General features: G+C 42.4%; 2 protein-coding genes, 1 long non-coding RNA gene and 5 other non-coding genes across 10 annotated transcripts; 3 read left to right on the top strand and 5 right to left on the bottom strand.

Moving 5' to 3' along the window:
• Window positions 1-9,367: 9,367 nt before the first annotated feature.
• Window positions 9,368-9,440, bottom strand: trnav-cac (transfer RNA valine (anticodon CAC)). Its single transcript has one exon. It is a non-coding gene; the product is annotated as a tRNA-Val (tRNA).
• Window positions 9,441-10,356: 916 nt separating this feature from the next.
• Window positions 10,357-10,429, bottom strand: trnav-cac (transfer RNA valine (anticodon CAC)). The gene has a single exon. It is a non-coding gene; the product is annotated as a tRNA-Val (tRNA).
• Window positions 10,430-21,637: 11,208 nt separating this feature from the next.
• LOC106598892 (uncharacterized) lies at window positions 21,638-23,684 on the bottom strand. Its single transcript, XR_001327308.3, has 3 exons — window positions 23,401-23,684; window positions 23,238-23,284; window positions 21,638-22,156 (listed from the first exon to the last, which is right to left on the bottom strand). It is a non-coding gene; the product is annotated as an uncharacterized LOC106598892 (long non-coding RNA).
• Window positions 22,981-23,053, bottom strand: trnav-cac (transfer RNA valine (anticodon CAC)). Its single transcript has one exon. It is a non-coding gene; the product is annotated as a tRNA-Val (tRNA).
• Window positions 23,685-23,742: 58 nt separating the features above from the next.
• On the top strand, window positions 23,743-23,815 carry trnav-aac (transfer RNA valine (anticodon AAC)). Its single transcript has one exon. It is a non-coding gene; the product is annotated as a tRNA-Val (tRNA).
• Window positions 23,816-24,192: 377 nt separating this feature from the next.
• On the top strand, window positions 24,193-36,688 carry stk25b (serine/threonine kinase 25b). 2 transcript variants are annotated; one of them, NM_001140433.1, is made up of 12 exons: window positions 24,234-24,596; window positions 29,986-30,216; window positions 30,407-30,463; window positions 30,759-30,867; window positions 34,197-34,354; window positions 34,732-34,917; window positions 35,289-35,434; window positions 35,632-35,737; window positions 35,818-35,889; window positions 36,012-36,148; window positions 36,253-36,267; window positions 36,368-36,688. In NM_001140433.1, the coding sequence occupies exons 1-12, from the start codon at window positions 24,567-24,569 to the stop codon at window positions 36,405-36,407; spliced, it is 1,287 nt and encodes a 428-aa protein (NP_001133905.1). In that variant the 5' UTR covers window positions 24,234-24,566; the 3' UTR covers window positions 36,408-36,688. The 2 variants fall into 2 exon arrangements, with proteins under 2 accessions (XP_014045169.1, NP_001133905.1); XM_014189694.2 differs by lacking the exon at window positions 36,253-36,267 and having other exon boundaries at window positions 24,193-24,596.
• Window positions 36,689-38,758: 2,070 nt separating this feature from the next.
• Window positions 38,759-55,102, bottom strand: septin2 (septin 2). 2 transcript variants are annotated; one of them, XM_082971374.1, is made up of 13 exons: window positions 54,798-55,102; window positions 52,452-52,489; window positions 49,665-49,779; window positions 48,185-48,271; window positions 47,872-47,995; window positions 47,358-47,492; window positions 43,591-43,708; window positions 43,214-43,315; window positions 42,730-42,875; window positions 42,123-42,239; window positions 41,038-41,110; window positions 40,666-40,763; window positions 38,759-40,350 (listed from the first exon to the last, which is right to left on the bottom strand). In XM_082971374.1, exons 2-12 carry the CDS (start codon window positions 52,473-52,475, stop codon window positions 40,677-40,679), a joined length of 1,128 nt encoding a protein of 375 aa, XP_082827500.1. In that variant the 5' UTR covers window positions 52,476-52,489; window positions 54,798-55,102; the 3' UTR covers window positions 38,759-40,350; window positions 40,666-40,676. The 2 variants fall into 2 exon arrangements, with proteins under 2 accessions (XP_082827500.1, NP_001133912.1); NM_001140440.1 differs by having other exon boundaries at window positions 42,156-42,239; window positions 54,798-54,821.
• A 2,670-nt stretch (window positions 55,103-57,772) lies between these two features.
• trnap-ugg (transfer RNA proline (anticodon UGG)) lies at window positions 57,773-57,844 on the top strand. Its single transcript has one exon. It is a non-coding gene; the product is annotated as a tRNA-Pro (tRNA).
• Window positions 57,845-67,895: the final 10,051 nt, after the last annotated feature.

A 67,895-nucleotide genomic window follows, 5' to 3' on the forward strand; every position in this document is an offset into this window, starting at 1 on the left:
CTGGACTCCCAACATTGTGGTGGTCAGCTCCAGTACCTGGTGAACTGGTAGTGGTACGGTCCAGAGGAGCGGTTTTTGGTTCCATTGGAGGAAATTCTGGATCCCAACATCATCCGTGATTTCCACTTTCACCGTTCGCACTGGCCAGCTCCTCGCCCTCGGGTCCGTCGGCCTGGCCATGTGGCTGGAACCGCGCTTCAGGTTGGGGGGGGTACTGTCACGTCTACTCCTGCTCCCCCTCTCCGGCACTCGACGTCGCCTCTTTACTAATCACTGGCTCTGACAACCATTATGCAGACCTGGCACCATCGTTACGCTCAACTGCACCTCATTATGAGACTCACCTGGACTCCATCAGTTCATTGATAATCTCTCCTATCTTTTTATTTTATTTAACCTTTATTTAACTAGGCAAGTCAGTTAAGAACAAATTCTTATTAACAATGGCGGCCTACCAAAAGGCAAAAGGCCTCCTGCGGGGACGGGGACGGGGGCTGGGATTAAAAAAAAAAGTACATCAAATTAAAATATAAGACAAACACACATCACAGCAAGAGAGACAACACAACACTACATAAAGAGAGACCTAAGACAACAACATAGCATGGCAGCAACACATGACAACACAGCATAGTAGCAACACAACATGACAACGACATGGTAGCAACACAGCATGGCAGCAGCACAACATGGTAGCAGCACAAAACATGGTACAAACATTATTGGGCACAGACAACAGCACAAAGGGCAAGAAGGTAGAGACAACAATACATCACACAAAGCAGCCACAACTGTCAGTAAGTGTCCATGATTGAGTCTTTGAATGAAGAGATTGAGATAAAACTGCCCAGTTTGAGTGTTTGTTGCAGCTCCTTCCAGTCACTAGCTGAAGCAAACTGAAAAGACGAGCGACCCAGGGATGTGTGTGCTTTGGGGACCTTTAACAGAATGTGATGGCCAGAACGGGTGTTGTATGTGGAGGATGAGGGCTGCAGTAGATATCTCAGATAGGGAGGAGTGAGGCCAAGAGGGTTTTATAAATAATCATCAACCAGTGGGTCTTGCGATGGGTATACAGAGATGACCAGTTTACAGAAGAGTATAGAGTGGAGTGATGTGTCCTATAAGGAGCATTGGTGGCAAATCTGATGGCCAAATGGTAAAGAACATCTAGCCGCTCGAGAGCACCCTTACCTGCTGATCTATAAATTATGTCTCCGTAATCTAGCATGGGTAGGATGGTCATCTGAATCAGGGTTAGTTTTGCAGCTGGGGTGAAAGAGGAGCGATTACGAAACCAGGTCTAGATTTAACTTTAGCTTGCAGCTTTGATATGTGCTGAGAGAAGGACTGTGTACCGTCTAGCCATACTCCCAATTATTTGTATAAGGTGACTACTTCAAGCTTTAAACCCTCAGAGGTAGTAATCACACCTGTGGGGAGAGGGGCATTCTTCTCACCAAACCACATGACCTTTGTTTTGGAGGTGTTCACAACAAGATTAAGGGCAGAGAAAGCTTGTTGGACACTAAGAAATCTTTGTTGTAGAGCGTTTAACAAAAAATCTGGGGAGGGGCCAGCTGAGCATAAGACTTTATCATCTGCATATCAATGGATGGGAGAGCTTCCTACTGCTTCCTACTGCCTGTTGATGTAAATTGAGAAGAGCGTGGGGCCTAGGATCGAGCCTTGGGGTACACCCTTGGTGACAGGCAGTGGCTGAGATAGCAGATGTTATAACTTTATTCACTGCAATCTTTGAGAGAGGTAGTTAGCAAACCAGGCCAAAGGCCCCTCAGAGACACCAATTCTCCTTAGCTGGCCCACAACAATGGAATGGTCTATCGTATCAAAAGCTTTGGCCAAGTCAATAAAAATAGCAGCACAACATTGCTTAGAATCAAGGGCAATGGTGACATCATTGAGGACCTTTAAGGTTGCAGTGACACATCCATAACCTGAGCGGAAACCAGATTGCATACCAGAGAAAATTCTATAGACATCAAGAAAGCCAGTCAGTTGATAATTGACACATTTTCCAACACTTTTGATCAACAGGGCAAAATAGAAATAGACCTACAACAGTTAGGATCAGCTTGATCTCCCCCTTTAAATAAAGGATGAACCGTGGCTTCCTTCCAAGCAATGGGAACCTCCCCAGAGAGGAGAGACAGGTTGAAAAGGTCAGAGATAGGCTTGGAGATTATAGGGGCCACAACCTTAAAGAAGGGTCTAAACCATCTGACTCAGATGGTTTTTGGGGGCATAGTTTAAGGAGCTCCTTCAGCACCTCGGACTCAGTGACCGCCAGCAGGGAGAAACTTTGTTGCGGGGCAGGGGAAAAAGAGGGAGGAGCATCAAGTCTAGTCGCATTAGAAGGGGTGGTAGATGAGAAAATGTTGGACGGGCAAGGAGGCATGGCTGAGTCAAATAGGAATCCTGACTTAATGAAGTAGCTTTTAAAAAGCTCAGCCATGTGCTTCTTGTCAGTAACAACCACATCATCAACTTTAAAACCTGTTATGGCTAGGGGTTCCGCTAGCAGAACGTTTCGACAACATCCGGTGAAATGGCAGAGCGCGAAATTCCCAAAAAATGTATTCAAAATATTTAACTTTCATACAATCACAAGTGCAATACACCAAATTAAAGCTTAACTTCTTGTTAATCCAGCCACCGTGTCAGATTTCAAAAAGGCTTTATGGTGAAAGGAAACCATGTGATTATCTGAGGACAGCACCCCATCAAACAAACACATGACAATCATATTTCAACCCACCAGGCGCGACACAAAACTCAGAAATAACTATATAATTCATGCCTTACCTTTGAAGATCTTCTTCTGTTGGCACTCCAATATGTCCCATAAACATCACAAATGGTCCTTTTGTTCGATTAATTCCGTCGTTATATCTCCAAAATGTCCATTTATTTGGCGTGTTTGATTCAGAAAAACACCGGTTCCAACTCGCCCAACATGACTACAAATTATCTAATAAGTTACCTGTAAACTTTGTCCAAACATTTCAAACAACTTTCCTAATCCAACTTTAGGTATTTTAAAACCTCTCTGGGATATGTGGGACGCTAGCGTCCCACCTCGACAACAGCCAGTGAAATTGCAGGGGGCCAAATTCAAAACAACAGAAATCTCATAATTAAAATTCCTCAAACATACAAGTATTATACACCATTTTAAAGATAAACTTCTTGTTAATCCAGCCACAGTGTCTGATTTCAAAAAGGCTTTACGGCGAAAGCATACCTTACGATTATGTTAGGTCAGTGCCTATTCACAAAAAAACATACAGCCATTTTCCAGCCAAAGAGAGGAGTCACAAAAAGCAGAAATAGAGATAAAATGAATCACTAACCTTTGATAATCTTCATCAGATGGCACTCATAGGACTTCATGTTACACAATACATGTATGTTTTGTTCGATAAAGTTCATATTTATATCCAAAAATCTCAGTTTACATTGGCGCGTTATGTTCAGTAATGTTTTGCCTACAAAACATCCGGTGATTTTGCAGAGAGCCACATCAATTTACAGAAATACTCATAATAAACTTTGATGAAAGATACAAGTGTTATGCATAGGATTATAAATAAACTACTCCTTAATGCAACCGCTGTGTAAGATTTTAAAAAAACGACGGAATTAATCTGAGTACAGCGCTCAGCAACCAAAACAAGCCATACAGATACCCGCCATGTTGTGGAGTCAACAAAAGTCAGAAATAGTGTTATAAATATTACCTTTGATGATCTTCATCGGAATGCACTCCCAGGAATCCCAGTTCCACAATACATTTTTGTTTTGTTCAATAAAGTTAATCTTTATGTCCAAATACCTTCTTTTTGTTCGTGAGTTTATTTCACTATTCCAAATGCACAAGGCGCGGGCACTAAGTCCAGACGAAAAGTCAAAAAAGTTCCATTACAGTTTGTAGAAACATGTTAAACGATGTATAGAATCAATCTTTAGGATGTTTTTATCATGAATCTTCAATAATATTCCAACCGGACAATTCCTTTGTCTTTAAAAATTAAAGGGAATTGAGCTCGTGCTCACGGCTGCGTGAATGACTAAACTCAAGGCTTTCAGCCAGACCACTGGTTCAAACAGCTCTTATTCGCTCCCTTTTCACAATAGAAGCCTGAACAACTTTCTAAAGACTGTTGACATCTAGTGGAAGCCTTAGGAAGTGCAATCTGACCCCACAGACACTGTATATTGGATAGTCAATCACTTGAAAAACTACAAACCTCAGATTTCCCACTTCCTGGTTGGATTTTTCTCAGGTTTTCACCTGCCATATGAGTTCTGTTATACTCACAGACATCATTCAAACAGTTTTAGAAACTTCAGAGTGTTTTCTATCCAAATCTCTAATAATAATATGCATATCTTAGCTTCTGGGCCTGAGTAGCAGGCGGTTTACTCTGGGCACCTTATTCATCCAAGCTACTCAATACTGCCCCCCGTTCCCAAAGAAGTTAAAATGTAAATAATCAATAAAATTTAAGACGGGATAAACTGTGTTCAATAGCGGATAAAATGAAAGTGGAGCGAGCTCCAGATCACGCGCCCCAAACAAAACAGTTCACTTGGCTATAAACCCAGAAAGGAAAGGGCTACTTCTTCATTTCTCAAAAGAAAACCATCAACCAATTTCTAAAGACTGTTGACATCTAGTGGAAGCCATAGGAACTGCAACCAGATGCCTGAAACTTTTGAGTGTTTTCTATACAAATCTACCAATTATATGCATATCCTAGCTTCTGTGCCTGAGTAGCAGGCAGTTTACTTTGGGCTCGCTTTTCATCCAGATGTGAAAATACCGCCCCCTAGCCCGAAGAGGTTTTAAGGGACATGGGCAGCTGTGAGGAGGAGGGTTTACTCTCCAGGTCTTGAACAGTTTTCCAGAACTTCTTGAGGTTAGATCCACAGAGAGAGAACTGCTCCTTAAAGTAACTAACTTTGGCCTTCCAGATGGCCTGAGTGCAATTATTTCTCATTTGCCTGAGCGAGAGCCAATCATCCTGAGTATGCATTCGCCAAATGCAATTCTTAAGGTGGAGTAACTCTGCAAGATCACGGTCGAACCAGGTGCTGAACCTGTTTTTAATTCTAATTTCCTTTATGGGGGCATGTTTGAACAATATCACTAAAAATATTTTAAAAAGAAGGTCCACGTTTCTTTGACTGAGGGAATCAAGCGGATTCTATACCAATTTACAGAGGCCAGGTCATGAAGGAAGGCTTGCTCATTAAAGTTTTTTAGCAAGTGTCTATGACAAATCAGGACAGGCCGTTTCACTGAGCAGCATTATGCACACAGGCTGTAAAACAGTGATCACTAAGGTCATTACAGAAAACACCAGATAACGTCGCGTAGAGAAGTCTTTTCTGGGTGTTTGGAGTCATACCTTGTGGGATTGGTAATAAACTGAGAAAGATTTAGGGAGTCCCATTGCTTTAGGACTTGGTCAGGTGGTTTAAGCATGTCCCAGTTTAGGTCACCTAGCAGGACAAATTCAGACTTAGTGTAAGGGGCCAGGAGAGCTTACGGCAGGTAGGGTACAGGCCGGTGCTGATGGAGGACGATAACCTAATTGGTGGAGTGCTGCAGAGATAGTTGTCCTTCTGGAAAGTTCTCCCATCTCCACAGAGGAACTCTGGAGCTCTGTGAGATGAACATCGGGTTCTTGGTCACCTCCCTGATCAAGGCCCTTCTCCACTGATTGCTCAGTTTGGCCGAGGCGGCCAGCTCTAGGAAGAATCTTAGTGGTTCCAAACTTTTTTCACTTAAGAATGAGGGAGGCCACTGTGTTCTTGGGGACCTTCAATGCTGCAGACATTTTTTGGTAACCTTCGCCAGATCTGTGCTTCGACACAATCCTGTCTCTGAGCTCTACGGACAATTCCTTCGTCCTCATGGCTTAGGTTTTGCTCTGATAAGCACTGTCAACTGTGAGACCTTATATAGACAGGTGTGTGCCTTTCCAAACCATGTCCAATCATTTACATTTACCATTGGTGGACTCCTATCAAGTTGTAGAAACATCTCAAAAATTATCAATGGAAACAGGATGCACCTGAGCTCAATTCCAAGTCTCCTAGCAAAGGGTCTGAAATATTATGTAAATAAGGTATTTCTTATTTTTTTAATGAAAGCTGTTTTCGCTTTGTCATTATGGGGTATTGTGTGTAGATTGATGAGGAAAAACATGTAATTTAATGCATTTTAGAATATGGCTGTAACGTAACAAATGTGGGAAAAGCGAAGGGGTCTGAATACTTTCAGAATGCACTGTATGTTCAGTACCAGTCAAAAGTTTGGACACACCTACTCATTCAAGGGATTTTCTTTATTTTTATTATTTTCTATATTGTAGAATAATAGTGAAGACATCAAAACTATGAAATAACACATATGGAATCATGTAGTAACCAAAATGTATTTTATATATAAATTCTTCAAAGTAGCCACCCTTTGCCTTGATGACAGCTTTGCACACTCTTGGCCTTCTCTCAACCAGTTTCATGAGGTAGTCACCTGGAATGCATTTCAATTAACCGGCGTGCCTTGTTAAAAGTTAAGTTGTGGAATTTCTTTCCTTTTTAATGCGTTTGAGCCAATCAGTTGTATTGTGACACGGTAGGGGTGGTATACAGAAGATAGCCTATTTGGTAAAAGACCAAGTCCGTATTATGGCAAGAACAGCTCAAATAAGCAAAAAGAAACAACAGTCCATCAATACTTTAAGACGTGAAGGTTAGTCAATCCGGAACATTTCAAGAACTTTGAAGGTTTCTTCAAGCGCAGTCGCAAAAAACCAACAAGCGCTATGATGAAACTGGCTCTCATGAGGACCGCCACAGGAAAGGAATACCCAGAGTTACCTCTGCTGCAGAGCATAAGTTCATTAGTGTTACCAGCCTCAGAAATTGCAACCCAAATAAATGCTTCACAGAGTTCAAGTAACAGACACATCTCAACATCAACTGTTCAGAGGAGAATGAGTGAATCAGGCCGTCATGGTTGAATTGCTGCCAAGAAACCACTCCTAATGGACACCAATAATAAGAAGAGACTTTCTTGGGCCAAGAAACTTGAGCAATGGACATTAGACCGGTGGAGTCCAAATTTGAGCATTTTGGTTCCTACCGCTGTGTCATTGTGAGACGCAGAGTGGGTAAACAGATGATCTCTGCATGTGTGGTTCCAACCGTGAACCATGGAGGAGGAGGTGTGATGGTGTGGGGGTTCTTTGCTGGTGACACAGTTGCTGATTTATTTAGAATTCAAGGCATACTTAACCAGTATGGCTACCGCAGCATTCTACAGCAATACACCATCCCATCTGGTTTGCGGTTAATGGGATTATCAGGACAATGACCCAACACACCTCCAGGATGTGTAAGGGCTATTTGACCAAGAAGGAGAGTGATGGAGTGCTGCATCAGATGACCTGGCCTCCACAATAACCTGACCTCAACCCAATTGAGATGGTTTGGGATGAGTTGGACCGCAGAGTGAAGGAAAAGCAGCCAACAAGTGCTCAGCATATGTGGAAACACCTTCAAGACTGTTGGAAAAGCATTCCAGGTGTAGCTAGTTGAGAGAATGCCAAGAGTGTGCAAAGCTGTCATCAAGGCAAGGGTAGCTACTTTGAAGGATATAAAATATATTTTTATTTGGTTACTACATGATTCCATATGTGTTACTTCATAGTCTTCACTATTATTTTACAATGTAAAAATGAAGAAAAACCCTTGAATTATTAGGTGTGTCCAAACTTTTGACTGGTACTGTATGTGTATGTATTTCTTTGTTTATTTTCAGTCATTGGCCTACTTTGTCAAAATGTGTTTCCGCCCGGTCTCAAACCGGGGACCTTTCCCAAGTAAGGCAAACTACACTACTTGAACTGCTTTAGGTGGTACTTGGGTGTCAGTTTGCCTGGGTGATGGATTAGTCACTCTCAGAGCCTAATTAACTCAGAAATTGCTTTGTCTATTTCCTTTTTTTTCTTTTTTTTTCTTTTTCGCAGACGCTCTTATCCAGAGCGACTTACAGTAGTGAATGCATACATTTCATACATTTATTTTTTTCCCGTACCTTAACATTGATGCAGTGTTTTATAAAGAAATGTCCAGGACTGTTCTATATATGTATAGTGATGGCCAGAATTTGGCCGCAGGTGATTTTATTTGGCCCCCTTAAGTTTTCTGAGCAAAATATATACATATATATTTTTTCTTTCCCCCCAAAAAGGCCTTTTACTACAAACAGAAATACTCCTCAGTTTCATAAGCTGTCAGGGTGGCTGGTCTCAGACGATCCGGATGTGGAGGTCCTGTGCTGACGTGGTTACACATGGCCGGTTGGACGTACTGCCAAATTCTATAAAATGATGTTGGATGCAGTTCATGGTAGAGAAATTAACATAAATGTATTTGGCGACAGCTCTGGTGGACATTCCTGCAGTCAACATGTCAACATGTCTCCAGCACAAGGTGCACTTGTGTAATGATCTTGCTGTTTAATCAGCTTCTTGATATGCCGCACCTGTTAGGTGGATGGATTATTTTGGCAAAGGAGAAATTCTCACTATCAGGGATGTAAACAAATTTGTACACAAAACTGGAGAGAAATAAGCTTTTTGTGTATTTGGAAAATGGGAACTTTTATTTCAGCTCATGAAACATTGGACCAACAATTTACATGTTTGTTTATACTTTTTTTCAGTATAGAAACAATTAGTAGACTGCAAATTGACTGTAGTCATCCGGAACAACAGGGCTTTCACGCAAGACTCAGTGTTTTATTCCTTCTCCGTCATTTAGCTCGTTTGGGAGTTCTGCATCACTGGGCATCTCACGGCTGGATTTTCCTGTGTAGTCTGTTATCATCTGCAAACCCTGGCACATACGACGAGCGTCGGAGCCAGTATAATAGGCTTCCACCTTCCTCCTATATTGTCCTTTTGCATGTTCGATGTCTCATTGGAGGTCATAGCGGGTTTATTTATATGGGTCCATGTCCGTGTCCGTGCCTTGTACTTGGTAGCTCTAGCCTTTAACCCAGCATGGATTTTCCCCGTAATCCGTGGTTTTTGGTTTGGATACCTTCATATAGTCACTGTGGGGACGACGTAGTCTATGCACTTATTGATGAAGCCTGTGACCAATGTGGTAAACTAGCCTAGCCTCTGTTTCATCGGAACCACTTCCGTATTACCATTGCTGCTGTTTTTTGTTTAAAGAAATGTTCAAGCCTGTTCTATTTATGTAGCCTATACTATAGTCCTTTGGATTTGTTTGTTTATTTTCAGTTATCAGCTCTGTCAAAATGTGTTTCCGCCCGGTCTCGAACCGGGGACCTTTCGCGTGTGAGGCGAACGTGATAACCACTACACTACGGAAACTTAGAAAAGTTTTACTTGGGTGTCATTTTGACTGGGTGAAGGGTTCGTTGCGCTCAGAATCTGATGAAATCATAAATTGTTTGGTCTGTTACCAGTGCATTTACACTGGTTATCTGATAACATGTCTAAAACAGTTCCATTCATGTATACTGTAGTCCAGATTTAGACGCGGGACGATTTTTTCCTTGAGCGGATTGTTAGGGGCCCGAAACATAATTACAAATAATTTGTAGTACGCAAATTGACCACAAGAAGGCAAAACTTATATAATATTTGACTAAAACATAATCATTTCAAACCTTCCTTACATTTCTATACAATCAATCACATATATCTCTATTATGCGTGGGAATACTTAAATATTTCAACATTTTAAATCACTTGGAACTGATTTGCTAGGGTGTTTTTACAGACTTTTATGTCCAACAATAATAATAAAAAATATGCATAAAAAAATTTGGGGGGCCAAATAAAATCACCCTCAGGCCAAATTCGACACTCATGCCGACAGCTGAGGAACCCTACTGTACGCCTATGTATTTGTATTTTTTTTCTTCATTTTGGCCATATCTATTCTGTTCAAATCTTTTTTACCACTGCATCTCTGTGCAAGAGGCATCACTACAGTCCCTGATTCGATTCCAGGCTGTATCACTTCCGGACCAGCGTCGTCCTGGTTTGGCCAGGGTTGGCCATCATTGTAAATAAGAATTTGTTCTTAACTGACTTACCTAGTTAAATAAAAGTTAAATACAATAAAACATTTATAAAACCTTTCGGCCTTTGCGTGAGGCAAACGTGATAAACACTACGATATGGAAACTTACAGAAGATAGCAGAAATATTGGGAGTGGACAAACCCCTACCACCCATTTTATCCCAAATGAGCTCAAAGTAAATAATCTTCACTAAAATTTGTTTCCGCCCGGTTTCGAACCGGGGACCTTTCGCGTGTGAGGCGAACGTGATAACCACTACACTACGGAAACTGAGTTTCAGGAGGGCTTGTGTAGAAATTTGAGTGTAGGGGGGTTCGTTGCGCTCAGAACCCAATGAAGGCAGAGGTTGCTTAGTCTATTTCCATCAATGGTGGAAAAAGTACCCAACTATTATACTTGAGTAAAAGTATCGATACCTTAATAGAAAGTTACTCAGGTAAAAGTAAAAGTCACCCAGGAAAATAACACTTCAGTAAAAGTCTAAAAGTATTTGGTTCTAAAGATACTTATGTATCAAAAGTAAATGTAATTGCTAAAATATACTTAAGTATCAAAAGTAAAAGTAGAAGTATAAATACTTTAAAATTCCTTATTTTAAGCAAAGCAGATGGCACCCTTTTCTTGTTTTAGAAATGTATGGATAGCCAGGGACACACTCCAACACTCAGACATAATATAAGAAAGATGCATTTGTGTTCAGTGAGTCCGCCAGATCAGAGGCAGTAGGGATGACCATGTGTTTTCTTGATAAGTGCGTGATTTGGACCATCTCCTGTCCTGCTAAGCATTCAAAATGTAACGAGTACTTTGGGTGTCAGGTAAAATGTATGGAGTAAAAAATACATCATTTTCTTTCGGAATGTAGTGAAGTAAAAGTAAAAGTTGCCAAAAATATAAATAGTAAAGTAAAGTACAGATACCCCCAAAAAACGACTTAAGTAGTACTTTAAGGTATTTGTACTTAAGTACTTTACACCACTGATTACCATGGCATTTCCACTGGTTATTTGAAGAAATGTCCAAGACGGTTCTATTTATGTATACTGTAGGCCGCAGATCATCAACTAAATTTAGCCGCTGGACGATTTTTTTCCTTGAGCGGATTGTTAGGGGCCCAAAACATAATTACAAATAATTTGTAGACTGCAAATTGACCACAAGAAGCCCAAACAGATATAATATTTGACTAAAACATAATAATTTCAAACCTTGCATATATTTGTTATGCGTGGGAATACTTGGAACAGATTTCCAAAACTAAAATCCCTTGGAACTGATTTTCTGGTGTTTTTACAGACTTTTATGTCCAACTATAATAATAAAAAATATACACTGCTCAAAAAAATAAAGGGAACACTTAAACAACACAATGTAACTCCAAGTCAATCACACTTCTGTGAAATCAAACTGTCCACTTAGGAAGCAACACTGATTGACAATACATTTCACATGCTGTTGTGCAAATGGAATAGACAACAGGTGGAAATTATAGGTAATTAGCATGACACCCCCAATAAAGGACTGGTTCTGCAGGTGGGGACCACAGACCACTTCTCATTTCCTATGCTTCCTGGCTGACGTTTTGGTCACTTTTGAATGCTGGCGGTGCTTTCACTCTAGTGGTAGCATGAGACGGAGTCTACAACCCACACAAGTGGCTCAGGTAGTGCAGCTCATCCAGGATGGCACATCAATGCGAGCTGTGGCAAGAAGGTTTGCTGTGTCTGTCAGCGTAGTGTCCAGAGCATGGAGGCGCTACCAGGAGACAGGCCAGTACATCAGGAGACGTGGAGGAGGCCGTAGGAGGGCAACAACCCAGCAGCAGGACCGCTACCTCTGCCTTTGTGCAAGGAGGTGCAGGAGAAGCACTGCCAGAGACCTGCAAAATCACCTCCAGCAGGCCACAAATGTGCATGTGTCTGCTCAAACGGTCAGAAACAGACTCCATGAGGGTGGTATGAGGGCTTGACGTCCACAGGTGGGGGTTGTGCTTACAGCCCATCACCGTGCAGGACGTTTGGCATTTGCCAGAGAACACCAAGATTGGCAAATTCGCCACTGGCGCCCTGTGCTCTTCACAGATGAAAGCAGGTTCACACTGAGCACGTGACAGACGTGACAGAGTCTGGAGAGGCCGTGGAGAACGTTCTGCTGCCTGCAACATCCTCCAGCATGACCGGTTTGGCAGTGGGTCAGTCATGGTGTGGGGTGGCATTTCTTTGGGGGGCCGCACAGCCCTCCATGTGCTCGCCAGAGGTAGCCTGACTGCCATTAGGTACCGAGATGACATCCTCAGACCCCTTGTGAGACCATATGCTGGTGCGGTTGGCCCTGGGTTCCTCCTAATGCAAGACAATGCTAGACCTCATGTGGCTGGAGTGTGTCAGCAGTTCCTGCAAGAGGAAGGCATTGATGCTATGGACTGGCCCGCCCGTTCCCCAGACCTGAATCCAATTGAGCACATCTGGGACATCATGTCTCGCTCCAATCACCAACGCCACGTTGCCCCACAGACTGTCCAGGAGTTGGCGGATGCTTTAGTCCAGGTCTGGGAGGAGATCCCTCGGGAGACCATCCGCCACCTCATCAGGAGCATGCCCAGGCGTTGTAGGGAGGTCATACAGGCACATGGAGGCCACACACACTACTGAGCCTCATTTTGACTTGTTTTAATTAAGGACATTACATCAAAGTTGGATCAGCCTGTAGAGTGGTTTTCCACTTTAATTTTGACTGTGACTCCAAATCCAGACCTCCATGGGTTGATAAATTGGATTTCCATTGATTATTTTTGTGTGATTTTGTTGTCAGCACATTGAACTATGTAAAGAAAAAAGTATTTAATAAGATTATTTCTTTAATTCAGATCTAGGATGTGTTGTTTAAGTGTTCCCTTTATTTTTTTGAGCAGTATATATAAAAAAAACATGAGGGGCGAAATAAAATCACTCTCTGGCCAAAATATGTCACATTTTGTATGGTATGTATTAATTTGTCAATGTCCATCACCCATTTCGTATGATATGTTACGAATAAAAAGTTGTATGATATGTTACGAATTTGCAAAACATCCAATTGTTATGAATTTACAAATGTACTATATGTTACTAATTTTGCAAAAACGTATGATATGTTACGAATTCTAGCTAGGTGGCTAACGTTAGCTAGCCTATGGTTTAGGGTTAGGGTTCAGTTTAGAAGTTAGGTTAAAGGGTTAAGGTTAGGGTTAGGGGAAGGGTTAGCTAAAAGGGTTAAGGTTAGGGTTAGGTGTAGGGGAAGGGTTAGCTAACATGCTAAGTAGTTTCAAAGTAGCTAATTAGCTGAAATTGTCCAGGATGAGATTCAAACTCACAACCTTTGGGTTGCTAGACATTTACGTTATATAGTTGTCGGTGATGAGATTCAAACTCACACCCTTCGGGTTGCCAGACATTCGTGTTATACAGACTGGGACAATAAGAGATTGTCTTTGAGGACACTTGCCAGCTGGTCTGCGCATGCTTTGAGAACACGCCTTGGTATTCCATCTGGCCCGGCGGCCTTGCGAGTGTTAACCTGAATAAAAGTTTGGGGTGGGATGCAGTAGGCTACAATACAGCAACAATAGCCTTCCTACTGTTCTGTTATTCTGTTATTTGAAAGATCACACATTCATGCAGCTTATACAAACAATCTTTCAAATGTAATCTATAAAGCCCCTTTTACATCAGCAGATGTCACAAAGTGCTTATACAGATACCCAGCCCAAAACCACAAAGAGCAAGCAATGCAGACGTAGAAGCACAGTGGCTAGGAAAAACTCCCTAGAAAGGCTGGAACCTAGGAAGAACCAGGCTCTCAGGGGTGGCCAGTCCTCTTCTGGCTGTGCTGATGGTAATTATAAAAACGTACAGCCATTTAGTCCAGGTCGCTCTTCAAGGCATTTAAACGTTCATTGATGACCAGCAGGGTCAAATAATAATCACAGTGGTTATAAAGAGGGTGAAATAGTTCATCACTTCAGGAGGAAATGCCAGTTGGCTCTTCATAGCTGAGCATTTAGAGGTTGAGACGTAGGTCCGGTAGAGAGAGACAGAATTAAACAGCAGGTCTGGGACAAGGTAGCACTTCTGGTGAGTCCTCAACAGGTCAGTGTTCAGTGAATCCTGAGCAGGTCAGTGTTCCGTAGCCACAGACAGAAACAGCAGAGACTGGATCAGAAGCACGACCAGATGGAATCATCAGGCCAGGTAGTCCTGGTCCTAGGGCTCAGGTCCTGCATCCTTTATTTAATTTGTGTAGACTAAGCCCTAGAGGTTTTGTTATGTCACATGATTTAGCGTACTTGTCAATCCAGATCTGAATATTTGATATCATTTTTACTGTACACTGTTTTTTCCCCCCCAAAGCTAATCACTGAATGTCCTACTACAAGGATGTGGTCAGGTTTACTCACTTCTGAGTCACAATAACACAGATCACACACACTAAAGATTGCGAAGGCAAGTACAATGAGCAGTTCGGAAATGAAGTCTGCTGCGTGGTTGCCCCCGCCCCACACAAACACACACACACTCTTTAGGTTATTCTTTAGGTTAGTGTGTAGTCAAGGCTTTGTCATTAAAATAATATTGGGCCTATCTTTCAGATCTGCCAACCAGGCTCGGTGGGTGATAGTAGGTAACCGTGTTTCCACCAAGCTGTTCCAGACCTGGAGAGGCACGCTGGAACTTCTAGAGGCCTGTAGACCTGAAGCAGTGTGATCAAATCAAATCAAATTGTATTTGTCACATGCGCCAAATACAACAGACCTTACAGTGAAATGCTTACTTACAAGCCCTTAACCAACAATGCAGTTTTAAGAAGATACCCCACCCCCCCAAAAAAGTAAGAGATAAGAATAACAAATAATTAAAGAGCAGCAGTAAATAACAATAGCGGGGCTATATTCTGTACAGGGCGTACCGGTACAGAGTCAATGTCAATGTGCGGGGGCTCCGGTGTCGAGGTAATTGAGGTAATATGTACATGTAGGTAGAGTTATTAAAGTGACTATGCATAGATAATAGCAGAGAGTAGCAGCAGCGTTACGGGGAGGGGGGGGGCAATGCAAATAGTCTGGGTACCCATTTGATTAGCTGTCCAGAAGTCTTATGGCTTGGGGGTAGAAGCTATTTAGGAGCTTCTTGGACCTAGACTTGGCGCTCCAGTACCGCTTGCCATGCAGTAGCAGAGAAAACAGTCTATGACTAGGGTGGCTGGAGTCTGAACATTTTTAGGGCCTTCCTCTGACACTGCCTGGTATAGAGGTCCTGGATGGCAGTAAGCTTGGCCCCGGTGATGTACTGGGCCGTACGCACTACCCTCTGTAATGCATTGCGGGCGGAGGCCGAGCAGTTGCCATACCAGGCAGTGATGCAATCCATCTGGATGCTTTTGATGGTGTAGCTGTAAAACCTTTTGAGGATCTGAGGACCCATGCCAAATCTTTTCAGTCTCCCGAGGTGGAATAGGTTTTGTCGTGCCCTCTTCACAACTGTCTTGTTGTGCTTGGACCATGTTAGTTTGTTGGTGATGTGGACGACAAGGAACTTGAGGCTCTCAATCTGCTCCACTACAGCCCTGTCGATGAGAATGGCGGCATGATCGGTACTCTTTTTCCTGTAGTCCACAATCATCTCCTTTGTCTTGAATAGCGTTGAGGGAGAGGTTGTTGTCCTGGCACCACACAGTCAGGTCTCTGACCTCCTCCTTACAGGCTGTCTCATCATTGTCAGTGATCAGGCGTACCACTGTTGTGTCAGCAGCAAACTTAATGATGGTGTGGGAGTCGTGCCTGGCCGTGCAGTCATGAGTGAACAGGGAGTACAGGAGGGGGCTGAGCACGTACCCCTGAGGGGCCCCCCATGTTGAGGATCAGCATGGCAGATGTGTTGTTACCTACCCTTGCCACCTGGGGATGGCCCGTAAGGAAGTCCAGGATCCAGTTGCAGAGGGAGGTGTTTAGTCCCAGGGTCCTTAGCTTAGTGATGAGCTTTGAGGGACCTATGGTGTTGAACGCTGAGCTGTAGTCAATGAATAGCATTCTCACATAGGTGTGCCTTTTGTCCAGGTGTAAAAGGGCAGTGTGGAGTGCAATAGAGATCGCATCATCTGTGGATCTGTTGGTGCGGTATGCAAATTGGAGTGGGTCTAGGGTTTCTGGGATAATGGTGTTGATGTGAGCCATGACCAGCCTTTCAAACATTTCATGGCTACAGACGTGAGTGCTACTGGTCGGTAGTCATTTAGGCAGGTTATCTAAGTGTTCTTGGGCACAGGGACTATGGTGGTCTGCTTGAAACATGTTGATATTACAGACTCAGACAAATGTCATTGAAGACACTTGCCAGTTGGTCAGCGCATGCTCGGAGTACACATCCTGATAATCCGTCTGACCCTGCGGTCTTGTGAATTTTGACCTGTTTGAAGGTCTTACTCACATCGGCTGCGGAGAGCTTGATCACATAGTCGTCTGGAACAGCTGATGCTCCCATACATGTTTCAGAAATGCATGTTTCAGAAATGCTTCAGTCTGGATTTAGACCCCATCATAGCACTGAGACTGCACTTGTGAAGGTGGTAAATTACCTTTCAATGGCGTCAGACCGAGGCTCTGCATCTGTCCTCGTGCTCCTAGACCTTAGTGCTGCTTTTGATACCATCAATCACCACATTCTTTTGGAGAAATTGGAAACCCAAATGAGTCTACACGGACAAGTTCTGGCCTGGTTTAGATCTTATCTGTTGGAAAGATATCAGTTTGTCTCTGTGGATGGTTTGTCCTCCGACAAATCAAATGGCCCAGGAGTGTGAAGGTGAACGGAAAAGCACTGGAGCAACGAACCGCCCTTGCTGTTTCTGCCTGGCCGGTTCCCCTCTCTCCACTGGGATTCTCTGCCTCTAACCCTATTATAGGGGCTGAGTCACTGGCTTACTGGTGCTCTTCAATGCCGTCCCTAGGAGGGGTGCATCACTTGAGTGGGTTGTGTCACTGACGTGGTCTTCCTGTCTGGGTTGGCACCCCCCCTTGGGTTGTGCCGTGGCGGAGATCTTTGTGGGCTATACTCGGCCTTGTCTCAGGATGGTAAGTTGGTGGTTGAAGATAGTGGTGTGGGGGCTGTGCTTTGGCAAAGTGGGTGGGGTTATATCCTGCCTGTTTGGCCCTGTCCGGGGGTATCATCGGATGGGGCCACAGTGTCTCCTGACCCCTCATGTCTCAGCCTCCAGCATTTATGCTGCAGTAGTTTATGTGTCGGGGGGCTAGGGTCAGTCTGTAATATCTGGAGTATTTCTCCTGTCTTATCCGGTGTCCTGTGTGAATTTAAGTATGCTCTCTCTAATTCTCTCTTTCTCTCTCTCTTTCTTTCTTTCTTTCTTTCTCTCTCTCGGAGGACTTGAGTCCTAAGACCATTCCTCAGGACTACCTGGCATGATGACTCCTTGCTGTCCCCAGTCCACCTGGCCGTGCTGCTGCTCCAGTTTCAACTGTTCTGCCTGTGGCTATGGAACCCTGACCTGTTCACCGGATGTGCTACCTGTCCCAGACCTGCTGTTTTCAACTCTCTAGAGACAGCAGGAGCGGTAGAGATACTCTCAATGATCGGCTATGAAAAGCCAACTGACATTTACTCTTGAGGTGTTGACTTGTTGCACCCTCGACAACTACTGTGATTATTATTATTTGACCATGCTGGTCATTTATGAACATTTGAACATCTTGGCCATGTTCTGTTATAATCTCCACCCGGCACAGCCAGAAGAGGACTGGCCACCCCTCATAGCCTGGTTCCTCTCTAGGTTTCTTCCTAGGTTTTGGCCTTTCCAGGGAGTTTTTCCTATCCACCGTGCTTCTACACCTGTATTGCTTGCTGTTTGGAGTTTTAGGCTGGGTTTCTGTACAGCACTTTGAGATATCAGCTGATGTAAGAAGGGCTATATAAATACATTTGATTTGATTCAGTGTTACTTGCCTCGAAGCAAGCATAGAAGTCATTTAGCTCATCTGGTAGGCTCGTGTCACTGGGCAGCTCTTGGCTATGCTTCCCTTTGTAGACTGTAATAGTTTGCAAGCCTTGCCACATCCGATGACTGTTGGAGCCGGTGTAGTAGGATTCGTTCTTAGTCCTGTATTGACGCTTTGCCTGTTTGATGGTCCGTCGGAGGGCATAGCGAGATTTCTTATAACCTTCCAGGTTAGAGTCCTGCTCCTTGAAAGCGGCAGCTCTACTCTTTAGCTCAGTGCGAATGCTGCCTGTAATGTGGTTCGGGTAAATATCACACACACATATACAGTTGAAGTCAGAAGTTTACATACACTTAGGTTGGAGTCATTAAAACTCGTTTTTCAACTACTCCACACATTTCTTGTTAACAAACTATAGTTTTAGCAAGTCGGTTAGTACATCTACTTTATGCATGACACAAGTAATTTTTCCAACAATTGTTTACAGACAGATTATTTCACTTATAATTCACTGTATCACAATTCCAGTGGGTCAGAAGTTTACATATACTAAGTTGACTGTGCCTTTAAACAGCTTGGAAAATTCCAGAAAATGATGTCATGGCTTTAGAAGCTTCTGATAGGCTAATTTACATAATTTGAGTCAATTGGAGGTACCTGTGGATGTATTTCAAGGCCTACCTTCAAGCTCAGTGCCTCTTTGCTTGACATCATGGGAAAATCAAAAGAAATCATCCAAGACCTCAGTTTTTTTTTTTTGACCTCCACAAGTCTGGTTCATCCTTGGGAGCAATTTCCAAACACCTGAAGGTACCACGTTCATCGGTACAAACAATAGTACGCAAGTATAAACATCATGGGACCATGCAGCTGTCATACCGCTCAGGAAGGAGCTGCGTTCTGTCTCCTAGAGATGCACATACTTTGGTGCTAAAAGTGCAAATAAATCCCAGAACAACAGCAAAAGACCTTGTGAAGATGCTGGAGGAAACGGGTACAAAAGTATCTATATCCACAGTAAAACGAGTCCGATATCGACAAAACCTGAAAGGCCGCTCAGCAAGGAAGAAGCCACTGCTCCAAAACCGCCATAAAAAAGCCAGACTACGGTTAGCAACTGCACATGGGGACAAATATCGTACTTTTTGGAGAAATATCCTCTGGTCTGATGAAACAAAAATAGGACTGTTTGGCCATAATGACCATCGTTATGTTTGGAGGAAAAAGGGGGAGGCTTGCAAGCCGAGGAACACCATCCCAACCGTGAAGCCTGGGGGTGGCAGCATCATGTTATGGGGGTGCTTTGCTGCAGGAGGGACTGGTGCACTAAACAAAATAGATGGCATCATGAGGGAGGAAAATGATGTGGATATATTGAAGCAACATCTCAAGACATCAGTCAGGAAGTTAAAGCATGGACAATGACCCCAAGCATACTTCCAAAGTTGTGGCAAAATGGCTTAAGGACAACAAAGTCAAGGTATTGGAGTGGCCATCACAAAGCCCTGACCTCAATCCTATAGAAAATTTGTGGGCAGAACTGAAAAAGTGTGTGCGAGCAAGGATGCCAACAAACCGGACTCAGTTACATCAGCTCTGTCAGGAGGAATGGGCCAAAATTCACCCAACTTATTGTGGGAAGCTTGTTGAAGGCTACTCGGAACGTTTGACCCAAGTTAAACAATTTAAAGGCAATGCTACCAAATACTAATTGAGTGTATGTAAACTTCTGACCCACTGGGAATGTGATGAAATAAATAAAAGCTGAAATAAATCATTCTTTCTACTATTATTATGTGCCCCTGCTACACTGGCCGCAACAGGTGATAGAGGTAATTATCACATACATGTATACACACATGCATAATCTCCCTCACTTGGGGCTCTATTCAATCACATCCGCTTTAGCCGACATCTGCATAGCTGTTGTTTTGGCGGTGTCTGAGTTGGAATTGTGTTAGAGCTGTGAAATTCACAAGTGGCTCCGGGCATTATACCTAAAGCGTACATTGTCATTGGCTGCACGAAGTTGCATTAACAGAGATCTCACGCAGCCCTGTTTACAATTTAGAACACTGGAATTTGAGATGTAATCTACACCTCGATTAGGCTGATAGAAATTCTCATGGTTTAGTTTAATGATTTTAAATTTGAGCGTCATTATTTCTATATAACCTACACTTTCTCGTTCTGAACTTGTACCACGAGTAGGACGGTGTAGTTTCGTGATAATGATCAAGAGCAGCTGCTTACTGAATTGACAGATCCAGCACAGTTCCACCTCAGACACCGCCAAAACATCAGCTACTGTATGTGGGTGTCGGCTATCGCCGGTTAACGCTTGATCTGATTGAATCTAGGCCTTACACTTGAGTTGTATGATTATTGTGCCTCTCTTTTAGATCTGCCACCCCCAGCAGTTCAGCTGCAGTCACAGCAGTCCTCTGCTGTGGCATTTCATTTACTAGCTGCACCAGTTACTACTACACTGGCCATGAAGGGAGAAACCTTTGAGGATTCCCAGATGGATACAGGTCATTCATAACGGTATTACATACACTTACGCTCACTCAGTCACACCAACAGATGTGCACAAACATGTTGTTGAGCTATATACTTACTGTCACTTTGTGTATCTCTCTTTCAGATCTGCCATGCACTCCACCACTGCCTGACAGCCTCACCCAGAAGTGCATACACTGGGCCAATCAAGACTGACAAGCAGAGATGGGTGGCTGACAAGGGAAAAATAAAACATGCACACACACTCCCTCTCTGTCTCTGTCACACACACATTATCCCCAATGTAAATATATTGTAAATACTTGTTTATTTTATGTATGCTCCATTTTATTTTAGGGTTGGAGATATTTACACCTACATATCCATTATCAATAGCTACATAATTACTCCTAATATCTAAAACATGCCTCTCTCTCACACACACATGTAGACCCAATGTAAATACATAGTTAATTTTATGTATGCAACAAAAAAAAATGTAGGATTGTGTGCAATAAAGTACATTCACAGTTAAAGCAACAGTTTGGTTTATTGGATATTTCTCTGATTAAAATGAATGACCAAAAAGAAGTCGGCAGACCTGAAACCCTCTGGGAGTGTGTGCAGGTTTTGTCATCTGGAGCTGAAACAGGGCCCCAACAGCCCTCACATATGTACAGGGTTCCCAGGAGTGGCAGGCAAATATGTTTATTGTCCTGCAAAATGATTTGTTATGTACCAAGGCCATTCCCTGGCTACCATCCACTGACATTTGTTCTCCACAATGAATGTATGTAGCGATTCAAATTCAGGGTGAGTCATCAGGCAACCAAGGCCAAGGAATGGAGAGAGAGGTGACCTGGAGGGAGTTCCATACCTCAGCTTTTTATCAAGCAGAAAAGCAGAGATGGGTGGCTAACAAGAAAAAATATAACACACACACACACTCTCTCTCTCTCTCTCACACATTAGTATGTAAATATGTCAATATATATTGTAATTACTTGTTTATTTTATATGTATGGTCCATTTTATTTTAGGATTGGAGATATTTAGGCATACAGATTATGTTATCCATTTTCCACAACGGACATGTGCAGTTGTGCTTTCTCACAGTTGGTGGAAAGATCATGGTTAGGAGAGATGGTGGCTGACAAGAAAAAATAAAATTCAACATTCACACACATATTCTCTCTCCCTCTCTCCCACACACACACACAATAGTCTGTGTGCTTTTGTCTGTTACAAAACATGACTCTCTCATACACCCACATTGGACCCAATGTAAATAAATTGTAATAACTTGTATATTTTATGTATGCGCCATTATATTTTAGGATTGGAGATATTTACACCTACATATCCATTATCAAAAAGTCTTCAATAAAGTACATTCACAGGTAAAGCAATGTCTTTGGTTTATTGCATATTTCTCTGAATAAAATATGTGACCAAAAGGAAGTCGGCAGTCCTGCAACCCTTGGAGTGTGTGCAAGTTTTGTCATCTGGAGCTGAAAAATTAAAAGATGGGAGGGAGGGGAGGAAGAGTGCAGTTTAAAGGTTTATCATTAATAACTGACACAATTCTATAATGAATACATATTAGAATAATAATATATAATAGAGTGACCAACAGTTAATGTATTGGGATTGTTTAGTGTTTTAATTACTTAACAAGTGGGATCAAACCGTGTCTGAAAAGCAGCAGAAAAGGTCAAATAAGGTCATCAAAATTTCCGTTGTGGCTATACACGAACGTGATAACCACTACACTACGGAAACTGAAAGAAAGGGGAACTTGGGTGTCATTTTGTCAGGGTGGGGGGGTTCATCGAGCTCAGAGAACCTAATGAAGTCAGACATTGCTTAGTTTATTTGCATTGCATTGCCACTGGTTATTTGAAGAAATGTCCAAGACGGTTCTATTTATGTATACTGTAGGCCAGGGATCATCAACAAGATTCAGCCGCGGGACAATTTTTTTCTTGAGCGGATGGTTAGGGGGCAGGAACATAATTACACATAATTTGTAGACTGCAAATTGACCACAAGAAGCCCAAACAGATATAATATTTTACTAAAATATAATAATTTCAAACCTTGCTTACATTTGTATTTGATAACATATTATGCGTGGGAATACTTTGGAACAGATCTACAAAATGTAAATCACTTTTTGCAGATATTTTTACAAACTTTTATTCTAACAATTAAAAATAACTTTTTTTTTTACTTGGGGGGCCAAATAAAATCATTCTGGGAGCTGGGAAACACTACTGTAGGCCAATGTATTTGTTCATTTTCTGTTATTGGCCCTATCTATTTTGTTAAAATATGTTTCCGCCCGGTTTCGAACCGGGGACCTTTCGCGTGTGAGGCGAACGTGATAACCACTACACTACGGAAACTGACAGTTGAAAAGAAATAGTGCTGATCATTAGGAGTGGCAAACCCCGACCGCCTATTTTCACCAAAATTATCTTAAAGTAAAATCTTGTCACGAACCGAGGACCTTTAACTGTGATGTCCTGTTGCACAGACAGACATGTGACTGTTGGATCTTTCTCTGAGTTAAAGTACTTCAGTACTTACCTCAGTATGATGGCGATACAGGTATCTTTTAGAGGCACAGGATGTAGCTGAAGAGAGAGTAGTGGGAAATGAGTGATATTACACTGACAATAATTGCTCTGTGAGAGAAGAGCCTTCAATTCAACACAATTTTACTTATCCCATCGGGAGCCAATGTCCTTACCAGGTCCAGCTGATCCCCTCCCAAATATTACATTTTTCGTGCTTCATGTCCAAATCAACCTAAAGAAACTCAAATTGATTGTGTAGCTCAATGCTGTCACTAACAGATCATTTCGACATAAAGAGCGGGAAATGGTAAAATAGCTACTATTGACTTTCATTAGATTTGTGCCACAAATGCTAAAACTTGTATTTCCCAGTGTCAGGGAAACAAAATAAAAGCATGGATTGCTGTCAAACCTTGTCCATAAACTACCAACACTACAGGGTAAGGAAACCAGTCATTTTGTAATTTGGATGAATTATCGATGTAACTTCAGATGTGGAGTGTATTTCATACCTAGTTTCCGTAGTGTAGTGGTTATCACGTTCGCCTAACACGCGAAAGGTCCCCGGTTCGAGACCGGGCGGAAACACTTTTTCCAAAATTTGACAGTACCCTAAGTCAAATAAATAAAGTAAACAAATAAATGGCAGTACCCTAAGTCTCACAACAAATACATTGACTAAATAGAAGGGGGGACTTGGACATTTCTTCAATCACATTACGTAAAAGCCATTTAATAATCATTCCCCTTTGGGATATATAATTATTCAGTTTGAAACAAAACCCCCTTGGAGTTACATATTTACTGCGTTGCATATTATAGTTGTTTATGTAACAACTTGCTACAATTGGAGATAAATGGCAACAGTGTATGATACGATGAACTGTGGATAAAATGTACTTTGTGTCTGACGCGACTGCGCGTGGAAATACAACTCCCACAACCCTGCACTCCTTGAAAGACGCACATGCGCTGTTCAACCCATTATTTTGTCCTCCTCAAGCAACAAATAAAGAACAGGCTGAGTGTTCTTTGATATGAATTAAATATTAATATACGGAAACATTTTGTTCCTGTTCAATGTCACTCTTATACATGGAGTTACACGATACATAGCTTGCATCTTGGCCGGGCTGTAAAGCCCGCCGTCGGGCGATTCGAGGCCGAAAACACTGCGGAGTGACAGCACGATAGCTTGGGTGTTTAGCTATTTGGTTAGCCAACCTGCTAACGGAAGGGGTTCGAGAGGAGGGAAAATAAGATAGAGGAATTTTGACAACTCCGTCTTTCAGGCAGAAAGGGCTGCGGCTGCCCTTTTCCTGTCAAACCTGCCGACCGGATGGCGCACCTACGCGACATGCAGAACCAGGTAGGTAGCTTAATCTGTAGGGACTGTCACCCCGTTTAGCCAAGGCGAACCCCGATGACTGCGAGGCATTCGATGAATAGATGGGCGGGTTTAGGTGGGTGGGGGCGCCTAGCTAAACCATTACACACTGACACAGACGACTGGAGATTTCGAAGATAGCGGAGATGTACACACCCATCCGAAATTCATTCAGCCTCCAATGTTTAATCTTGTCTCTGTCAACAACACACATCCTCCTAATCCCCATCAAGTAAACCAGCTAACCAATAACAGTGTAGCCTATTTTCACGATTTATATTGTAGCCTATTTGCACAACATATGATCAAATTACCTTTCTAAACTGTAATAACCTCTTACAAATAGTTTATCCAAAACCAGAATGGCCAAATGTCTTGACAGATCCAGTTTGCGAGCTAATAAAGCCTGTATTTGTGCCTCTTACTAAGTCCTATGTTGTCACTGCTTTCCTGTGGAGCAGAATTTCAGGCTGGACCCTGAGGAATACCTCACCAAGCAGGAGCGTATTGGGAATATTCCATTTTATTTGGAATGGCAACCAGACAAAATTAAAAGGGCCTATTTACATAATGAATATGAATTCAGAGAGCAGAAATGATTAAATCATTAATTAGACCTCTCACTAAAGGCTTCAGTTATACAAAAGTTATACTTAAATCCAAACTGGTTCTCTAGCAAATTCATAAGAACGTTTCACTCCATGATAAAGAATGGCCTTTTCCCTTTTATTCAGATTACAACCTCGCACTTTCAGTTATTGAAATGGAAATCATCTCCCAAATATCACTTTCTTTTTCAATTTCTATTTAATCCATCAGAAAAAAAACTGAACAAATAATACAACAAACATTGTGATTAAACCCAAATATACTAATAAATAAACAAAACGTTTGGGGAATAAAAAAATAAAAAGTATCTTTGTAAATTATATCATACATTTTATTTATTTTTTATTTCACATTTATTTAACCACTTAGGCTAGTTGAGAACAAGGTGTCATTTGCAACTGCGACCTGGCCAAGATAAAGTACAGCAATTTGACACATACAACAACACAGAGTTACACATGGAATAAACAAAACATACAGTTCATAAGACACAACAACAGAACAAAAGAAAACAAAAAGTATATATACAGTGAGTGCAAATGAGGTAAGTTAAGGCAATAAATAGGCCATGGTGGCGAAGTAATTACAATATAGCAATTAAACACCGGAATGGTAGATGTGTAGAAGATCAATACGCAAGTAGAGATACTGGGGTGCAAAGGAGCAAGATAAATAAATAAATACAGTATGGGGATGAGGTAGGTAGCTAGATGGGCTGTTTACAGATGGGCTATGTACAGGTGCAGTGATCTGTGAGCTGCTCTGACAGCTGGTGCTTAAAGCTAGTGAGGGAGATAAGTGTTTCCAGTTTTAGTGATTTTTGCAGTTCGTTCCAGTCATTGGCAGCAGAGAACTGGAAGGAAAGACGACCAAAGGAGGAATTGGCTTTGGGGGTGACCAGTGAGATATACCTGCTGGAGCGCGTGCTACGAGTGGGTGCTGCTATGGTGACCAGTGAGCTGAGATAAGGCGGGGCTTTACCTAGCAGAGACTTGTAGATGACCTGTAGCCAGTGGGTTTGGCGACGAGTATGAAGCGAGGGCCAACCAACGAGAGCGTACAGTTCGCAATGGTGGGTAGTGTATGGGACTTTGGTGACAAAACGAATGGCACTGTGATAGACTGCATCCAGTTTGTTGAGTAGAGTGTTGGAGGCTATTTTATAGATGACATCACCGAAGTCGAGGATCGGTAGGATGGTCAGTTTTACGAGGGTATGTTTGGCAGCATGAGTGAAGGATGCTTTGTTGCGATATAGGAAGCCAATTCTAGATTTAATTTTGGATTGGAGATGCTTAATAATGTGAGTCTGGAAGGAGAGTTTACAGTCTAACCAGACACCCAGGTATTTGTATTTGTCCACGTATTCTAAGTCAGAACCGTCCAGAGTAGTGATGCTGGACGGGCGAGCAGGTGCGGGCAGTGATCAATTGAATAGCATGCATTTAGTTTTACTTGCGTTTAAGAGCAGTTGGAGGCCACGGAAGGAGAGTTGTATGGCATTGCAGCTCGTCTGGAGGTTAGTTAACACAGTGTCCAAAGAGGGGCCAGAAGTATACAGAATGGTGTCGTCTGCGTAGAGGTGGATCAGAGAATCACCAGCAGCAAGAGCAACATCATTGATGTATACAGAGAAGAGAGTCGGCCCGAGAATTGAACCCTGTAAATAGGACTGGTGGAGTTGTCACACATGAAGCTAACAAACATATATGGAAATGTCTGCTCTACCCAAAATTACAACCAACTAATTGCAGCATTACTGTAAAAATGGAAGAGGAAAGTGGAAGTGGAAAAAAGTAGGGAACTTGTCTGTCGGCCCTGCATTGAAGACCATAATTGTTTAAAGAAAATTGTGATAAAAGTATACCAGTGTAATTTAAGGACCAAAACATTGACAGCTGTGCCATATAGATTGCAAAATAGTTGGGAAGAGATTTTTGACGTACCGATTCCATGGCACATGGTTTATGAACTGATACGCAAAACGATGCCTGATTCAAAACTTAGAATTTTTCAATTTAAATTATTATACAAAATTCTTGCAACCAATAGAATGTTATATAGGCTGTATCACATCTGGCCGTGATTGGGAGTCCCATAGGGCAGCGCACAATTGGCCCAGCGTTGTCCAGGTTTGGCCGTAATTGTAAATAAGAATTTGTTCTTAGCCGACTTGCCTAGTTAAATAAAGGTTAAATAAAAATAAAATAAATGAACAAATTTTGCTGCAAAGAGACAGAGTCATTAGATCATTTGTTTTGGTATTGTCCATATGTAGCTCGTTTTTTGGATACAGGTCCAGGAATGGCTGTAGAATTGCAACATTTACCTGCAGATTTGAAAAGCAATATTAAATCGATCAATAATATAATACATTTAGCAACATTTTTATTTTATTTATTTGCAATCTGTAGAAATTATGAAAATAGAAGGTTCAGAACTTTTGTGAAACATCACACCACAGTTGAAAAATATATGGCAAATAGAAATCCAATATGGATGGTGTTGAGAGATAGATGGGAGGGGTTGAATGGAGCTGAAGGTTGTGAATAATAATAACAACTAATAACAAGATAACTAATGTAAAACATACTGTGTCTGTCAAACGTATATAGGTTCAGAACTTTGGTGAAAGAAATAGATGGGAGAGGTTGAGGTTAGAGGAAGGACAGGAGTAAAAATCAACAAAATATAACTACTGTAAAATAGATTGTGCCCGTAAAATGTATATAGTACGTATAAAGCTGGAAGTAGAAGCCACTAGTTTACTCCAATTAGGGGAGGGGTGGTAGGGTTAGAACTTAATAAAGGAAAATATATTGACTGGTATTGTATATACAACTCATTCCAGGGTTTTTCTTTATTTTACTATTTTTTACATTGTAGAATAATAGTGAAGACATCAAAACTATGAAATAACACATATGGAATCATGTAGTAACCAAAAAAGTGTTAAACAAATGTAAATATATTTGATATTTTTGATTCTTCAAAGTAGCCACCATTTGTCCAAACTTTTGACTGGTACTATGTGTGTGTGTGTGTGTGTGTGTGTGTGTGTGTGTGTGTGTGTGTGTGTGTGTGTGTGTGTGTGTGTGTGTGTAAACTCAGGAAAAAAAGAAGCGTCCTCTCACTGTCAACTGTGTTTATTTTTAAACTTAACATGTGTAAATATTTGTATGAACATAACAAGATTCAACAACTGAGACATAAACTGAACAAGTTCCACAGCCATGTGACTAACAGAAATTGAATAATGTGTCCCTGAACAAAGGGGGGGTCAAAATCAAAAGTAACAGTCAGTATCTGGTGTGGCCACCAGCTGCATTAAGTACTGCAGTGCATATCCTCCTCATGGACTGCACCATATTTGCCAGTTCGTGCTGTGAGATGTTACCCCACTCTTCCACCAAGGCACCTGCAAGTTTCCGGACATTTCTGGGGGGAATGGCCCTAGCCCTCACCCTCCGATCCAACAGGTCCCAGACATGCTCAATGGCATTGAGATTCGGGCTCTTCGCTGGCCATGGCAGAACACTGACATTCCTGTCTTGCAGGAAATCACGCACAGAACGAGCAGTATGGCTGGTGGCATTGTCATGCTGGAGGCTCACGTCAGGATGAGCCTGCAGGAAGGGTACCACATGAGGGAGGAGGATGTCTTCCCTCTAACGCACAGCGTTGAGATTGCCTTCAATGACAACAAGCTCAGTCCGATGATGCTGTGACACACCGCCCCAGACCATGATGGACCCTCCGCCTCCAAATCGATCAACCCCGCTCCAGAGTACAGGCCTCAGTGTAACGCTCATTCCTTCAACGATAAACGCGAATCTGACCATCACCCCTGGTGAGACAAAACTGCGACTCGTCAGTGAAGAGCACTTTTTGCCAGTCCTGTCTGGTCCAGCGACGGTGGGTTTGTGCCCATAGGCGACGTTGTTGCCGGTGATGTCTGGTGAGGACCTGCCTTACAACAGGCCTACAAGCCCTCAGTCCAGCCTCTCTCAGCCTATTGCGGACAGTCTGAGCACTGATGGAGGGATTGTGCGTTCCTGGTGTAACTCGGGCAGTTGTTGTTGCCATCCTGTACCTGTCCCGCAGGTGTGATGTCCGGATGTACCAATCCTGTGCAGGTGTTGTTACACGTGGTCTGCCACTGCGAAGACGATCAGCTGTCCGTCCTGTCTCCCTGTAGCGCTGTCTTAGGCGTCTCACAGTACAGACATTGCAATTTATTGCCCTGGCCACATCTGCAGTCCTCATGCCTCCTTGCAGCATGCCTAAGGCACGTTCACGCAGATGAGCAGGGACCCTGGGTATCTTTCTTCTGGTCTTTTTCAGAGTCAGTAGAAAGGCCTCTTTAGTGTCCTACATTTTCACAACTGTGACCTTAATTTCCTACTGTCTGTAAGCTGTTAGTGTCTTAACGACCGTTCCACAGGTGCATGTTCATTAACTGTTTATGGTTCATTGAACAAGCATGGGAAACAGTGTTTAAACCCTTTACAATGAAGATCTGTGAAGTTATTTGGATTTGTATGAATTATCTTTGAAAGACAGGGTCCTGAAAAAGGGACGTTTCTTTTTTTGCTAAGTTTATATATATTTGCAGTATATGGGGGACTGGAAGTGATGCAGACAATTACATTGATGGAAGCTACAATCTATCTGCAATATTAAAGCTGATCTGCCCCATAAAATAATAATAAAAAAAGCTTACTAGGTCCTTCTATGATGTCACTGCTTTCTTGTGGAGCAGAATTCCAGGCTGGACCCTGAGGAATACTTCACCAAGCAGGAGCGTATTGGGAAGGGCTCCTTTGGAGAGGTCTACAAGGGCATCAACAACCGCACCAAAGAGGTGGTGGCCATCAAGATCATTGACCTGGAGGAAGCCGAGGACGAGATCGAAGACATACAGCAGGAGATCACTGTACTGAGTCAGTGTGACAGCCCCTTTGTCACCAAGTACTATGGCTCCTACCTGAAGGTAAAGCTAAAATGCATAGATAGACAGAGACTGAAAGAAACACACACACACACACACAGACATACATACATATCACTCATACACAAATATATACACACACAAACTCACACACTCAGACTTCTGCCTATGTTCAGGTCAAATCTCACAGCAGGCCTTAGCATTGAAAACGTCTCGGTCTCTGTTTCTCCAGGGCACTAAGCTGTGGATCATCATGGAGTATTTAGGTGGGGGATCAGCTCTGGACCTGGTAAGACAATGCCTTTCCTAATGGCCCCTGAGGGGATAAGTACAATTGTATTTAATTGAATCAATGCCAATTGTTTGATAAATAAATGCTGACTTAGATGTCTGATTAATAAATTCTGACTTACAATACAAAGGCATGAGTTGGAAAATGAGTTGGAGGATGTACACAGCACATGTATTTTGCAATAATCTAAATAGGCTCTCAGCAAGAAACTCTCCCTTTCTCCCTCCCCCGTTTTCTTTTTCTCTCTCCCATTATCTCTCTCCGTCCCTTCCCACTATTTCTCTCTCTTCAGCTACGTCCTGGGCCTCTAGAAGAGACCTACATCGCCACCATACTGAGGGAAATACTGAAGGGACTGGAGTACCTGCACTCTGAGAGGAAGATCCACAGAGATATCAAAGGTGCAGGCTGCTCCCTTTGGTCCTCTATCAATCTGTCTATGCAACAGGACAGCACCCCCTAACAGAATCCCCCACCCATCAAAATGATACCCTGAGCCTGCACTCTCCTGGCAGTTTACGTAGTGTAGTGGTTATCACGTTCGCCTAACACATATTTTCAAAAAGTAAACAGCAGCTGCTGTGGCTGCGGAACCGACTTTTCATTCCCCGAACTAAAGGTCTCAGTGTCTGCACGTGTTTTATCTACTTGATGCACAGTCTCTGCTCGGTCCAGGTCCCTGGTTCAAAACCGTGCGGAAACATGTTTTGATAAAATAGATAGGGGCCGAAGACTGAAAATAAACACACATACATACAGTAGGCCTATACAGTATATACAATAAGTAGAACAGTTTTGGACATTTCTTCAAATAACCAGCAACAATGAAATGGTAATAGGCTAAGCAATATTCTGCATGTGATACTCATAAACCTGCTACTCCGAAAGCACAAAGACTTCATTAGGTTCTAAGAGTGATAAATATTCAGTCCTGCGGTTGAGTTTATGTAAAGTGCACAAGAAATGGGCCTGCCAGTAATAATGATCCTTATTCCAATCTCCCATTTTAGTTTTGTTAAAGATATTCTCCGGTACTTTTGCATACTTTTTAGCCAGTAGTTCTGAAAGTAGCGCCCATGAGCCAAAAGTGGTCCCCGAAAATTGCATACTACGTCACAAATGTGTAGATATGTACAGCACGTCATTGCTCTCTCTACTGTGTTTGCATTGTGCTAGCTGTCACTCAAATGACAAGGGGCTGAATCTCATTGGCTGAAACTCAAACTGCTAGGGGGCTGGCCCACGTGGGGGTGAATGTGGGGAAAATGGCACAGCTTCCAGAAAACTGTCGCTTTTAAACTTGGGATTTTGTGGCTAATCGAGGTAAGACAGTAACTCTCCTCATACACAACATGGTATGTGGACACCCCTTCAAATTAGTGGATTTGGCTATTTCAGCCACATCTGTTGCTGACCGGTGTATAAAATCGAGCACACAGCAATGCAATCTCCATAGACAAACATTGGCATTAGAATGGCCCGTACTGAAGAGCTCCATGACTTTCAAAGTGGCACAGTCATAGGATGCCACCTTTCCAACAAGTCAGTCAGTCCAATTTTTGCCATGCTAGAGCTGCCCCGGTCAACTGTAGGTGCTGTTATTGTGAAGTGGAAACGTCTAGGAGCAACAACAGCTCAGCCGCAAAGTGGTAGGCCACACAAGCTCAAGGAATGGGACCGCTGAAGCGCGTAAAAATAGTCTGTCCTCGGTTGCAACACTCACTACCGAGTTCCAAACTGCCTCTGGAAGCAACATCAGCACAAGAACTGTTCGTCGGGAGCTTCATGAAATGGGTTTCCATGGCCGAGCAGCCGCACACAAGCCTAAGATCACCGTACACAATGCCAAGCGTCGGCTAAACTGGTGTAAAGCTCGCCGCCATTGGACTCTGGAGCAGTGGAAATGCGTACTCTGGAGTGATGAGTTACACTTCACCATCTGGCAGTCTGACAAACTAATCTTGGTTTGGCGGATGTTAATGCCCTTGATTTTGGAATGAGAAGTTTGACAAACAGGTGTCCACATATTTTTGGTTATGTAGTGTATATTATGCAGGTATGATCTACACATTGACACATCCAGCCAAACAAAAAATGTCAAAGTACCGGAGCATGTCTTTAATAGTTGAAAAAATACTAAAGACTGATCTGGGAAGACCATTGGAACGGGGCCTTAGTAGAAAGCCATAGGTGCCATTGGATATACGGTTCAGCCGACACAGATCTGTCCAGTCCAAGATATCTTCAGAACAGGTTTATTACAGATACTGGGTTTAACCACACCACACTCCTTGTTTTGACTGCCTACTGTATAAGTGTGTGTAAAAGTGGTTCTATTGAAGCTATTGGAGGCTGTTGAGGGGAGGACGGCTCATAATAATTAATGGAATGGACTTAATGGAATGGTATCAAACACATGGAAACCAGGTCTTTGATGTGTTTGAGACCATTCCATTTATTCTGTTCCAGCCATTACTATGAGTCCATCCTCCCCATTTAAAGTGCCACCAGCCACCACTGATGAAGGAATAGAAAGGAAAGAAATAACCATTAGTATTGGCTTACATGACATACCATAGAGTAGACTGTGGGGGTATACAGAATATATTATGAGAAGGTACTGCTATGCCATGGCATAATGCAAGGGGCAATGCCAAATAAACTTAATAAAGACCTATTTACTGGTAAGTAAACGTGACTGGAATGTATCTAAGGTCTTGCATGAGACCAGAACCAACGTGGAATAGTGCCCAACTGCTTCATCTGGAAAGGGACAGGCTTTTAGGCTATATGCATCATTTAGCTACATACAGTACCTACATATTGTAGCAACATTTTATAATTACATGAGGCTACATAAAATACTACAAATGTCCACAAACACGGCTATACCTTTAACCTGACAACATGAGTAAAATAATATGCCTAAAACGATATGGCGTTACTTATGTGCTATACCAAGACTAGCAAGCTAATGTTAAGATGACTGGCTAACATCTTGGCTTAGCTAGCTAGCAATTGCATGAAGCACATGGAAAAGGAAAACATGGTACCATAAACATGGTAAATAACTAAACTGCCTTAGCAAGCAATGACATGTCACAGTACTTACAATTAGATGCATGCACTAAACACAGGTCAAATTCAATAAAGTTGAGGAACAGTCCAAGGAGCTTCTGACCTCGATCTCACTGAAGATGGCCGGGCTCAGTCAGGTTCACCGGGAATTACGAACTGTGATTGGCTGATATAGGTACTACTAATGAAAAATAAAGGGTGTTGGGCAAGTACAACAAACTATTAGATTGGGGCTGCTGAAACGACTGGCTAACTGTTAATTAATGGTGCTCTTTAGCTAACAGGGTAGTGCTGTGATCTAACGTTACCGATAAACAACATGTATATTGTTCAATCTTGCTATTACATGTCGTTACAGTGTTAAAACAGTAGATGTTCTGATTCATCAGGGGCTGGAGATGTTGCAGGAGAATCATCCATAAAAACAGATTTATACACAGCAATAGCTGTAGGCCAATAGATCGACATAGAGCACATTAATTGCCATCTTCTTTTTGAATATTGTAAGTGTTGTGATATCTATTAAATGTAAGTTCTCACTGTAAGTCACTTTGGATAAAAGCGTCTTCTACGTGGCATTTATTATTATAATTCTAATATATTGACCACCAACCTTGCTTTCTCCCTCCCCTTCTCCCTCTCTCTGTGGCAGCTGCCAATGTGCTGCTGTCAGAGCAAGGCGACGTGAAGTTGGCAGATTTTGGCGTGGCGGGCCAGCTGACCGACACCCAGATCAAGAGGAACACATTCGTGGGCACTCCCTTCTGGATGGCGCCCGAGGTCATCAAACAGTCGGCGTACGACTTTAAGGTCAGTAGCCCCCACGGAGTTGGCAGTTGGCTCAAATATGTCCTAGTCTGTAGGGTTGTCAGTGTCAGCAGGGTTTATTTACGTTAGTTCAGGATATTCAATGAAACTCCAATCTGAGAAGAGCCTCTTATTGTCAATGAACATTTTTCTATTTTTGAATTGGAAGATCGTTTCACTTCCTTAATTGACTGAATTGAGGTGGAATTTACATTAATCCTACTGCTGCTTAATTGTTTTTGATGTCAGGCTCTTTATACATGTTCAGCACATCCCTTATGAATTCTGTACACATAAATATTAAGTGTGTCTGTGTGTGAGCACATATGTTTTTATCTGTATATACTTGGCTGTCTTACACTTGTCTGGCTTCCTCCCAGGCGGATATCTGGTCCCTGGGCATCACGGCCATTGAGCTGGCCAAAGGGGAGCCCCCCAACTCAGACTTGCACCCCATGAGGGTCCTCTTCCTCATTCCTAAGAACACCCCTCCCACCCTGGAGGGATCCTACAGCAAGCCCTTCAAAGAGTTTGTGGAGGCCTGCCTCAATAAAGACCCGCGCTTTGTGAGTCAATTACTTTCTCCGTTGAAGTTCTCCATTGACAATGATTTTCTGTTGAGTGCTAGGCTTAATCTGGGTTCTGGGAAACTGGCCCTGAAAAGTCTACTTGTTTGAGGGGACTAGCAGTAGACAACCTATCAAGAGCATGACTTTGTAGGCAGCCTTCCATAAAAGAGAACACGTGTACTTACGCTGTTATAAGCATTTGTTTGTTTTATTCATAGAAATAAACTTACAATACCTCTATTGTGTTGCTGGGGCACCTATATTTAAAGTTTATCATAAGACCAACTTCATTTATAAAGCGCTCAAAGCAGCCATATTTAGTATGGGAATGAATGCGTGTCTTTGTACTACGCTCTTTCCCTCCATAGAGGCCAACAGCCAAGGAGCTGGTGAAGCACAAGTTCATTACACGCTACACCAAGAAGACGGCCTACCTGTCGGAACTCATCGACCGCTACCGTCGCTGGAGGTCCGAGGGCCACGGGGAGGAGTCCAGCTCAGACGACTCAGATATGTGAGGCCCTTAACACGCACACAAGCGCAGACATATACAGTGCACAATGGATGAAGCAGTTTTGAAAGACACACAGACAACCTAACCAACATATTGAATATTTCTGACTGGCTGTAGATATAGAACATGCAGTTCTCTATTTTACGTGGTACTGAATTAAACATCTCAAACAGACCTACTGTCTCTTCTTCTTACAGGGATGCTGATGGTGACGACAACCAGAGTCCCGTGTGGACCTTCCCCACAGTCCGACCCAGCTCCATGAACAAACTACAGAAGGGATACACACAATCCGATACAGAGGTGAGACCATGTTGGTGCACATTTAAACACACAAACAAACAGTTTGGGCTGGGACACTGTGAATTTCTTTTTTTCTTTAGTCTGCAGATTCGGTGAAACGCCAACCCAAGTCACAGTGTCTGTCGGCATTGGTCACTCCCATTTTCAAAGAGGTAACAAGTTACAGAAGCTACTTATTAGAATGTCCACATTGTATGGACAATACAATTTTCCTTTTCTATTAACTTTATATCTATGCTGAAATCGAACTAATCTCTGTGTTTGTCCTGTCTAGTTAAAGGAGAAGCGGAGGGCTGCTGGAGGTGGCGTGGGGGCCATCGAAGAGCTGGAGAATGCCTTTAACCTGGCTGAGGAGTCCTGTCCCGGCATCTCTGACCGTCTCGTCACACACATGATGGAGAGAGTCTGCAGGTGAGTCTGGCTTCAAGCACACCCACACACACAATTCCAATACACTTCAGTGACATCCTTTTCTCATCTCTTGTCCTTTGTGACTAACCCCACTGATCTGAAAGGACAAAGAATAAAAGGTGAGGTATGACTATAAGGACACGAGTGCAATTCATTGGAGTCTTATCACTTCAGTGTCACCTAGTCACTCATTTAAATCTACCCTCTTCTATTCATCAGGTTCTCGCTCAATGGTAACACCACCCCCTCCTCGCGGTGAACCCCTGCTGGCTGCTACTCCAAATCCCCTTCCGTCTACTTCTATTCCCCCACAGACCGTCCAACATCCCCCCCATGGACCACGAAAACCCCTCTGCCCCCTAGTCCACCTGACCAATCTCCCAGAGAACTTTTCATTAGTTATGATTAAATATTTTTACAGTTTTTCTTTATAGAATGGAGAGTATTTAAGACAACAAAAAAGCCATGACATTAAGAGTGCTGTGTATACCTGTTAGATCGAGAGAGAAACAATCCTAAAATAAAGTCTATGGAAACGTCTATGGGTTTGTGAGCTTGTCTGTTGCATCACATGCATGGGTGTTGCAGGTTTTCTATTCAATGTATTTCAACAAATAACACCTGAGTCAAATACATATTTTAAATAATTCAGGTGGGCTGGTTTAGCTTGCCTGGCATATGGAGTTTGCACCTTTGGCACTATTCCATTGTGCTTGACACAAATCAAGCACACAAGTATTGCAAGTGTTTGATATATATTCAATCTGGATCTGAAGCAAATTCTCTGAACATTTTGTTCAATATAAAAACCACCATCCCAGTTTGATCGGTGGCAAGTTCCAATGTTTCCACCTGTCCGGGTCATTTTAAGCTCCCTAGCATTCCTCACACTGGCAGTGAACGGCAGGGCCTCGGGTGACCTTAGTCTTAGCCAGGCCCGCTGTTGCCGGGTGGTCATAGGTATGAAGACTCCTTGAGAGCGATCACCATTTTACAAGCGTTTCACTATGAGAGCTAGGCTAGTGTTTTGAGTTTATGCTTAACCTTTTTTTCAACCCCCTCTCTGACTAGGTTGTACAAACACATCCACTGGGTTACAGATTTTTGAACATTCTCTGATGTGAAAGGACCATAATCAAAGTAGCTCGTTTGGCAAAATGTTTGACAAAAAAATCTTAAATAAAAAAAATACTGCTCGCCCTAGATATTTCCATTAATATTCTGTAAAATGTCATACTATAGATATTCAATCAGATGTCACTCATCCCCCATCAAATGACATACAAATGCCTACAGAAGATGCCGATTGTAGTCTAGTGATGACCCACACGTGTTCACCAGGATGGCATAGTAGAACTCCGTTGGGGTGCAGGCGATGCCAATCTGGTCAAACATTCCCAGTTGGAGGCACTTTGGCAGCAGCTCTGCCACATCCCTCTGCTTCAGGACACCGCTGATCAACAGCACCGCGTTCTCAATCATGTAGCTGTAGCATGGAGACAAGGGGGGAATAGTGTGGGCCTAGTTCCAATTCATTTCAAATGCTTCCTTTACTTTCTACGTCAAATCAACCACTGATATACAAAGATTTGATGGGTGAACGTGCTATGAAATATTGCCTTCACTTCCAGTCATCTGTTGCCTTCACATTCAGATCAGTGATTACCTCAATCAAGGGAGAAAGGATTATTTTTTTAGAAAAACTTTTCTGCGCTTAGTATTTTGGCCAGCATACCCTCATACCAACTACTAAGCTTTAAATAATAGATACACTAATCCAAATGTAAGGAGCTCTTTTACATGTTCTCTATTGATGAACATCGCATTTCAAACTGGACAGGATCACTGAACTCATGAGTCTAAATAGATGGGCAAACAAACATATTTTTAATGTATTTTTTTCCCCTCCCATCCAATTGATGGGCAAATAACATTTTTAAAAGAGGAAAGAAGTCCGTTGAATGGATCAGTGACGGCCAAGAAGCTAGCAGAAAGAGGAGGAACATACAAATGTCAGGTGAGCATACGAATGTTTTGTTTAGCATATTTCACATAAATCAAAATCCGTAGTAGATTTGAGGCTAAGGTTACTGGCATACATGTACTTAGTCAAGGAAGGTGTAGCGACTCAGACAGACAAGACAGCCAAAGAACCTGCCTGCCAGAGGCAAGGAGACAGATGTGAGGTTGTGACAGTGATGTAGTCGAGGAAGGTGGAGGGGGGGGGAGGGGCAGTAGACGTGAGTTTAGTCAGCATGTTCTCCTTCAGTCAGTGGTCGATGAGTGACACGGTCAAATCAACCTGAGGTGAACTGGCAATATCTTACTGTATCTTGAGTCAGAAGCCACTGGGAGAACATTACCAGACTGAAGATATGGTAATCTGTAAAAAGAAAATCTGGATAGAAGATTAGATAAGGATTTATCCCGTGGCTAGACAAGCCACTAGGCTTGAGGTGTGGTATGTTTACCACAAGGGCTATTCTTAGACAATGCGAAGCAGAATGCCTTGATACAGCCTTTAGCTGTTGTATATTGGCCATATACAAGCCCCAGAATGACAAATGACACAAACTAGAATCTAGCTCTAATAAAAACATTAATACAAGATGGTATACATCAAGGGTTTTATTTGACAGTTATTAGATAAAAACAGCAGAAACTGGAATGTTAAGAACTCTGGCTTGGCTTGAGGGAGATATGGGCAAAGCTGGTGACAAACAAACCAGATCACCATGACGATGGCCATAGCAACTAACTGGTCCTGTCCAACGTCCAAATGTCAGTCTTAACCCATTGACACAGCCATAAAGAACATAAGGATATGGATAGATATCATATAACACGAAGTACAGTGTGCCTTTACAGCATGACCTCACACAGACTGGATGCACTTTATTCCACAATCATCAATATCACGGGGGACACACACGAAGAAAAGCAATGCATGAGCCTGGTCCGAACATCACAGTAATTCAATTTACTTCACCAGGACTTTCGCCTCATCAAATCCCTTTACAATATGTTAAAATCTGGGGGCATAGGGAGCCTGGGCCCATATTCATAGTGTGTCAGAGTAGGAGTGCTGATCTAGGATCAGCCCTTACAAAAAAAGATTGCAGTATAACTGAGGTATGCTGCATCCAAAATAACACTTTCTTACTGCAGTAATGTTGCAATGTAACTGCAGTATAACTGCAGTACACTGCAGTTACTGTGTCCAAAATACCACAGTCGACTGCAGTTACAAAACGGCAATCTTTTTTTGTAAGGTAGGTCCACCAGTCTATATAACCATATTCATAACGATCTAAAAGACTAGACGGATTCTAGATCTGCACTCCTACTCAGACACTTTACAGGCCCAGGATTTATAGAGGCACATACAGTAAAAAACACCAAGGTATGTCTCCTTCATTGGTTCAGCGCTACAGGATGACTGGGAAGGTCACAGTGTCATGCATTTCAGTCATAACCAGTCGTTTCAACACAACATCAGACAGGGTTAAGCGTCGCATGCAGGGGAGTGGGAGAAAGAACCCTGTCAATGAATCCATGGATTAAGAAAATCATTTAGCTGCTTTTCGAAAGACTAGATCTTTAACAATATACTATCTTTAAAGAATTCTTCAACATTGGCATGACAACCATTAAAGAAAAAAAAACATTATGGTTTTAGCTGTATGGCTCCATGAAAGACAGACGAGAGTTGCTAACCAAGTTGTCCTTTCCCACTTGTAACCACAGTTGGCAACATGATTGATCATTTTGAGTGGTTTTCGATCGGGCCAATTGGACAGCCTTGGCTATGACAGTACTGAAGAGCAGCAGCTTTCGGCTTTCTCAACAGCAAAAATAAATACATTTAAAAAAAAATGTAACAACGGCCACTATAATAAGAGCATACTCCAGGTTAAAAGGAGGGTTATTCTCCATTTGGTGACTAACTGGCATGGTCCAATAGTATGGAACAAATTAATAATGAACAATATGGAATATTAAAGAAAGTGTTAATATAAAACATAATACTGCTTATATAAAAGAAAAAAACTCAAAATAATTCCAAGTAGGAGCGAAATAAACTAAAAAGTGGCAAGCAACCAGTACAAGACAAGGACCAGTAATCGTTCTCATTTTCACACCCTTCTCTTCTGCAATCCTTCCATCCATGTCTGGTCAAGCTCAAATAACAGCTTGAAAACCTGCAAGGAAAGACAATACCATAAAATTCTGACTTGTATTTCCTAACTTTGGATGTATATGAACACTCAAGGGATCAACAAATCTGCTCGAGTATCTCTGAATAGGTTATAAAAATAATATTTACCACTTAAGACACTTTTATCCAAAGAGACTTAATGCAGAGAGTTTAAATATTTGTAGTGTGTGTATTTTATATAGGTATTGAACCCACGACCGTGGAAATTTAGACACACAGGTCCCCAATATGCCAGGGAACATTTCAGTCTTCACAGCACAGCTTGGTTGTGTTTAGTGTCAAATGGACTTGTTGTTACCGTGGTGTATTTCACACATGCTGGACATCTCCCGCTCCGTCAGGCTTGATCTGCATCTGGGCCTGCATCTTCGTAATCATCTCCTGCATCCTCCTCAGCTGCACAGAACACAAAACAGCATTATGACCAACACATAGAAGAGTGACTAAAATCCCCATCCCCCTCAAAAAGACCTACCTTTATCGCATGAGATAAACATATCACAGTCCTTCAAGTACAAGTGAGGGTGTAGGAGGTAATGCCAGGGTGCATTCAAGATTGTGTGAGACTCCCATAAAGGTGATATATGAACAGACAGAGAGAGACAGACATAGAAGGGTAGTGGGAGTGGTAGGTGGTGAATGAGAGGGATATGAATGGTTAGCCATTTACCTCAGCCTCCTTCTCCTGCAGGATCATGTCCTTGTCCATTTCCTCTGGCTCAGGCCCCTGGCCCTGCCCCTGCCTGGAACACAGACACAGGTTTGGTGAGTTTGGCTCTTTGGGCTGAAGGCCCAATCATTGGGGAGACTTACCGTAAATATCCAAAGACGGACACTGGAAACCTCGTACATTTCAAGTTCTTGCAAGTCTGTTTTTATATAGTTTGTGCAATCAGAAGAAAACACACGCTTTTCAATACGCTCATTGTCATTCATAGAATGAGCAGAAACGGTAGAGGAGTGAAAACCCCACTGTACATAGGGGGTCTCTGGAAAGCAGTTTCTAGCATTCTAGTATTTTACGCAGACGTGACGAAAGCAACACGTAGAAAGAGGGGCAGGAGGATAATCACTCAGAGAGAAACAGATTTGGGGGGGGGGGTAGAGCAGTGGACAGCTGGCTGCTAAAGTGAAAGAGGGCAAGCTGCAGAAGCAAGAAGAGGGTCGGGGGGGGTACCTCCAACAGTTCACTCATGGGACTGGACAGACCAGAGCATCATTGGGCTGATGACAAGCCAATGGGAAGGCAGTAAAATCACTCCCTTCTCCTGGATTGGCTATAGGGGAAGGTCTCAAAAAATCCAAAGGGTCCACACTCCTAGAGTTATGAGATACCCATACAACCTATAACAGACTATATACTGGTTAAAAACCCATAGTCCACTAGGATATTCAACCATAACCCACTACCAAGGTCCAATTGTTGTAGAATGTAAATCCAAAATTATACATCCTGTTAAAAAAATGTATTTTCCAACAGTGTAATGTTAATGACTTTTAATGCTGATGATCACCTAACTACGTCTTGACAGAAGTTTTCCCCAGATAAGTGGCACTGTCTGACTGAGACACTGGATTAGTTACCCATTCATTGTCTTTATAATCAGATCGGTAATTCAATTCCAAGTCAGTCGTGTTAAAATTGTATCAACATCATCGGTTATCATCAGTTTGGCTGTATATTATATTACTAGGTATGGGAGGTTTGGGGGGGGGGGGGGGGGGGTGTAGAAAGGCAAGCAGACAGGTACGTACACAGGAGACATAACGTAACCATGGGAGGACAACCTGCCGCCCCGTTTGAGGCGCTCCGAGCGGAAGTTCTCGTAGTGCAGGTCCTGGGTCACCTCCTGCAGATCCTGCATGTGGGTGCTGCGGATGGATAGGTATCAGTCAATCAATGAAGCACTAAACCAATGACTTAACTCAAGTTAGTCGATCACAAAAGGCTTACCTCATAATGGAATCGCCAAGCCGTATGTGAGACAGGACTGCCACTACTTATGACTGATAAGTAACGGATTGATAAAACATACACACTTATGGCCGTGGCTTCGAACACGGATTTTTCACGTGCAGAAATCTCAGCATCTTATGCTACGGCAAATCGGGTTCCAGAAAATCCGGAACCACAGCCACTCTGTTTTTACAACTGACACAGCTTTGTAAAAGACAAGCATTCATCGATAAGAGTATAAACGAAATCAACCATGAACACTAAATCAAAAATCGCCATCAATTTCAAATCAGGATTCTCAAGCTGTTATTCAATGCTGCTATTCATGTCTGATATACAAAGAGTGCAGAGCAGCTCCTCAGACAATAAGGCCCAGTGTAGTCCCCCTATCTCCCACCCACTCACATCAGCATGGTGCGCAGCTTGAGGAAGTCGTTGTGCTCGGGGTTCTCCACTTCCACCACGCCCCAGGGGTACAGGCGACCCCGCACCTTCTTCCCCTTGGCCTCGATCTGCTGGTTGGAGCCCACCACCGCAAAGGGAATACTGGCCTTGGGGAGGAGAAAGGAGAGGACGAGGAAAGAGCAGAGGTTAATGGCTCAAATAGCTACCATGTTCTATTCACTATGTGGCCCGTGCAGGATTCAAACCCACAACCCTAAATCAACCAACGTATGTAGTTCTGTCCTTGTCTATTAATGTTCTGTATGATGTCGTGTTTCATGTTGACCCCAGGAAGAGTAGCTGCTGCTTTCGCAACAGCTAATGAGGATCCTTTGGTGTTACCAAAACACTGAGCTAAGATTAAATAAAAAAATGTAAGGAAAGACGTTTTGCATTAGGAATCTTTGTAAGGCGATAAATGAGTTGAGGTGGAGGAGAGGGTTACTTTGAGAGTCCTGGTCTGCTCCTTGAATTCTTCGTCCTCGTCAGACTCTGCGTCAGGGAGGTGATAGATCTTGATACTATGCTCATCAATCTCATCCAGGATCTATAGCAACATGGAGGATGGAAAAGCCATTTTGGCCATTTACTTTAGCTGCGCTTTAACTTTTGATGTGTGTGTGATATATATACACACACACAACTTTGTTCCAGAGGAATTACTTAAAACAATACAGGCACATGGTGCAGTTGTGTCTGAAGTACGATAGCTACATCCACATACCTTGTTTGACAACACTTAACCTGTTCTATCGTATACTTTTGAGAGTCAAGAGCTATAATATGTGTCCTACCCTGATAGAGCTATACTGCGTTTCCTACCCTGCGCTTGAGCCTCTCCCTCTCTCTCAGGGTGAGTGTGTCAGCCTTAGCGATGACAGGGACCACGTTGACTTTGTTGTGGATGGCCTTCATGAACTGTACATCCAGAGGCTTCAGCCTGAGAGAGAAAGGGAGAGCGGGAGGGTGTAAGAAATGGAAATTCCACAGGGGGGTGCTCATGTAAAGTCAAGGTAAACTAAAATGTTGAAAATGTGATGGTTAGTATTGCATGTCATCATATACACTGTGAAGACTGGCATTGATATGGTACTCCTATTGGAGTGTGTGTCTCTTAGGGTTGGGAAACGGCAACCTTTGTCCTATTGTGATATAGCATTGGCACCCATAGAATCTTGGTATACGATGTTATCGCCCCCTATTGGCCAAGCCCCAATATTATAATTTTTTTTTTTTTTAAAGAGCTAAAAGGAACAAGAGGACTCATGACAAAATATATTTGAGCCAAATATTTTTTTGTAGCCTATTCCTCTGCTAGAGCGGTGGCACGAAAGAGGTGTGCGTGCCAACGAGCAAGTGACAGTTAATGAGCTTCGGTGGCTGTGCGTCGTGTGATGGGTTGTGAATCATCAAGGGCCTGGCTGCAGCCACACAACTCTGCTGTCCCCAGAACTGGAGAATTACTCAATGATTCATGTTTTTGCCTAATCTTCCTCTTATTATTAGGCCTAGGTGTCTATACATTGTAGGTAGGCTTATATACAGTGCTTTCAGAAAGTATTCAGACTTTCCACATTTTGTTACATTACAGCCTTGTCCTAAAATGGATTCAACTAAATGTTTTCCTCATCAAGCTACACAAAATACCCAATAATGACAAAGCAAAAAAAAGTTCAGAATTGTTTTGCTAATTTATTAAAAAAACTAAACAGAAATACCTTACAAGTATTCAGACCCTTTGCTATGATACTCAAAAATTGAGCTCAGGTGCATCCTGTTTCCATTTATCATCCTTGAGATGTTTCTACAACTTGGAGTCCACCTGCAGTAAATTCAATTGATTGGACATGATTTGGAAAGGCACAGACCTGTCAAGATAAGGTCTCACAGTTGACAGTGGCATGTCAGAGCAAAAACCAAGCCATGAGGTCAAAGGAATTGTCTGTAGAGCTCCGAGACACAAATCTGGGAAAGGGTACCAAAAAATGACTGCAGCATTGAAGGTCCAAGAGCACAGTGGCCTCCATCATTCTTAAATGGAAGATGTTTGGAACCACCAAGACTCTTTAGAGCTGGCTGCCTGGCCAAACAGCAATCGGGGGAAGAAGGGCTTTGGTCAGGGAGGTGACCAAGAACCCAATGTTCATCTCACAGAGCTCCAGAGTTCCTCTGTGGAGATGGGAGAACCTTCCAGAAGGACAACCACCTCTGCAGCACTCCCCCAGTCAGGCCTTTATGGTAGAGTGGCCAGACGGAAGCCACTCCTCAGTAATAAGCACATGACAGCCCACTTGGGCACCTAAAGAACTCAGACCATGACAATTCTCTGATCTGATGAAACCAAGATTGAACTCTCAAGCCTGAATGACAAGCATCATGTCTGGAGGAAACCTGGCACCATCCCTACGGTGTGGCATGGTGGTGGCAGGATCATGCTCTCCGGATGTTTTTCAATGGCACGGACTGAGAGACAAGTCAGGATCGAGGAAAAGATGAACGGCGCAAAGTACAGAGAGATCCTTGATGAAAACCTGCTCCAGTGTGCTCAGGATCTCAGACTGGGGTGAAGGTTCACCTTCCAACAGGACAACAACCCTTAGCACACAGCTAAGACAACGCAGGAGTGGCTTTGGGACAAGTCTGAATGTCCTCGATTAACCCAGCCAGAGCCCGGACTTGAACCCGATCTAACATCTCTGGAGGGACCTGAAAATAGCTGTGCAGAGACACTCCCCATCAAACCTTACAAAGCTTGAGAAGATCGGGAGAAACTCCCCAAATACAGGTGTGCCACGCTTGTAGCGTTATACCCAAGAAGACTCTAGGCTGTAATTGCTGCCAAAGGATCTTCAACAAAGTACTGTGTAAAGGGTCTGAATACTTATGTAAATGTGAGTTGTTTTTTTTACTTTTAATACATTTGCAAAAATGTATAAAAACCTGTTTTTACCATGTCATTATGGGGTATTGTGTGTGGTTAAATCATTTTTTTCTCCTAATTAATCAATTTTAGAACAAGGCTGTAACAAAATGTGGAAAAAGTCATGGGGTCAGAACACTTTCCAAATGCACTGTATATGCCAGTTAGGCTCTACACCCGTTGTAAAGTGGATTAACGTGCTTAAAATTAAGAATTCACTTGGCCACTTTAGTTGTGAGAAACCTTAAAGCATATAGGCCTATGGGCTAAGCTACATTAAAAAAAGGCATTGTTTCTTATGCTGGGCATCATTCACAAGTGATAATATATCATCCACAAGTGATAGTCTGATGGGTGACAATATGAACCTATTCTTGATTTAATCTTGTCTTTACATATATACTAAATAATGTGTATGACATTTATTTTGATTTAGACTGGACCATTATCATGCACCTGTATCGAAACATGCGCAGCGGGAAAAAATGTCATCCATGCACTTAAAACAGCGAATGGAGGACGCTTTCCCCGGGGTTTATTTTCTTGCCAGCCAGGTAGGCTTTACTCCTGTTGTAAAGAGAAGCAATGTGCTAAAATATTAGGAAAGTTGAGAAATAAAAGTAGGCCTAGCCTATAGAAAGCTGATGGGATCCTCTTTTTAATAGAGGCCATCACTCTGTTCTCACAAATGCATAGCCTATAGAAATGTTGCGCAACATGGGCTCTCAAGAAGTGTGATTAGATTTTCTAATAAATTTGCATTGATGTCAGAGTGATTTAGAGGGAGAATAGAGTGCTAGGTACCAGGCAGTGAGCAAGTTTGGTAGGCTACTAATGACCACCAGAAACAGAGCTTGGACAAGCCTAATTACAGTGACTAAACGGTCATGTGGAACTTGACAGCCGTCATAACTCGTGACCGGTGGTGTGGCGGTAATACGGTCACCTCAACAACCCTAGACAGAGCTAAGCTTTTCACCAAAGCAGCACAAAATGTCCAGTCAGAAAATGTTTTTTTTTTTGTCTCTCTCAATATCAGATGATCTAGGACATAGACAAAGCCTATATTGTTTTTTTATAGCGGTGTCAAATTATTTTAAAAGCACAATCTCTCCATTTTGATGTGAATATTATTTCAGTTTTTGTGCATACTTGCTTTTCTCCTGCCACGCTACTTCATATTAAAACAATACATTTTTACCATTTTCTTCATATGCTTTAGACCTGTCTAAAATGAATAATGGATTTATTTTGAAGGTGTAGGTGAGATTACATAGATTTATTAGACCTTTAAAAATGGCTTGTAGGCTGTGTGTGGAAGCCAGGAGATGCTAAATGTGTATATGTTAATTAACGGTCAATTACTGTGAGACAGACAGTTATTTGCTTGACAATCACCGACTGACGAAATGTCGTGACCGCCACAGCCCTAGCTCTGTCTACAGTGTTTTCTTGCATCCTATGAATTGTTTAAAACAAATGTATTGAAAAAGGTTACGCAGGCTATAGCATGGCCCTGCTATGGGTTGCCCGGTCAGCTCTATACTGTCTGGTGCCAGTCAAGTTGAAATAGGCTATGCATTGTCGGTCACATTACCGATGGCTGTCAATCAGCTTCAAAATCCAATACTATCACCCAACCCCAGTGTGTGTGTGTGTGTGTGTGTACCCATGGCCCAGCGGGGAGATGAAATAGAAGCAGCAGTGAACGCGGTTGTCCACGATGTGCCGGCGGTTCAGACCGCTCTCGTCGTGGAGGTATCTCTCAAACTGGTCGTCAATGTAGGCGATGATGGTGCTGAAACTGGGGGAGAAGAGAGGAAGGACCATGGTGGTGGGACCATGTAGTTAAACACCTTGTGTGACATCGTTGTCACTTGTTACCACAGCAACAAAGCCTAAATATATCATACAACTTTATTAAAACAAACATTTGATTTTTGATCTTTATTTAAAGTTAGGGTTAGGTATAAGGTTAGAAGTGTGTTTAAGGTTAGGGAAATCAATTCTATAAATAGGAGAGATTGAGCCTTAACCATATGACATGGGTACAAAATACATCAACGGTATTCCAGCAATAACATATTTGTCCATCCATGCACAAACAGATCATGGATAAATAAAGTTATTACATTTGAATGGACAGGATCAGGTCCCCTGTCTATACAACCATAGCGGCGTACCAGTCCTGGCTGTTGATGGCATCACCGTATCCGGGCGTGTCCACCACGGTGAGGCGGAGCTTCACCCCTCGCTCCTCGATCTCAACCGTAGATGCTTCGATCTGAACCGTGCGCTCAATCTTCTCTGCGGATTACAATTAAAAGGAGATAAAAAAGGTTTTTACTTTCCAGATAGTCTTGAGGCCACTGAATAAATGAGGGGTGATTTGGCATAATTGGTTTTAAAACTGATTCCCATTAGGTTATGCAGGAACAAATGACATTTTGGAGTAACAACTGGGAGTGTAGCCGTGGTATGTGTGTACGGTCATACCTGCTGCTCCAGGGATGATTCTCTCTGGGTAGAGATCAGTGAGGAACAAGCTGTTGATGAGGGTGGACTTCCCCAGACCAGACTCACCTAAACACGACACACAGAATCAATAGAAAAACGATCATTCCGTTCCAAAAAAGGGATCAAATTAAAAACAGAATAGAACAGATTATATATATTGTGCCTGCATGGCAAAACAGACAATATAAAGGTAAAGGCAATACACCCAATATATCTGATTACTTTTTAGTCTACAAACCACAAATACTACAAAATGTGTGCAGGGTTTTTGTTTTTACACAAAATACCCAATATAGCCCGCTAGTTGGCAGACATCCAGCCTGGACTCTGTATATTAGCCAAGCACTAACCAATGATACACATTAGGCCTCTCATAGCCTGGGAAATGCATTAACCTGGCAGTAAAACCACATTTATCTAAACACACAGTCACACACAGAGACACTTTCCAGCAGCAGAGGCCTGTCCAGCACACAGGGCCACATTCCAGTCTGGTTTATTTTAAGGCAGAGGGGATAAGTGTACAATAGGGCTCTCCTCCTCCCCTACACCACACAGAAAAATAGGGAGATGAGAGAAAGGAAAACCATTTCACACAGCTAAACCAGAGGACCCAGAGAAACCCCGCCTCCATCCGTTTACATAGACTGTCCGCAGCTAGACTCAACTGTGACCTAAACCAGGACCTCTGACATCATCCCTGACACATCCCACTCTCTCAGACACACACGTATGCCGCACATACACATACATAAAAACACTAAAGGAAGTGATGAGATTTGGAACAGTGGTTACTGACAGATGTGGGGAGGGTGGGAAATGTGAAAATGGTGAGGCGAGGCTATGAGAAGAGGAAATGAATGCGTTTGTCAACTAGCTAACAACTGTCTGGGCTTACAGTCAAAGAACTCACATTCCATTCTGTCGACAGCATGAACTGACGCCTAACTGCTTAGCACAAACTAGGCCTAATTCCAGATATACATTTTTTTTATTTTTTTTTTTTTACAGGAAAAAAAATAAATAACACATTAAAAAAAAGCCTGTACACAGTACATATGTTTCATAAGGAAGAGATGCTATCCACCCACTCCAAATGAGAGGATAAAGGAAAAGCGTATCCAAAATGTTAATTGATTACTGTTGCCCGTCCCATTCCTAAAACACTTATGATATGCCAAAACAGCGTGAACATGATCATTTTGGCACACATTCCCCAGTCGAAGGCCAAGGCTCCTAATCTCTACTGAACTGAGGAAAGAACTGCCGCAAGAAAATGTCTGACTCACCGACAACCAAAGACACAGTGGTTTTGTGCAAAGCTGAAAACATATGGCGTATCCATTCTGTCTAAGGCCAAACTAAGGGAACTATAGCTAGCTACTACATACAAACAATACAACCCTCTCCATACAAAAATACCAGACATAATTTAGGTTACAAATATTGTGACACTCACCAACTACCATGAGGGTGAACTCGAAGCCCTTTTTGACCGACTTGCGGTGCACCTGGTTGGGCAGGTTGGCAAAGCCCACATACCCTGGGGTCTCTGGATTGGTAAACTGACCCTGCTGTAAAACATGAGAGACCACCACATGTCCATTAGAACCTGAGTCATTCAACCCAGGAATACCATCATTTTTCCTGACATTTCCAGAGGAATGGGTTGTAGTTGCTAGGGTTGGGCGTTATGCAAATTTTCATATCATACCGTCCTGCCCTCAAGCCGGTTTAGTACACAAGGGGGCGCCAAAACACGCTAAAAAGTAAATTGGGCGTCTACCAGAATGCTAACAAAATTAGCGCAAGTAATAGCGAATTTCCATGGAGACTGCTAGCTAAACTAGGCTAACGAGCACAAACAAAAATAAGCGAATTACAATGACAGGGAATCCGGCTCATGAAGTTATACATATATAGGTTGGAGCTACCGAATGTTTTTTTGTTGGCGAGTTTGTACATTTACATGCGAATGTGAACGAGAGACATTGAACAAATGAACAAAGTTGACGCATGCAGTACTGGCTCCCCAGAAGCGTTTACACACTGTCTGTGTAGCAGAGTCTGGAGTCACTACGGCAACGGGCCTGCCTGCTACAAGAGGGGGAGGTGCAGAGGGCCGAGAACAGGGGAGAAAAAAACGCAAGGGAATCAAGATCGCAGTGGCAGCTGTACAAATAACTAATCCAAAAAGACCTTTGCATTCTTCAACAGGCAGAAAGCTAACATCATGACGCCCCCGTCACCTAATGAATTGAGCCACTTTACTTAGATAGCAAGTTAAACTAGGGGTCTGTTAACATATAATTCTGCGTTTTTTACACAGGATTAAAAAAAATAAAAAGCATAAGAAATAGCTTACTGCGTTTTGTAAACGGATCTAAAATGCTTCTTATTGTAATTTCTGCTCGGCATCAGAAACATTTTGTGCTTCAGTTGCACTTCTAAACTCGGATGAGAACTCAGGAACGGGTATCAGCAGACAGCGCTCTGATGTGTAGCTACTTTTCTCTAGTACTTTCCTCAGTGTAGCAAGCTAATTTTTCTCCAGTAAAATACAAGATTAACTTTAAGCAAAACATAAGGAAAAGTAGCTGGCTACATTATTCCTATGATAGGCCTAAACATTAGAAATATGATGGCCATGCATCATTTTTGCTTTTTTATTATAAGCACATTTACTTGTGTGGCTGCCAGCAGCGTCGCACTTTGTTGTCGTTTGATGAACATGAAGCTATTTTATGCCGAATGTGTTGCACTAATGTTTGTATTTTCTGTGAAGGAAAACTAAAGCTGCACGTTCCTGATCACTCTATTGATGCAAAAAAAAAAAAAAATGTAAACACATTGACTGCGGTTATATACTTCAGTTGCTACAAAAATTCTAATGTTTTGAAAAACTTCAAAGAAATAGTTTCGATGGTATTGAAAAAAAACAACGTCACTATTTCTAAATACCCCGGTATACCGCCCAAGCCTAGGTTGCCTGACAGACTGATACCTCTAATCTCGGACTGTGAACCAATGCCATACATTTGTTTGGAACATTTCCTCAAACTCTACAAACCAGAATGTTGACTAAAATTATATTTTAACTTTACCTGTTGTCCATACAGTTGGTCCTGTTGGAGACAATATATCCACAGGAAAGTGTAATTAAATCCTTTTTTCAAAGAGCTGGTATTGCGTTCAGATTTATATCACCTGAAGCACGCGGAGAACCAGGTAAACACGTGCACGAGCTCAGCAAGTATGAGTGCGTCCCGTTTCATCAGGTGATAGAAATCTGAACACACTACCAGCACTTTGAAAAGTTGATTTAATTGCACTTTACTATGGACAGGTTCTCACATTCCTTCCAGCAAAAGGACCAACCGGTAGAGTAAGTAAACATTTCATTTTATTCAACATTCTGCCTTGTAGAGCTTTTGAGATTAAACCTAACCTTATCCAAACGCTCATTGATGCCCGACATATAATTCAATGCAATTCAACGTCGGGTCTTCAGGCTAGGATCGACCTACAGTATATTATAGTAATCATATGTGGGTTGTGCAAATCACAGCAAACATTACAACTAGCAATTAGGCAGCTACAAAAGAATCAGCTGTACACAAATTAACTTTGTCTTGTCTCTGAAATGCATTATTGCATTCCAGTGTTTATGGCCCTAACAGGCCTATACATAACCAGGGAGAATGTGCAGTCTAGCTAAAGGGTTTAAAGTTATGCCTAGGCTGATCTTTTCAGCTTATGAACAGATGTAAGGAAGGGATTATTACACTACCTTTCTATAATATAGCTAGACTAAGCTCATACATTGGAAATGCAATACACCCATTACTGTTCACGGCTTTGTATAACTAGTGCTCCCCCTCTGTGAACAAGGGGCAGGACTGAGTGAAGCCTGAGATTGCAGCGTTCTCATGGAGCCTTTCGACACAGGTCAAGGCACAACTGTGAGTCATGGGGAAGGAAGCAGCTGCCTGTACGCTGGCAGCATCTGCTTGAGTGGCCATGCATTCTGCAATAAGACCCCAAATGGTTTCAGGCCCAATGGTTTAATTCTAATAAATCCTAATTTGCCAAAGCAGATCACATCACATTAGTGTAGGCCAAGTACAAATAAGCAGAGGTCATTACTGGAATATTATGAGGGAATTTTTTTTTATGTTCTTGTTGTTTTTATTTAACCTTAACTGCCTGACAGTCTTAGATTAAAATGAGCTGGTGGGGAACTTACTTTGATTTTTTCCGCCTGAGACATTTTGCGCTCTCAACCTGCCAGAGAACAGAGAACATTAAAACATATGTCAAATGTCAGGTGCATTACATGATCAAAAGTATGTGGACCCCTGCTCCTCAAACATCTCATTCCAAACTCATGGGCATTAATATGGAGTTGATCCCCCCCTTTGCTGCTATAACAGCCTCCACTCATCTGGGAAGGCTTTGCAGTAGATGTTGGAACATTGCTGCAGAGACTTGCCTTCATTCATCCACAAGAGCATTAGTTAGGTCGGGCACTGATGTTGGGCGATTAGGCCTGGCTCACAGTGGGCGTTCCAATTCAACCCAAAGGTGTTTGATGGGTTTGAGGTCAGTGCTCTGTGCAGGCCAGTCAAGTTCTCTACTGGCCTGCAGTCGACAAACCATGTCTGTATGGACCTCGCTTTGTACACAGCATTGTCAAGCTGAAATAGGAAAGGGCCTTCCCAAACTGTTGCCACAAAGTTGAAAGCACAGAATCGTCTAGAATGTCATTGTATGCTTCACTGGAACTAAGGGGCCTAGCCCAAACCATGAAAAACAGCCCTAGAGCATTATTCCTCCTCCACCAAACTTTACAATTGGAACTAAGCATTGGGGTAGGTAGCGTTCTCTGGGCAACCGCCAAACCCAGATTCATCCATCGGACTGCCAGATGGTGAAGCATGATTCATCACTACAGAGAACGCATTTCCACTGATCCAGAGCGCAATGGCAGCGAGCTTTACACCATTCCAGCCGACGCTTGGCATTGCGCATTGTGAACGTAGGGCTGTGTGCGGCTGTTCGGCTATGGACATTCATTTCATGAAGCTCCCAACAAATAGTTATTGTGCTGATGTAGCTTCCAGAGGCAGTATGGAACCCAGTGAGTGTTGCAACTAAGGACAGACAACTTATTTTATTTAACTCGGCAAGCCAGTTAAGAACAAATTCTTATTTACAATGACGGCCTCTCAAAAGGCCTTTTGCGGGGACGGGGCCCTGGGATTAAACTTTCACACGCTTCAGCGGTCCCGTTCTGAGAGCTTGAGTGGCTACCTCTTCGCAGCTGGCCGTTGATGCTCCTAGACATTTCACTAAACAATAACAGCACTTACAATTTCTGCCCTGGTCAAGTGTACAAACTGACTTGTTAGAAAGGTGGCATCCTATGAAAGTGCCACATTGAAAGTCCCTGAGCTCTTCAGTAAGCTGCCAATGTTTGTCTATGGAGATTGCATGGATGTGTGCTCAATTTTATACACCTGTCAGCAATGGTGTGTCTGAAACAGCCAAATCCACTAGTTTGAAGGGGTGTCCACATACTTTTGTATATATAGTGTACTTCTTTTTTCAGTAGAACATGCAAATAAAAAAATACTATATCAATAGGCCTATTTATTACTTCAAGAGAATGACAACTGTGTACACTAACAAAATGGAGGACGGCATAGCCTACATGATTTAGGGGACTGTGAGAGACAGGAAGTCTGCTCTCTGCTCAGAATGACTTCTAAAAAGAATGTCTCACCACAAAAAAAAGAACTGACAGCCATCCCGTACAACCTTTTTTGACACTCACTTCACAAATGCATTTGTTGCTCAAGCTGGTTTTGCCTCCAACTCAACTTTCAATTATCTAGCTAGTGACTTCTATAACTAAGTAACATGTTCAAACTGGAAGTGAAATTAAAACACTTCTAAGCTATTTCTTCCTACAGTTAGTGGAAAATTTGACTTCATCACAAGTCAGCTGACAGACCCTGAAGAGGCCAGAGAAATTGACTCCAAATAGTGCCGGGCATCTTTCTTTCAAAACTACTGAGACTGGGTTATGAAAGCGCTGTCTCAATGAATGAAAATACAACTAAATTATATTGTAGTTACTTCAAAGAATGTATATCTAGCTGTCTCCGTTTAGCTAAATAACACAAAACACGAGTCTATCCAGACACTGAATCGTGCTTGAGATGCCTTGAACGTTTAAATTAGTTATCTAGCTTCTTAACGAGCTAGCAATACACAGAGCCATGTATTTATTAAATATATGGATCTGACAATACCTAGTCAGCCAACACGCATTTCAAGTCGGGTTGTGTAGATATAAATTGTGATACATTATGATTTCCAATGGTGGCTAGCTCACAATGACTCTCCGGCAAGGTGTCTAAAAGCAAGCTTTGAAAGCTAGCTAACGTTAACTTAGCTAGCCAACCACTTTGCTAAAGTAAAGGCTAGCTAAGCTACTTGGGATGCGACAGGAAGTTAAAGCGACGTATCTAATTCGACGAGGCATTGAAATATTACAACTTGCTAATAAATACAATTCAATATTTACCTTTTCGATTGTCAGTGAAAGAAAGCCGAGTGATTCTGGAGGCTGGATGGACACCTCAAATTCCGGTAGACACCGAACCGTTTCTTCTGCACAGGGACCAGAATGCATTGGGCGTTGACTGTCCTCAAATAATGCAATGCCTTTCCAAAGATACTGATACTTAATCGGTGGCCTTTTTATAAATAAAATCTATGACACAAATGTAGTACTACTAGCTACAAAACTTTACAATTCGTACTAATATTCCTCTTCGTCACCATCTTCATCGTTGTCATACTTCAAATCCCAAGTTACAACGTATTGGTCAGTCTGATCCAAAGTCCTTCAAATTGAATCATATAGAAAGCAATTTGCCTAAAGTTTGAATAAATCTGTAGAGTACGCTACGATGATTACTAATATAATTGATTATATTAAGCCTATTTATAATAATAGTACATCATTTTTAAATATGATTATTTTAAACAGGGTAACAAAGAATTGTATAAAACTGCCCAGTGCAAAATATGACAATGTAAAACTCAATCATCTGCCTCATCAAAATCTGTAAAGGTCTGCAGCAGACACTCAACCATGATGTCCAACCACTTGGTTGGCTCGAGTTACCTGGATGACTGCACTGGAGGGGCATTTTCAAGGCTGTGAATGAAACGTAAGAATAAGGTAGTCTACGATTGAGCTAGAGATATTGAGTGTGGGACTGAGTTTATTGTCCTATATGAAGCACAATGTTTAAGGCCGAAATTAGCCAACAGACTAGGTCTAGCTGTCTATAAACACTATCTTCACCACACATGCCACCACTTGCACTGCCACATCCTCATACAGTACGCCTAAATTCATTTGATAATGATGAACAGTATAGTCTCAAAGCCTAGCCATATACAGTACACTGTATGCTCAGGCTAGTCTGTGGCAGGAGGGCCGGTCATGGCTAGAATTATATATATTTTTTTGCATTTTAGCTAACCCGCCTAACCCCTTTCCTATGTTAATTCTCCTAACCTGCTACGTTAATTCTCCTAACCTGCTGCGTAAATTTTCCTAACCTGCTCCGACTTTTTTTTACTAAACCAGTAGCCTTTCTAGTCAAAACCAGATGGGCCTCGGGCTCATGACATAGCCAGAATTTCGTTGGCTTGTGGGCCTGCAGAAATGTGGTTTTAATGATTTTGTTGGGGGGATAGCAGCTAACTTCCTTCAATTTTACACATTTTGTCATGGGGAAAAGAGAAAGTTGAACCAAACAACACAACAGCATTGTATTTATTTCTGCACAGGCCTACTACTAGCTATGTTTTTAAACAACATTGTGATAATGTATTTCATCTTTAACCAGCCTTATAATATAGCAAGCTTGCTCCCGGTAGAATTTGTGCAAGACCAAACATTTTTTAACAAGAATATTAGCTAAATTAAGGCAAGTTGGATGAAATGGTAGCCCGTAAAGCGTTTTCTTCATAATGAAAAGGTACATTTTGTATTTTCAAGTTATGAGTTTGCCGCCAACAACCACATAACTGTTTAAAAGAAAACGACAGCTACAAATTAATCCTGGACAGAAACGATTTCGTGTCTTCATTGTTGGTATGTAGTTCTTTATACGTCAACATCTGCGGCTTTTGCAAGCGGCTTGTTGTTCGAGACAAGGGATCATCAACTAGATTCAGTTGCGGGTCTATTTTTTCTTGAGCGGATGGTCAGGGGGCCGGGAACATAATTACAAATAATTTGTGGACTGCAAATTGACCTCAAGAAGTCCAAACAGATATGTTATTTGACTAAAACATAATCATTTCAAACCTTGCTTACATTTGTATATGATCACATCGTATTATGCGTGGGAATAGTTGGGAAGAGATTTCCAAAATTAAAATAATTTGAAGCTTATTTCCTGGTGTTTTTACAGCGTTTTTGTCCAACAATGAAAATGTCTTGCTCAGAAAACTTAAAACCACCCGTGGGCCAAATTCGTCCAAATCGACCCACAGGCTGCCAGTTGAGGAACCCTGGTCACTAGACTCTGGGGTATGATTCTCATCTTTTTTTATTTTTTTTATTTTTAGGGGCTAGATAAGCTTTAATATTGCAAACATATTTTGGGTTCTAACAATGTAATTGTCTGCATCATTTTCAATCCACCATTTATAAATATTTGTATATGTTTTCCTTCTTTATTATTTTCCCCTAACCCTACCACCCCTCCCATAATTGGAGAAAACTAATGGACAACAATAGTTGGGCGTCTACTTCCAGTTTATACATACTATTTACATTTTACGGACACGCAATATTTTACATTAGTTATATATTTTTATTTGTTTTTAGTCCCACCCTTCAGCTACCCTCAACCCCTCCCATCTATCTCTGAAAACCACCCAGTTTTGATTTCTAATTGCCATGTTTTTCAACTGTGCTGTAATGTTTCTCAAAAGTTCTGAACCTTTCTATTCTCATTGTTTCTACAGATTGGAAATGAAAGATTAACATTTTTACTGAGAATATTATTATATTATGGCTAAAATGACTATGGCTAGATTGACTCAAGTCACCCAGAAGTGCTATTTGGAGAGTTAGCTCCAGGTAAGAGTTGCAGTTCTTCAGCCATTCCTGAACCAGCGATCAAAAACAAGCTACTGTACATGGCAGTACCAAAACAAGTGATCTAGCTAATGATTCGGTCTCTTCGCAGCAAAGTCTGCAGAGCTGGAATGGTTGTATCCCCCAAATACATAACATTATATTGGTTGCAATCATTTTTATAATAATTTGAATTGAAAAACTCAACGTTTTTAATTCGTCATTATTTTGTGTATTAGTTCATAAACCATGTGCAAGTTATGAATTTGTCGCCAACAACCAGATAACTGTGTTCACAAAAAATACGGCTATAAATTCATTCCGGAATGCGAAAATTTCATGTCATCATGCTTGGTATTGTTACTTATACTTTGACATCTATAGATTTTGCAAGTGGCTCGTTGGTCTAGGGGTATGATTCTCGCTTTGGGTGCGAGAGGTCCCGGGTTCAAATCCCGGACGAGCCCGTGTTTTTGTCACCATAGTTCCAGAGTTTCATCACAGACAGGAGTTCAGTTATAAATGGTTTAATCTTTGATAGTTTTCACATTTAATTCAACACTTCCGGTATGTTGTAGCAAAGCCATTTAAACTTTTCGACCGTCTAACATACAGTACCAGTCAAAAGTTTGGACACACCTACTCATACCAGGAGTTTTCTTTATTTTTACTATTTTCTACATTGTAGAATAATAGTGAAGACATCAAAACTATGAAATAACACATATGGAATAATGTAGTAACCAAAAAAGTGGGAATAGAAAAAGGGTAATACATTTTTTTTTTATATATATATATATATATATATATATATATTTTATATATATTTTATTTTTCTATTTCACCTTTATTTAACCAGGTAGGACAGTTGAGAACACGTTCTCATTTACAACTGTGACCTGGCCAAGATAAAGCAAAGCAGTGCGACAGAAACAATAACACAGAGTTACACATGGAATAAACAAATGTACAGTCAATAACACAATAGAAAAAAATCTATATACAGTGTGTGCAAATGAGGTAAGATTAGGGAGGTAAGGCAATAAATAGGCTGTAGTGGTGAAGTAATTACAATTGAGCAATTAAACACTGGAGTGATAGATGTGCAGAAGATGAATGTGCAAGTAGAGATACTGGGGTGCAAAGGAGCAACAAGAAAAAATAACAATATGGGGGATGCGGTAGTTGGATGGGCTATTTACAGATGGGCTATGTACAGGTGCAATGATCTGTGAGCTGCTCTGACAGCTGATGCTTAAAGTTAGTGAGGAAGATATGAGTCTCCAGCTTCAGTGATATTTGCAATTCGTTCCAGTCATTGACAGCAGAGAACTGGAAGGAAAGGCAGCCAAAGGAGCAATTGGCTTTGGGTGGGTAGTATATGGGGCTTTGGTGACAAAACGGATGGCACTGTGATAGACTGCATCCAATTTGCTGAGTAGAGTGTTGGAGGCTATTTTGTAAATGACATCGCCGAAGTCAAGGATCGGTAGGATAGTCAGTTTTACGAGGGTATGTTTGGCAGCATGAGTGGAGGATGCTTTGTTGTGAAATAGGAAGCCGATTCTAGATTTAATTTTGGATTGGAGATGTTTAATGTGAATCTGGAAGGAGAGTTTACAGTCTAACCAGACACCCAGGTATTTGTAGTTGTCCACAAATTCTAAGTCAGAACCGTCCAGAGTAGTGATGCTGGACGGGCGGGCAGGTGCAGGCAGCGATCGGTTGAAGAGCATGCATTAAGTTTTACTTCCATTTAAGAGCAGTTGGAGGCCACGGAAGGAGAGTTGTATGGCATTGAAGCTCGTCTGGAGGTTAGTTAACACAGTGTCCAAAGAAGGGCCAAAAGTATACAGAATGGTGTCGTCAGCGTAGAGGTGGATCATAGAATCATCAGCAGCAAGAGCAACATCATTGATGTATACAGAGAAAAGAGTTGGCCTGAGAATTCATCCCTGTGGCACCCCCATAGAGACAGGCCCTCTGATTTGACACACTGAACTCTGTCTGAGAAGTAGTTGGTGAACCAGGCGAGGCAGTCATTTGAGAAACCAAGGCTATTGAGTCTGCCGATAAGAATGTGGTGATTGAGTCGAAAGCCTTGGCCAGGTCGATGAATACAGCTGCACAGTATTGTCTTTTATCAAAGGCAGTTATGATGTCGTTTAGGACCTTGAGCGTGGCTGAGGTGCACCTATGACCATCTCTGAAACCAGATTGCATAGCGGAGAAGGTACGGTGGGATTCGAAATAGTCGGTGATCTGTTTGTTAACTTGGCTTTCGAAGACCTTAGAAAGGCAGGGTAGGATAGATATAGGTCTGTAACAGTTTGGGTCTAGAGTGTCTCCCCCTTTGAAGAGGGGGATGACCGCGGCAGCTTTCCAATCTTTGGGGATGTCAGACGATACAAAAGAGAGGTTGAACAGGCTAGTAATAGGGGTTGCAACAATTGCGGCGGATAATTTTAGAAAGAGAGGGTCCAGATTGTCTAGCCCAGCTGATTTGTAGGGGTCCAGATTTTGCAACTCTTTCAGAACATCAGCTATCTGGATTTGGGTGAAGGAGAAATGGGGTAGGCTTGGGCAAGTTGCTGTGGGGGGTGCAGGTCTGTTTACCGATTTGGGGTTATACCTGGTAGGTTCATTGATAATTTGTGTGAGATTGAGGGCATCCAGTTTAGATTGTAGGACGGCCGGGGTGTTAAGCATGCCCCAGTTTAGGTCACCTAACAGTACGAGCTCTGAAGATAGATGGGGTGGCAGTCAATTCACATATGGTGTCCAGGGCACAGCTGGGGGCAGAAGGTGGTCTATGACAAGCGGCAACTGTGAGAGACTTGTTTCTGGAAAGGTGGATTTTTAGAAGTAGAAGCTCGAATTGTTTGGGCACAGGCCTGGATAGTATGACAGAACTCTGCAGGCTATCTCTGCAGTAAATTGCAACTCCGCCCCCTTTGGCAGCTCTATGTTGTCAGAAAATGTTATAGTTAGGGATGGAAATTTCAGGGGTTTTGGTGGCCTTCCTAAGCCAGGATTCAGACACGGCTAGGACATCCGGGTTGGCAGAGTGTGCTAAAGCAGTGGATAAAACAAACTTAGTGAGGAGGCTTCTAATGTTAACATGCATGAAACCAAGGCTTTTACAGTTACAGAAGTCAACAAATGAGAGCGCCTGGGGAATAGGAGTGGAGCATGGCGCTGCAAGGCCTGGATTAACCTCTACATCACCAGAGGAACAGAGAAGAAGTAGGATAAGGGTACGGCTAAAGGCTATAAGAACTGGTCGTCTAGTGCATTCAGAACAGAGAGTAAAAGGAGCAGGTTTCTGGGCATGGAAGAATAGATTCAAGACATAATGTACAGACAATGGTATGGTAGGATGTGACTACAGTGGAGGTAAACTTAGGCGAGGCATTGTCTCTAGAGACATCATTTAGACCAGGTTAGGTCCCCGCATGTGTGGGGGGTGGAACAAAAGGGTTAGCTAAGGCATATTGAACAGAGCTGGAGGCTCTACAGTGAAATAAGACAATAATCACTGACCAAAACAGAAATGGACAAGGCATATTGACATTAGGGAGAGGCATGCGTAGCCGAGTGATCATAGGGACCAGTGGGTAGCTAGGCAAGCTGGAGACATGGCAATTCAGACAGCTAACGGGCCGGGGCTAGCAGGCTAGCAGAAGGGCCTTAAGATGGACGTCGCAACGGAAGAGTCTGCTTGTACCCCCCTCGGACGGTTACTTGAGATTCTTCAAAGTAGCCACCCTTTGCCTTGATGAGAGCTTTGCACACTCTTGGTATGTTAGGTCTCAGAAATAACACAGGGATGGATCTAAACTCATTTTTTCCAATTTGATTTGAACAAATTACAGGCTCCTTGCTGTAGCATAGGCAAATTAATGATTGTTGTTATACTGATCTCTTGTGGCCCTCTTCAGTACTACCATTGTGTGCAGTTAAACCAATACACTGTATTGCCTGGTGCTGCTGGTCCTTAACACCTTGCATGTCATTGTATTGTCAGTACTAACCTCAGTGTGTGCATTGATTTGACTTGGTGTGCTTCTCCAACTTGCGTTTGTTTTCAGATTGAATTTCAGTCGTGTCTTAGCATTTTTGATCATGTCTCCTGTCTTGTTGTTTAACATTGCCCAGTGTTTACTAGGGAATCAGGGGGAAATACAACCTAGTAAGACAACAACGATGAGACAGACGGAGTTTTGATGAAGAGGAGGATTATCAAGATTCTCCAGTCCCATATATTTTGCCTGTGTTGTGCTATGCTCTACCCAGCCCACCTCAGAAACAGGCGCAATTAATCTGTCATGTCCTGATTCCCAAGAGCTCTGAGGTGCCCACAGATAATCAGTCCTGTAACCAAATCCACCTACCTACAGTACACTCACTGCCATCCCATTGGTTGAGCAGGAACATTCCAAAAAGACTTAAAAACCTCCACTTTCATGCCTGTCTATCTGCCTGTCCTCTCCCGGTAGGGGTTTATCTAAGCATACTGTTGTCATGGTGTCTCCCTACTCCCTCTCTTCTGGCTCAGTATGGCGCTTAACACGAGTACAGGCAATCTCAGTAAATACAAATCTCTCCTTACTGTCACAGCTAGCATATCATAGCTGGGGGGAACACTGTTTTCATTATATCATAAGCCTCTTAGAAGCGCCACACTGTCATTTTAGGGGGTCATATTATGAACCGTATGGATATTGCCTCATTCGCCTGTATTTGAATTGGCTCTCATCATACAGTACATGGAAACACAAATTCCTGTTCTACTCGGAATACAAAGCGCTAATAATTCCAGGAATTTTAACTGGCCACTTATATAATCCCATTCCTTAAAGAGGAGTCTCACCTCTAAAAGGGGTAACCAGGCTGCTTAGAGGAGAGGGGTAGAGAAGAGGGGTAAAGCTCACTAGCGGTTCTGGGGGGGGGGGGCAGTGCCCCTGTGACAACAATTTTGGACCCCCTTGTGGCCCCCCTAAATGTGGAGTATGAAATAATTTTTACATAACACATTTTTGCTATCGTTCAGATAGTGGCAACGCGGAACACTAATTTAACCCACACATTTTCTAGAGGGACGGCTTTAGGAGGAACACAACAGTATCGTACCACATGCAAAACAATATGACAACAATAACGTCTAATGTAACTGGCCCCTCTAACAGTACAACTGGCCCCAGCTTGGCCCCCCCAGTTGAAATGGTCTAGAACCGCCACTGGTAAAGCTGCCAAGCTCAGGCTGGTACCTGGAGGGCAGATTGTTTCTGTTCCCCCCTGTGTGTCCTAAAGGAAGAGGAAGATGGTAGATAAATGTCTGTCTAGAAGTAACAGACAAACAAGGTCAGTTGGGGGTCCTCCTATCTCCCCACACCCTCAACCTTGATCTTCCTCTTCATTCCCTTTTCTTCTTCAGAGGGAATGGCACTCTCTCGCTCTCTTTCTCTCTCTAACTCTCTCACACATGAACACACCGATTAAAGGAATTGCTTGTATTGCTTTCAATACCTTCTTCCAATACTGTGGAATTCTGGCTTAAACAAACACTGTCTTCTCTTGCATCTTTTTCCCTCACTCTTCTCCTCTGGAAATAAATCCTGTAACTTTAAGCAGCGTTTAATCAGCTGAAAACACACTGCTCTCCTGCTAAGCTCTCCTGGCTGCTGATAACGTCTTACCAGCTCATTTGCATACAGTAAAAGCTTGTCTTTAATCGTAGCGTCTAATAACTGTAGGTATTAATGCTTTTCTTCAGTGAGCATCCTAACAGTTGATCCCTTAGTGATCATCTCGCATGTTGGAGTCCCTTTTCGTGTTACTGGCATTATTCTAAACCTCTGTCATCTCGATTCAGCATGTAATTAATCCAACCAAAGAGGGAAAATCACTCTGTATGTAAAACACTTGTCTAGTAAGAGCTTATTTTCCTTATTGGCTATCCCTCGGCACGTCCCTGTTTCAAATACAGTAGGTCATAAATGATGGAGTTGGTCAAGGATGCCCTATTACAAAACATAGACATTCATGAGAAAGATTTTCACTCCCTACTTTTCTTCAAAAACTTGAGGTTTAAATTAAGTTGAGGTAAATATAAAAGCAACTACAGGTTAGTTTAACATTGATCCCACTGGGCACACACTGGTAGAATCAACGTTGTTTCCATGTCATTTCAATTAAATTACATTGAACCAACGTGGAATAGATGTTGAATTGACGTCTGTGCCCAGTGAGATATCAGTTGTGCTAGTTTGAAGGTCATGAAACATGGTAAAGAGTTGTGACTCTTTCGTTCGCTCAGATCTAAGGTTCCGCTACCGAATGTTCACCAAGAAGGATACAAAATGAACTGGACTCTAAATCTGAGTCCAACTGAGGAGCACTTTCACCCCCTAAACCACTCTGCCATGTAAAGTAAAGCATCGTCCTGCTTAGCTGGCCCCTTTCACTTTCAAGCAGCACTTAATTTACTGCAGGACATTTTCAAATCTTTAGCCTGCATGACGCTGAGTCGCTGACAAATGCCTGGTTGTCTCTCATTGACTGCTGACTAAGTGCTATTACAAGCTTGCAGATAGGCCCCACTGTAATATGGCCTTCAGGTTTATCCTGAGATGGTGGAAGTGTATTAATTTAGTCGGGCGAGCTGCGAGAGCATGCAGGGGTAGATCTCTCAACCCCCTGCAGGATTGGAGCTGTCGACCACAGACCCCAAGCATATTCTGCCATCAATGTGTCAGGCGGAAGCTAATAAAACCGCTTTACTTTTCCTAAGTATCATGAGAATAAGCACAAGATTTAGTGAAATCCCCTCCAGGGTCTGGAAAATCTGAGGGATTTTCCCCCTGAAATGTTCCCTAATGTACTCCTCGGAAGTGTCAGAAACTGTTGTTGGATTTAAAACGTCCCCCCCTCCCCCCTCAAGATACCCAGAAGTCTTGCATTGTTGGGAATTTCTGTGTATTTACTGTACGAGTAGCTGAAATGACACAATTTAAAGTGAGGTTGATGCTGAACTTTCTTCACACTCAGCTAGTGCCAAATGTCCTCTGCATACATGGATGGTCACAATATAGGTTTGGGATTTTGAAAAAAAATCCTTGGGTTTTTCAAATCAAATTTTTATTGTCACATGCTTTGAAAACAACAGGTGTAGACTAACAGTGAAATGTTTACTGAAGGGCCCTTCCAAACAATGCAGAGAGAAAAAAAAATAGAAATAGAAAAACTGAAAAATAATAACACAAGGAATATTAATTTGTGATGTGGAAGTATTCAAAAGTAAGTATTCAGGAACTTTAAAGAACAAACAACTTAAACTTACATCACATACCTCAAGTAGAACTCTGCCAAAGTCCATGTCATTAAGGTCTACATACATTTCTACTAACATAACCACATTTGATGTATGCTTTTGATAGATGAACTACAGTAAATGTATTTTATAAGGTTATTCAATTAATTGAAAATATTGTGTAGGTTGGCATTGGGTCCCACATCAGGAAGGCACTCAGTTTTTCCCAACCACATGACCAGACTTGGAAAACCTCTGCGTGGTCAGAAAAAACAATGGCCTCCCTATCTTCAGGTCTTTTCTTCTGTCACCATGACATAAATGATTCGGGGAGACAGGCGCAGGAATGTGTTATTAAGCCCAAATTACGGCGTGCCATGTAAAGGCACGGGGACGAAGACCAAACAAACACATAACAAAACACAGGGTAGAAACCCAAAACAAAAGATTGAGGAGCACCTCGAATAAATAACACACGCGTACAATGATTAACACACGGGACAAGACCCGTAATCATCTGCGCAATCCACAAGGGCACGAAACCCCAAAACACACAGCACAGGTACTCACACGCACCAACGGACATTGTAACAATAATCGACAGGACAATGTTAAACCAAGGACACACTTATACAATTACTAATCGCTGGGAATAGGGGCCAGGTGTGCGTAATGAAAGTTCCGGAGGGATCCGTGACATCTTCCTGTTGCCAAGGTTTTATCGATCTCTTAGGTGTAGCTCTTTTGTGTTTGATTGTCAACAATCTTCCCTGCCTGACGCTGGCTAATCCAGCACTACAGACTCGACGTAAAGAGAGAAGGATGCCTGCTGCCGACGTTAGAAAAATGGCAACTCTAAAATGCAGGGGGATAGAGACAGACACTGAACTAATGGATTGAGTCAGACAGGAATGGCCACATGGCGTCCGTCGTTTTCACTCTCGATAAGCAAAAGGGATCAAACCGCGCAGGTTTGTTAAAGCTCGAGCGCTGTTAGGGTAGGTAACCAGCTTCCATACGTGTGTCAAGAAAGGAGATCCAAATCAGTCACATGAGCTGGACAAGAAAGTAGCAATGAGAGTAAATGTCCGCACACTGATTGCATTGCAGCTCAGGTACACCTACTGTACCTTCACAACTCCTTATCATTCGTCAATGTGCTTGACACATACAACCTTTCTGAATGGCCAAGAGGGACCGTTCCGTACGCTGTGGCAAAGATATACAAGTCGGTTGATTGTTTTTCTAATGTCAACAGAATTGAGCTGCAGGTATTCAACACAAAAATTAGCAGGGCTTATTTAACTTTTTCACTCCGTGGAGTTACCAACAGAAAGTTAGTGCCCTGAGGTACAACTATTCCTCCTTCCTTCTCCTCTTTCATTTCCTTTCTTCCCCCAGGTCTTCTGTACCTGTCAATCTCTCTCTCCAGCGTGACTTCTTCTTAATCCACCTGAGTGCATGGAGGACAGTTTTGACATAAGAAGAAAAAGATAGACTCCTGAGGACCAGTATCTTTAGAGCTCGGAGGATAACCGGATTATGACGGCCATTTTGTGCTGCAGGCAGTTTTTCTTATTACCCAGGGTTTTGTCGAACTTTAGAGAGGAAACGCCGTCCTCACAGAACATAGTCACACCCAACACTGATTTACACAAACAGACTGTACAGAAAACTACATATAAAATTGCCATCAATTAGTTAAACTTCTCAGCGCTTTTCTCAAACAGAGGAAATACTTCGGAGGACAGCATTATTGGAAAGAGTGACATGAGTGTTGTCATTATCTACACACTCTCACCAGGAAAATATCGGAATTTTTGTTTACACACTTTGCTATATTAATCCATTCACTGATTCCTTCAAACTGGCATTTTCTTTGAGCCAACAAACAGGATGTTTACCCTGTACTGTAGAAGCAATCAGCCTCGCTGCATGGTCAATGCCTCCTGTGTCTGAAGCTCTGAACTAAACCCCCATAGTAGATAGAGAACATGGCTGTTGGGTTACTGTTGATCCACTGAGCCCTGCTGCCAGGTAGTTTATCCACACAGCCCTCGGCGAGGCCCAGTTTGGACCCCAATGGTGGTTTAACATCTTTATAATCTCTGCCTCTGTATCGACGTGCACCGTTGGATTCCCTTCTGTCCATTTGTCTGCCTTTGAAGTGGCTTTGGCCTGCAGTGCTACTGATGTACAGAGTTGAGGAAATGTTGTTTACCTCTGGAAGCACCTATTCCGGGTAGGCTATGTGTACATGTACTTGGTGAAAATAGTGCTTCTGATTCTGATTAGTTGGCGCTGGGTTGAAATAAAGAAGGCCTCCACTCTGGTCATCTGTGCTTATACCCGCCACTCCCAACTCTGATCCACTGGTACCAAGTCTATCAACTCTGATCCACTGGTACCAAGTCTATCAACTCTGATCCACTGGTACCAAGTCTATCAACTCTGATCCACTGTTACCAAGTCTATCAACTCTGAACCACTGTTACCAAGTCTATCAACTCTGAACCACTGGTACCAAGTCTATCAACTCTGAACCACTGTTACCAAGTCTATCAACTCTGAACCACTGGTACCAAGTCTATCAACTCTGAACCACTGTTACCAAGTCTATCAACTCTGAACCACTGGTACCAAGTCTATCAACTCTGAACCATTGGTACCAAGTCTATCAACTCTGATCCACTGGTACCAAGTCTTTCAACTCTGATCCACTGGTACCAAGTCTATCAACTCTGATCCACTGGTACCAAGTCTATCAACTCTGATCCACTGGTACCAAGTCTATCAACTCTGATCCACTGGTACCAAGTCTATCAACTCTGATCCACTGGTACCAAGTCTATCAGTGTAAAAAAACACATAATCTGCCTGTCATGGTGGTAAACTGTTTGGTTCAAGCCCCTTTGCACATTTCAGGGTTTGTAGGATGGCCCAGGGGCTTCCACTTCTTTTGAGGCATCCCCAAGAAGGGTGTATTTTCCTTATCCCCCAAAAAGGTGTCCTTCATGGTACAAGATTTTCAGAATGTTTAATCCTAATCAAAATGATCATGTGTTATGTACAAATCTTCTCCCCCCTTCAGATGAGGTCCCTTCACTGCTTTTGGAGGAAACTTCAAGACAAAACTATGATCTCATGACACTTGTTTGTAAAAATATTGCTTTTTGATTCTTTAAAGATTGAATGGGGAACACAAT

Source organism: Salmo salar, chromosome 03 (assembly GCF_965601325.2).
Source record: "Salmo salar chromosome 03, fSalSal1, whole genome shotgun sequence".
In the NCBI taxonomy this organism is placed as follows: Eukaryota; Metazoa; Chordata; class Actinopteri; order Salmoniformes; family Salmonidae; genus Salmo; species Salmo salar.

What these genes read in the sequence shown, in the direction of transcription:
- stk25b (NM_001140433.1), top strand. Translation starts at nt 24,567, where the DNA reads ATGGCGCACCTACGCGACATGCAGAACCAG. An exon ending in GATCCACAGAGATATCAAAG is followed by an intron (nt 30,868 to 34,196) that starts GTGCAGGCTGCT and finishes TCTCTGTGGCAG; the next exon opens with CTGCCAATGTGCTGCTGTCA. An exon ending in AGCTCAGACGACTCAGATAT is followed by an intron (nt 35,435 to 35,631) that starts GTGAGGCCCTTA and finishes TTCTTCTTACAG; the next exon opens with GGATGCTGATGGTGACGACA.
- septin2 (XM_082971374.1), bottom strand. Translation starts at nt 52,475, where the DNA reads ATGTCTCAGGCGGAAAAAATCAAA. An exon ending in GTTCACCCTCATGGTAGTTG is followed by an intron (nt 48,272 to 49,664) that starts GTGAGTGTCACA and finishes TGTCGTGTTTAG; the next exon opens with GTGAGTCTGGTCTGGGGAAG. An exon ending in TGCAGGAGAAGGAGGCTGAG is followed by an intron (nt 40,764 to 41,037) that starts GTAAATGGCTAA and finishes TGTTCTGTGCAG; the next exon opens with CTGAGGAGGATGCAGGAGAT.